Here is a 64418-nt window from a genome sequence, read left to right on the forward strand (position 1 = left end):
AAAAAAAAAAAGTTGAAAAAAACACAAGTTGTGAAAGCAAAGACCCCACCAAGTATATCTTTGGGATTGTCCTGGTGCCAAGACTTATCCAAAGGGAAGAAAGAAAAAATCGTCTAGAATCTATGAATCCGATGAAATATTGAAAGGAAAGATGTCAAACATATCCTTTTCCTTGTGTTTCTTAGTCATCTACTTGCACTTGCAATCAATTCCATGTCTCTTGCCTTCCTTCTCCTTTCCTTTCCCTTTTCCATGCACAGTAATTTCACATTCCTACACTTAACTTTACCTTCTTCATTTTAGCCTTGTTTGTGACATTTCTTTCTTCAATTTGCCTTCCTTACATCGACCTACCATTTGTCACCTTTTTGTTGAATTTTATTACTTATGATTAATTGGTGTACATTGCAATGAGAGGGTTGTAAATTTATGACATTGCGTTCTACTATTAAGGATGTGCTTGAAGGATAATTTAATGTTTTCTATGAATCTAATTTTAATTATTTTGAATTTATCTGAACTTATTTGATGTATAACAAGCTAAAAAATAACCTCATTTAAAATAGAACAATTTAAACGACTCAATTGCCAACAATATTTGTAGTAAATTTTATAATCGTAAAACGAATGTGCCTGCCGATTAGCTATCTTATCACAATATGAAGTTGAGAGTCAAAATGTTTTCAAATTAATAGATCTAACCTAAAATATTCTCTTTTATAATAAGATATGATTTGATTTCTATTATTACCGTTTTCAAATCAAATGATCTGATACAGTCTTGCTTAAATATGATCTGTTTTATAGGATCACATCTCTATTTTTAAAAAAATTGATCTAATCTAATCTAACCTCTTTTTATTAAAAAAAAAATTATTTAATACGGTCTAATATGTCATTCTCTAATTTGATGTGTTGACAATAAGTTCAAACTGAACATAATCACCCTTATGATTAATGGATGCCTTGAATCCGAACTTGCATGGCCAGGCAATAGGAGTAATAGCCAAGTAGTATTATATATAATCATGCATATAAAATTTTGGTAGAAATTTAAAAATACTCTACTACTCGTATATCATAATAACATTAGGCACAAATAATATGCACACACTTTTGAGCAGTAGAGGATGCACCTATCACGACTTTGGAAGGGGTGAGATAGGTTGGTAATTAAACTTTACACTGCACATTGATGGAACTTTGTTACAAGCTTCATCATGTATCTCCAAGATCTTTACAGCGTATAAAAGTCGTTACAATGTGTTACTTATTTGTAATCTTATGAAAAAAAATTCTGTTTGTTTGAAAAAGGTGTGTAAGATATTATAGCATAGGACAATTTCGATGTTATTTGCTTGACTTTTATATGGAGTATCAACAAGCCAAGTTGTCTTTCCAAATTAAACTTTGTCTATTTTTTACATGCTATTTTTAAATTTTAATACTGGAGTGAAGTGACCTAATCTCAAATTTGCATTTATAATATTTATATCATTATAGTTGCCAACTAATGTAGCGCCGAAAAATTGAAGGGATGAAATCTAAAATTGGAGATCTAATTTTTTTTACAAGAAGTAAGTGAAAATAGTGTAATATCAAGTGATGGAATCCTACCAAAAAAAATAAAGTGATTGAGATTTTTTATACTCCCTCCATCCCTTAATTAGATGTTTACTTTTCTTTATGGGAATTTCAAAATTAGATGCCTATTTCTATTTTAATTATGTACGAAATACTTTTTGACATTATTCCCTCTTTTTGATGAATTGTCATCAATTTCTTTTAATTATTATATACTTTTGACATCATTTTCTAATACTTTCTCTCTCCATCTCTTCAATGATTACAAACTACGAAGTATTCTTTTTTTCTCTCTATCTCTTTCTAACTCCACATGCACTTTGTACTTTCTAATCATGAGTTTTAAGATCTCTAAGTTCTTTAATTTCCGTGTAATTTTAGAAGTAGACATCTAATTAAGGGGCGGAGGGAGTAATGTTTTTTTAATTAAAGAACATTTTTACATTTTATAAGTTGTATACTTTCTCTCTTCATTCTTTTCTTTAATTGCATTACTTTTATAATTGCGGACTCCTCAGGAATTTTTGGAGTTGAGAGATAAAGAGAACAAATAAAGAGGGTAGGAGTGAAATAAAACTTCCCTTTATAGAAAGTGATTTGTCTTAAAAAACAGATGAAGTAAATACTCCTTCCGCCCTTTAATTAGATTCCTACTTCTAGCATTTATTCCTCACAAATAGAGAAGCCAATTGTCACAAATGGCACATCTAAGGACCCGTTCTCTTCAACTTGTTTTTGTTTAGTTCTTAATTTCCTTCTCTCATAAACAATTCAATTCAGTTCACTTTAGTAAATCAGAAAAGGCCTTAAACCAATATTTTACCCACATATCAACATCATTTATTTTGGTTGTCAAAACAATATTGACATCCGAGCACTCTATATAATGAAAATAAAGTTACAAATCATGGCATAAATTTGACAATCTCTCTCAATTCTAATCAACATATTTGCATAAAAGCAATAGCAATTAATGTCATTGCTCATTGAGCCTAGTATACGCCCATCTATTGGTATCAATGGAACTTTTGTCTTAATATCTTCAACTTACAAAGATAATATCAGCAAAAAATAATTTTTAATTGATAAAACTAAATTTGCATTGCCAAAGAAACATCAAATATATGATTCTATTCATCATATCTTAAGAGACTTAAAAACATATAAAGATACAAATCGAATGAATGGTCATATTAGATCATAACTTTCATTCGCTCGCAAGTGAAATCAACACAAAATTTGAAAATTAGCCTATGAATGAGACAAGGGGGAAGATAATTAAATTCAATGTCACTAGGTAAAATCTCTACCAAATGAGCAAGCGTGCAACTAAAAGTATCCAATTATCCAATACATCAATTTGTAATAGGATTAAGTGGTATATGAATGATGCCAATTGGTTAGTCTATTTCTCTTGGAAAGTTATGTTGTGGAAAGAATAATAATAATCCCTTAAAATTATTCTTATATAATATGATTACAAGGAAGTTGAGGTGGTAGGTGCCCTACATATGACAAAACAGTATTCAATTTCATTTCATTTCTTTCGTCAATTGCAAATACTCCCTTTGACGTCACCCCATTCCTCATTTTTTCCACACACGTGCTTTTTTCTTTCTTATTAATAAAATTTAAATTTAATTTTTTTCATCTTTTTTCACTTCCTCTAGTAAGAACTTTCAAAGAAGGTGACATTATTCTAATTTAATATGGAGTAAAAAACAATTTAATTTTTATAAAAGCAAACAACATTAAAGTTGAAATATTTACAAATCACCCACTACTGGTATTTTATAATTTATTATAAAAAATATTTTAATTAATTCTAAGTTTTTGAAAAATCTAATTTTTTTTTGTGGACCTACAATTGTCTAGTTGATCCAGGTTCATGCACCCTTCTCATCTATATATACCTCTTATATTCTCTTCCCTCCAAAAATTAGTTTTTTCAACATTCTCTCAAAAACACCTGAACCCATAAAAATCTAGCTCAAAATTTTAATACCCACTTCAAAAGTTCAGATTTTTAGCTCAAATTATTAATACCCAGTTCAAATTTCCAAATTTCAAGCTCAAAATTTATATACCCAGTTCATAAATAAGAAGAAAAGATGAATAGAATAAGTCATTTGGAAACTGATATAGCAGTTCTTGATTCGATTAGGCGACACTTACTTGAAGATTGGGACCCGAGAATTGTCGGAGCATCGACGATTAACAATGGATCAAACCCTGTTTATCGCCGGAATTCCAGTTTTAGTAGGTTGTATCCTTGTTTAACTGAAAATTGGGGTGAATTGCCGTTGAAAGAAGATGATTCTGAAGATATGGTTCTCTTTGGTGTTCTCCGGGATGCAGTACACACCGGGTGGTCGCCGGAATCCGGGTCGGAAATCGATTCGGGTTCACCGGCGCCGGTGGTGGTTAAGGCGGAGCCGGTGGAGTCTCCGGTGAGTGTCACCGGCGGTGAGGTCCCGGCGGTGGCCGTGGCGATGGCGGCTCCGACAAGGGGGAAGCATTACCGCGGTGTCCGAAGACGGCCGTGGGGGAAGTACGCAGCCGAAATCCGAGACCCGGCTAAAAACGGGGCTCGGGTTTGGCTCGGAACATTCGAAACAGCCGAGGATGCGGCGTTAGCCTATGATCGGGCCGCGTTCAGAATGCGCGGCTCGAAGGCGTTGCTAAACTTCCCACTTAGAGTGAACTCGGGTGAACCCGACCCGGTTCGGATCACCTCAAAGCGATCATCCCCGGAAAGAACAACGTCATCATTATCTACGTCATCGAGTTCGTCATCAGAAAGTGGGTCCCTAAAGAGGAGGAAGAAAGAAAATGGGCAAGTGGGTAAAGGAGTGGAAGCTTTACAACAAGTGGGATGCCAAGTTGGTGTGAACACATTGCCACTTGGCGACCACCTATTAGTTAGTTAAATATATTTTATTAATAGTATGATTAAGATGGTGTGATTCTATCATTATCTTCTTAATCATAGATTAGGATGGACAGGTTGTCAATGGTTTTTGGAGGGATTTAGGAGTTGTAGTGTATAATGATGGGGTTTTTGGTGAAATGTGAATAGTGTATGTTCATTTGTTTGTTACTTGAGTTTTTATTACAGAGCACTTCATATATCTAAATGGACTAATAAAAAAAAAAAAAAGAAAAAAAAAACTACATGGATGCTTTTTCTTGTACAATAGAAATGGATATCAATACGTGGCTATAGTTCGATTCACATGTAGTTGACATCCCCCTCTGTTATCAAGCGTTGACCTGCATAATTAGATTGCTTTTATCTTTGAAAAGTGTTGATTTCGTAGAATTCTTCATTTTATCTTAAAATATATTGTATATATTCACATATAATTCGTATATACTATAATTTATTCGATATATATTTTTTTTAAAAGCAAAAAGATGGAGCATTGAATCTTATTTATTTGTGGAGATGCGAGAGCCAACAGCATATCGAAAAGTCTGCAATCTAGAAGACTTTAAGTCACTCATTTTATTTCCACCTTACAAACAATGTAAGAATTTGATGGTTTGGAATGGTCGAATGGATGTATTGGACAAATATCTTGTACTATTAGAGATAAACAAGTTGCTAATGGATTCAAGATTTTTCCCCTAATAGCTAAACATAACGACAAGTACATAAGATTTAAAAAACTATTGAACACACATTTATGGTATGTTTTTTCTCAATTGGAAGTTTGGAACATCTACTAACAATCTTTGATGCTAGTTACTAATAGAAAAACTAAAAATTCGCAAAGTAAGACTTAATATTACTTAATCCTTAAAGCTTATAGGCTAGTCTCGATACTTATTTGATAGAGAATATTCTCATCCTAGATTTAGGATATCTTCACATATCTTGTAGTTATCTTAGATGATTAGATTTTTCATTGTAACCCTATAAATATTGATCAATGGAAATCATTCCTTGATCATATGCTCTTAGTTTTAATATTTAAACTATGTTCTTTTAGGATTCGTGTTTATTTGCATTAGTTTTCATGTTGATTAGGTGCGCAGTAATGAGCAATTTGCATTGCAATCGAATGCACAAACAATAGAAGAGAACCGATTTTGAAATATAACCTTTAATTTTTAAACAATCTCAAATTAATCAAAAAACAAAATAACCTTTTATATTGAATCAAAAGAAGGTATAATTTCTCTGCAATATATACTAACCCTTCCATTTTTAAGTAGTGTTCATTCCTACTTTTAAATATTTTATAATTGTATCGTAAGAAAAGTTAGTGAAGAGTGTTACTCTGACTTGTACTCTCACTGTGCCATTAAACTTGTTATTAATAATCTCTTACCATCTTCAAAAACAAACAAAATTATGCTTAATTTGTTATACCCTATTTTAAAATGAAATATTAACAATCTTTCAATGTATCCCAAAATTTAAGTACCAACATGCTTGCAAAATTTGTTATCATTTTATGAATCATTCTCCATTTAATTACTAAATAATATATGCAAAATTAAGCAACTTGAATACGGAATTTTGGACATATCTATGTCGGCACAAAGATGCCACAATCGATGTGTAGCTATCCTCGAATTTAAATTGTTTGCTTTTTTGTAAACTGTGGGTACATAATCTAATTTTGTTTAATTAAAAGTTAACTATTATTAACAATTAATAAAGCAAAGCAAGTTGTGTATGTTCATCTTTCACGTGTAAGTGGAATAAGTATATTGTATTATTAAAATAAACATTGTACTTCAAATCTAACCTACTATAATATTTTTTTTTTTTGTTTTCTGTCCAGTATTGTACAATAGATTAATAGTACATGGTTGTTTATTTCCTGATTAATTTGGACTTGTACGTGCTTCATGGAAAACGTGATTATAAGTTTATCAAAGTGATTTTCCATTTTGAAAATTAAACATTTTTTGTGGCTTGCTAAGAATTTTCAAGGATTTTATGAAGTTTCAAAGCTATATATATGTATTATTTTTGTAAAAAATTCTTTAACAAATACGCAATTTTATTTATAATAAGTACTCTGTATTAAAATAATACTCCTATATTTAATGGAGTACAAGTATTATGAGTGGTTGTGATTTTGTGTAAAAATTATGTGATGGATTCATGGATTGAATATTCAAATTCTGATTTTAAGATTTTGTTAGTGAAATTTATACACCTATATTTAATGGAGTAAACTCAAATGCACCACCTATAAATACCTTGTCAAAAAACTAACTCAATCAAAATTAAGCTTTACAGCAGAGAGGAAATAATATGCATTCTTAATTTCTTATATATTATAATCACCAAAAATAATACTACGTAATTGAAATAAAAATATATACACGGAGTAGTTGGTTGTGTAATCATTATTAATGAGAAACTGATCTATAAATCTTATATATGTACTTCATATCTAAACTAATATATTAAAAGACGTTTCTAAGAACGTCCATGTGTTACGTAAACCTCCCTCACTATGCCGCATCACCCATTCAACTATTCATTTTGCCACAGCTCTTCTTTTCATTTGTATTTTCATTGCATGTCATTCACTTATAATAAAATAAAAAAAGTTTTCCACAAGATTTGAACATGCAACCTCTAATTTTAGAACTAAGTATCTTTCCACCAAGTTATGTGATTTTCTATGCAATATTTATTTTGAATAAAAAATATCAATCGCAAATGACAATTTGAACAACAAATTTAACTAATTATAAAAAAAAATTGAATCACAAATTACAACGTATATTAATGATCAGTACCAAGTTATAATCTGAGGCATCGTCCGAACCCAAAATCTAGTTTTCAATCAAATGAAGATAATATACCAAACATCGATTATATTATAGATTTAACATAATGAAAATATAGTCAATAGTTCAATATTATACTGTAAGAGTAAAATTTTAGTTTCCAGTATACCACGAATGTCATGTGACAACGATAACATAAAATTTGTATTCATTATTTAATTCTTACAAATAACAATTTATTTTTAAATAGGTAAAAGGTAACGGCGTCCCCAAACCTTAGATAAGAGAATTAAAAGTGAAAATATTACTCCGTAAAATAAAACTAACATTAATTACAGCGAACGATGCGTGATTTTATTATACAATCCTAACTTAACACTATTTTAAACAATATATTAAAATATTAATTACGCTTCAAAACGCTCATTAACAAGATCCATTAAAATATAATATTCGTATTAAACCATTAAATTACACAATGAGGCCAGATTAATGATCAACATGATTCAGAAACCACGTGCGGGTTTACTATTAAACGGGTCAAATATTATCCAAAAACTAAGTCAATGAATGCATGGGCTATTGTCTCCAGACTTTCAAATGCAAAGACTTGACCCATTTATAAATACTTAATACTTTACCTTAATTGTATCTGAAACAAACTTTGACAATTCTAAAGCTAACTACAATTATGTAACCTAGCTCACGTATTTCGTCATTACTCAAATTGGACAATCATATTAATTAATACTAATCTTACTTATATTTAATTCACTACCCTTTTCAGCTGTTACACCAACTGCCTTCCTCTTATTCAACTTCAATTTATTTTTGTTTCTTTTACGTGAAGGATTCTTCTACTAGAATATTTAAATGTTTATATATACTAGTACATTGTTCTTTATATTTAAATACCAATACTACCTCCGCATTGTATTATATGCAATTTTAGGATATTATTTGTGAGATATAAGAAATTCCAAAGTTGCATATAATACAATTCGAAGGTAGTATTAAAGAGAACTAGCTTAGGCCCCATGCCAACGGTAAGTGTAATTTGTTTTGTAAAAAATAATTATAACTAACAAATAAAAGTGACGCTTTAAAGTAATTTCTTTAATATCAATATACAGAGTATTACTTTTTTTTAGCAAAATCTAATATTACTTCGTTTATTAGATAATTAAAAAGGAGTTGAAATAATAATGAAAATTTAATAAAAAGTAATATTTTTCTCATAAAGATAATATAAAAGATTTGGAATGATATTATTATAATTGTATCAAATATTTACAAAAAAAAAAAATTGGTTAAAAAGGGAAGGGGGGTTTTGGAGGGAAAAAACAACACCAGGATGTGACACGTGTCACTTCCGATGTTTGTTTTAGTTAGAGCTGTCAAAAGCTGACCCGACCCGAAATACCCACCCGAACCCGATTATTAACCGACCCATCTGAACCCGAAAAAATGGTGACTCAAACCCGACCTGAAACCAACCCTAGACCCGAGTTGACCCGAGTATGTGAGATCCGAACCCGAACATGAACCGACCTGGAGATGACCCGACCTGAATATAACCCGTAAATTATTGACCTGAACCGAACCCGACTTGAACTGAAATTGACCAAAACCCGTTTTAACCCGTCAAAGCCTGAATTTAACCCGACTCGTTCCTAACCCGACCTGAATTTAACCTGACTCGTTCCTAACCCGACCTGTTACTAACCCGACTCGAAATTCAACCCAACTTGTTACAAACCCGACCCGAAATCAACCCGACTTGTTATTGACCCGACCCAAATTCAACCTGGCTTGTTATTGACCCGACCCGAATTTTACCCGACCTAATACTAACCAGACCCGAAAATTCAACCCAATTTGTTATTAACCCGACCCGAAATCAACACGACTTGTTATTGACCCGACCTAAATTCAACCCAAATTGTTCTTGACTCGATTTCAAATCATCTTAAATTCAATTTAGACCACCTTATTATTGTTGATCAAAGCATTTTGTCTAGGGAGACCAAGTCGATCCAGGCTAGCAAAAGAAAGGAGCATCACCCCAAATTTAAGAGTTAAATATAGTACTCCATATATATTTGTTGTATGGTCAAAGGAGATAATTATCTTCCTAAATTATAAGCTATAGTTCCCTAGTATGTTGCCATATATATTATAGTCAAAGAAAATAACCCGACTTGAACCCGAGAATGATCCGAATATGACCTGACTTGGAAATGACCCGACCTGATTGTAACCTGCAAATTATTGGCTTGAATATAACCCGACTTGAACCCGAGAATGATCCGACTTGGAAATGACCCAACCTGATTGTAACCCGCAAATTATTGATTTGAACCGAACCCGACTCAAACCCAAGAATGACCCGATTTGATTCTAACTCGCAAATTATTGACTTGAACCGAACCTGACTTGAACCCAAGAATTACCCTAACTCGTTTTAACCTGTGAAATCCCGAATTAAACCCGACCTATTGTTCACCCGACCCGAATGTAACCCGACTTGTTATTAACCAGACCTAAACTCGACCCAAACCCGATAAGATGCATGATTCGACGTGACCCGACTCAAGCATGACCCAACCCGAACCCGACCCGCATAGGTTACGACATTAACTCAAATTGACCCGACCCAAGTTGACCTGACCCAAACTCGACCCGTTTACCCGAATTGACAGCTCTAGTTTTAGTATTAAGTTATTGATTAATATGTTCGTAATAAGGTTTTGCTTTTTGTATTGACGGAAAATATTTTTTGAAAATGAGTCTCTTATTACTAGATGGAGAACTTATCTTCTTTTTGTAATTTTCTTTCCCCCTTTGTTTACCTTTTTATCCATAAGGAATTAAGGATGGGATATCCATTATTGTACTTTTTCTTGTGACCAAACATCCAAATACAAGTTACTAAGTATTTATTTTGCTATTGTGTTTTTCCTTAATATTTACCTTGAAAATAGACTTTCAGAAATATTATTTTCGTTGAACCAAACAGATTGTAAATTAGTTGATTTTTCACTATTCATACCCCAATAATTGTTCCGTTATGTTTGTATTTCAACTTTTTTAAATATGAATGTATCGTGGAAAAACAATCAAGTATAATAATGTTCTTTTATGGTGCACTTGAATCAATTGATTTGGCTTTATTACAAAATACTCCCTAGTATGTACTATATACTTCTATTATTAGTATATATTGAATATATTCCTAACTGTCCATACTTCAACTTGTGTATGCATTTCAATTATGGGGTTCAATTCGGATAATTAAAAGCTTCACCAGTTGGATACTTGGATATGACTGCGTTGATTATGTCCTTGATAAGTATCTACACTTTGATTTTGACATATTGTAGATTTCATTATAATTTATCAATGTTGAATCAATTTAGTAAACAATACACGCGAGTGTTTTACTTTGAAAAAAAAAAGTGTATCATTTTATAAAGTAAAGGATTATCCTTTTATGGTGAAATTTCTAAAGGCTTGTGAAGTAGATTCTCTCTCAAAATGATGTATAGTTGTATACGACACAAATCCACATGAGAATTAGTCCTTACTGTGAAATCAGTAAACCAAACACCCCAAGTCTCTAAACGCCAAAACCTAACAACTCAATTAGAAACGAAAAAGAAAGGTAGAATAGAACCCAAGCTTATGGGTGGGCCAAACATGTTGGAGCTAGGCCCACATGATCTTGTATGTAGTTGGGCAGGGCTTGAGCTAGTCTAAAATTGACATTTTCTGAAGGGCCGAGGGCGTCAAACTTGATCAAATCTCTGATAAGCTTGGGCTAGCCCATGGCCCACCTTGAATTTCAGGTCAATGCTCATTAATCTGCCAGTCAACCAAGTCAACTGTAAATGAATTATTCTGAACACTTTCATTTACGAGATCATTGAGTACTACAGGTGTCAAATCAGGTATTCAAATCGGATTCGGTAAAGTCAGGTATAAAGTTGAGTCATACCAAATTATTGTGTCCATGCATCTAAGTAATTTATCAGGTAAATTAGATTGAGTTTTGGGCTAGTTTGTGACACCTCTACATACTGTTATAGCAAAAAAAATGTTTAGATTATGTGTCGGTAATATGAGTATAGATAAAAAAAAAAAAAAGTGGAAATTGTATTATTCTAAAATTTCGTTTCTGTTAAGTGTTACTCAGAAACAAAATGTACATAGCTACATGCCTACATGTTAAAAGTAGATAAAAATATAAATGCTTCTTTCTTTCAGCCTGCCGACATTATATTAGCATCCAACACTCAACAGTAAAAATCTTCAAATTCCTAAAATACTGGACAAGGTTGCACTAAAAGAGCTAGGAGCCTTGAACTCATCTGTAAAAGTGATCGGACAAGATTTCACAGAAAATGCAACAGTAATTGAGCAACTCAATCGCTTGTGACAGCGACATTGGTTTGGGTAAAGTGCGATACAGAACTAGAATATATAGCATGAGAATTTTCTAGTAAAAACTCAAACTTCTACGAAGTATAAACAAACTCAATTTGGAAGTAGTTACACAGTCTTCCTTGATACAGCAATGACATTGAAGTTCATAGAGCCGGGATTTTTCTCAATCATTCCCTTTATGACCTTTGCTGCATCCTGAAGTAATTACAAAATAAATTCAGTAAAAGCCAATAGTGAAGAGATGGCAACATTGCAAATGCTGAACATCAAGGCCAAACTTACATGTCAAACAGCGAAAACAAATCTATTGCAGCTACAAATCAGGTCACTTTTAGAGATGACTACGTAACACCAATACAATCATGCATACTTCACTAACAAATATTTGGAGCATGAAAGTCCAACTTCTCTGGAAAACAGTAAATAGGGCAAGGCAAGGGCTTGTAGAATAAAGCATGCAAGATGATTCCAGGATGCACCAATGTAGTGGATACCCTAATATATTGTCTTTACTCAAAGGAGAGTGAGATAGATATTCTTCTCTCCACAACACTTTTTCACTCTCAATAGTGTCACTAAAGAGGGAAATGCCCATACAATCTACATTTCTAACCCTTCTAGGAGACCTGGGACATCTATTTACAATTGAGAACAAAACAGACTAATGCTTTACAAATTTAATAAATATTTACCTGAAGTAAAGTGTTTGGCGAGGATGGTCCATGTGATATTGGTCTTTCCCTCCTTCCATCAAGTTCATAAAGTTCACCTGAAATCATTGTTACATTAGCGGAAGAGACAGTAGGAGGGGAATAAATAAGCTCCATATATCATCACAAGTCCTGTGAGTGTACAACAGGCTGATTATGGGTGTATATGTGCTCGTGCGTGAGAGAGAGAGAGAGAGAGAGAGAGAGAGAGAGAGAGAGAGAGAGAGAGAGTACCATCAACACATGAGAAGCAGATAAAATGAGTGTCAACATCATCTGAAGCCTGAGGAAAAAAAATGTGTCAGACTAATAGTACAAATAACTAGTATTTTATGGCTAGGTCTGTGGTAAACCAGACCCTTTCGTACGGGATATTCTGAGTATGGCATTAGAGGTGATTTTCATGAAGTTGTGCATAATTCGGCATAAACATTCCTCGTGGAAGGCCCAAGTAAATGAATCTAAAATGTTTTCAGATTTTTTTCCCCATTATGTTTATTTGTTATACTCTGTAGGAGATGATGCCTTTAATTAGTGCCTTTGACCTAACGGGCAAATGGAGTCTTTAATTATTTATGCTACATGGAAGAAAGTGAGTCAATATTACTGCAAGGCCACAGCCAGTGAGCAAGTGCATGAGCTCACAACTCACCAAGTAAAAAGAAAATTTAAAATCACAAAGCATATATAAATTACTCAAAAAATATTCACCTCAGTGTCACCGGCACTAGCTGCTACACAATGAGCAACTTCCATTTCAGTATCTTTCTCAAGAAACACAGCACGCTGAAACAGTAAAATTAAAAAAAGTAAAAAATGTTAAGAAATTAGAAAACAAAAATTAAAGCATAATTTAGAGGAAGATCAAGATATAACCTCTGCTGGATCCATGTTTGCTGTGGATTTGTAGAACCTATCCAAGAAGGAATCCTCCTCTGAACAAAGAATTAAAAAGTGCACAAAAATCAGAATCAAGCTTATAACACAGTTCGAAGTCATCATATGCAACTAGACAATGACCTCTTGACCCTCAAACATCTGTCATTATAACAAAATAAATTGGACAAAACCATTAACAGATATTTGACACCAACGAGAAGCCACTAGCAGGTCGATACGAAGCAAGCAGGTCCATTGATAAACACATTCACAAGAATCACAGCAAGAAAAGGAAGTCATTCATGAGTGATCTCCCTGGACTGGGAATGCAGAAGGACAATGAAAAAAAGCACATACAAGAGCAAGATGAAATTGTTAACTGGTCATCAACTTAAAGTATATAAGGTTATCAGAATTAGGGCTATGCAAAATGATCTGAAAAGCTGAATTATAATTTGAAAAACGCAAAGTAGTTGAACTGATAACTTCAAAATATTCCATCTGAAATCCGGGGAACAGTTTTAAGAATGGAGTCGATGGACAACCAATCACAACATAATGTAACTAATAACAATGTAATATACCCTGAGCATCAACCAAAGGGTACTCGTGTGGTAGTCCATGCTCCATAGTTCATAATAGGTAACTTCTTCCTGCTTTCTTTTTTAAAAAATGCCGTCACAATTTCTTTTTTTCCTTTTACTTATTTATTTATTTATTTTTATTTATAGAACCAACAAACTCTAAAAGTAAAACATGATTCTCACTTCATAATCATAACCCATTGCCAACACATTCATGCCCACTACTCTCTTTCTCCCTTTATTGTCTTCGTGGCTTTGGGTATCCATTGGTAAGGAGGCAGGACAAACAGGCACCAAAGACCCAGCAGACAACAAACCACCCTTTGGCTAACTCTACCATAATTTACAATTTTTTACCTATACATGTGAATACTCAAACAGGTCTCTTTTAAATTCATTTTTCTAAATCTTCAGGAATAGAGAAACTTTTATACTAGTATAACACCTGAAATTACATGCTAATGCCTAATTAAATGAGATGAAATGAAAAATTTGAAGATCTCAATTAATATGGTGCAAAATGGATGCAGGATTACGCTTAAATTACAAGCTAGATGTGATAGACCACCCTATGACCCGACCCCTACAAGTGTATACTCGGAGGGTCAAAGGTAACAAGGCAAAGGTCAGCAACCAAGAAATCAGCAATAAAGAGGAAGTTAGCAACAAAGAACATGAAGACAAAACTCATTAAGAAGCAGTTAAGGAAAAACAAGCAACAAGCTTCTACTAAGTCTAAGAATGGTCTTGATTTTAGTTAATTATCACATGTATGAACTTAGGATTACTTCTATAAGTATGGAAGTTAACTTAGGAGTATGTATCCAGAAATTGAGTGACTTGTATGGAGAGTGGTAGCCTCTAGCTGCTTGGTGAGATTAATAGCCTCAAGATGCTTGGTGAGATTAATAGCCTCAAGCTATTGCTATCTTAGTTCACTAATCAATCGACATTCAAACTTCCTTCTAGTAAGCTGAATTCTCTACTTATAATTGCATTCATATATAGTAGTCCATTACACTAGAAAAACAATTTGCACAGGATCCCAGACTTTCAGGCAAGTGGCCTTCAGAAACCAGATCTCATCTGATTTCAATATCAAATTGGATACTCAACCTAAGCACAACCAGCAGCTCAGTCACAGGTGTTACATTGACGCAAGGAAAATACTACCAAAAAGAACTCAGGTAAATTGTCATCCTGACATTGAACCACAAGTTAAGAAGGAATATAAGTTAAGAAGGAATGCTAAAGTAAAATAATAAGTGTTTATTACCCAAGTTGGGGTTTATGCAGTTAGGGGCATGGCTAAGAAGAGCCTAACCAAAGTACCTTCCCTTTTTAAATACATCGTCTGAGAAACTCTGAAGTTACATAACTAATAGGGCGTAACTTGAAGGAGTATCAGGATGGTCAACAACAATCTAGCATTTAAGGGCAATGGATTTGGAGTAAACCTTGGATGAGCAGCTATCTAGAAAATCTTGAAAAAGGTTATAGATTCAGTCTCGATAAAAAAGCACTACCTCCAAGCAAGAAAGATTGATGGGGTATGATCGGTCCATTTATACATATTCCATAACATGATACAACTTATACAAAAATTGTCACAGTTAAAGTAGCACTCTTAGCAACAACATCCTTTACAAATAGTTTTAAAATCCCACTCAATTCTGAAAATCTTGTGTAAGACAGATTGTTTCTTAGACAATTCACTTGACAATTACTATATTGGGTCTATGTTCCTATATGCTTATTAATCTTTTGCTCCCTGTATGATTTCCAAAGTTTCTTTTAGATATGCTTCTGAGTGTTATGACATCTTGCTAAGATTAAGAAGAATTGGCAGCATTGACTTATTATCTTCTGCTGTCTGTGGAGGTCACTAAATAGTGCAAAGTTAGGAAGCCCTCAAACTCTGTCTTATAGAATGAAATACCCTGAGAGACTAAAAGCACTTCCGTAAAGCAAACAGGCTTTCACAAAAGAATTAAGAACCCTGCAGCAAATCTTACATTTCCAAATAGCAAGGACAACACATCTTATCAAGATCAACTTAACATGGGGCACCAACCAGTAAATGGGTCCAATAACGATCTTCAAGATAGCCAAATAAATTAGATCCAATTTTCAAGTAGGTCTTGCTAAAAATATTCCTATTTGGACCTGGTATACTTAACACTATCGCCCATATAAAACCCAACAATTTTTTGACAGAAAAGAAAAGGTAGAACAAGAAAGATGAACCTAGGGCAGAAAAAGTATATGACAATACTTATAAAAAAACACGATTCAGGGTGAAAATGGAATAGAGAAAGCAAGACAGCTTCTGTTTGTGATTACTAGTATAATTTCTCTTTATGCAAGATAGTAGCAGGCCAAAATCCATTAAGTCAATGACTGCATCTCTGAAATTCCATTTAGATTATGGTGAAAGTTAGCCTTTACCACACCCCTCTTCCCCTCTTACATTTAGTATTAGTAGATAACCAAACATATTGTGGCTATATATGGCCTACAGATGCCATATGAAAAGAGCCAGTAGAAACATAAACAAGCTGATTTTTCTTGACTCTACATGTTGATGAGTCAAAGAAAAAACATAAATGAATAAGGTTCAGTCCTTAATTGGACAGGTCAAGACCCAGTTCGATCAAATAGCTGCTGTTGTTAAATAAAAATTGTGATCATAGGACCCAGTTCCAGGACATTATGCTCACAAGTGAGTTATATCCTTATTTGCATATCCGAGTTAAAGATCAACCAAAAACATCTATTATCCCCTTTCAAACGTTCCATATGATAATTCCAAGCAATGCTGCTTGAGTTTCAAAAGTAGCAATCACTAATACATAACCTTTCACATTCAATTGTCAAAGCATGCATGGACACATGCATCACAAAGGCTGCTAGAATGCTAGATTATGGTCTACAGACTCTACGCAAATAAATATCACATTTTTCAGCTAGATTCTTTACCATAACATTAGCACAACGTATATGAAAACTAACAGACATAGTTTTACATCACCTCTTCAGAAAGCATTACTCTAACAATAACTATGTTTTCTCCAAGTGTATGTTCTTATGTAAATAGATACTATAATTTAGCATTGTCTAACAAAGCCAATATAGAGTACACTACATGTACTATTGTGGTAGTAAAGTAATTAAATTCCAAGAAAAAAAAAAAGAAGATTATGTTCTTGTACTAAACAATTTTTATGTGCCAAATTTACTGCAAGAAACTGGACTAAAATTTTAAGAAAAGAGACTCACGAAGCTTGATTTCCGATGTAACATTCCCAAGAGCATGTAGAAGCCCAACAGTCCCACAAGCGTTTCCCACAGTTTGCTTCATGAAATACACTTTTTTGTTGTAGTCCTGATGCACAAATAAATCACATCTCTAAGTGAGGACAGAAAAATACAAGAGCTTCCCAAAGCTACTACTTCTAACTTTAAAGAATTCACAAACTATCAACAACTAATATTGTCTTATTCTTATTTGTGTTATGAAAATTCAATTATATGCTGCAATAATTCAAAAGGTTGGGAATTGTAACCAAATGTTGTATTGATGTAAACAAATAGTCTAGCCAGCAATTTCAAGATAATAATCACACCTGTAGATGTAATTGCTTGGAAAATGAAGAGCAAGGATTACCACAATATATACATACATAGTATCTAATTCTCCGCATTTTACAAGCACAATATGGATTCAAAGTCACACATTGTGGTCACAAAACTAGCAACAACATCCGAAAGCTAAAGCAAAGACTTTCAAGTTTCAACTTATGTTATAGTCCCTAACATTCCATTCCGTGAAGCCCAAAGCAGCATTCCATTGCAATCAGGTAATACACTGAGACATCCAATATACTCTCCCTTTATATTCATGTTATCTACTATTCTACTTCCAAGAGTCTCAGAATTTAAACAAATCACTTTTTTTTAAATAGGAGTAGAAAAAGCAAAAACCATATTCTGAACCACTTGAAGTGCAAATTAATAGTAGAAGTAAGTCTACTAACAACTACCAAGAGGAATTTAGATCATAAAATAACATTCATTCACATACTATCAATCTTGAAACTTTTCATTCTTCCCAAAAAATTGCTACAACTCACCTTTTCAACACTATCCTCCTTCACTCTCTCCGCCTCGCTCTGCAGCAAGCAAAGGCTTGAGTGATTAGTAGCATGAAACCGTTGCGTTCAAATAAAATTCAAGGCATAAATCATGAAATGAAAACAATGCATAAATTAAAGTTCAAAGTACAAAAATGGCATAAACCTGAGAAGTAAGAGGATACAGAAAAAGCACAGCTAAAACCGGCTGCGGAACCATTGCAAGCATTTCTTCATCCAACCCATAAACATCATTACATTCAGCTTCTTCTTCAGGTAATCCTAGACCCAATAGAAACTGCATTCATAACAACAGCAGCAAAACACAAAAAAAACCCTCATGAAATCAATTAATTGTTTCTTTTTTTACATAATAACTTATAATCCCACATAAATTTCTCAAATAACAGCCAAAAATTAAGCCAACCAAGAATCAAAAGCATGAAATGAAAGGACAAAATACAAGTTATCACCTCGAAATGAAAGTATGTAAAATTCAAAAAAAAAAATCAAAAAATTAAGCAAACCCAGATGAGAAAACAACAAAATTCAACATCAGATGAACAATAATATAATCTTAGAGTTGCATGTGAAATTTCAATAAAAATAATGGCGAAAAAGGGAAGAGCATAATAATCAAATAATAGTGAGATGAATAAAGAGAAACCTGATTCATGACATCGGGATTAGCTTCAAGAGGAAGCCATCTTTTCTTAGCACGAGTTTCAGCCATTTTTCTGAAACCTGAACCAAACGCAAACTTTCACAAAGCAAATATAGCGATTGTTTTGTTCGATGAAATCTGAATGAAGCTCTTGAGTCTGATGCTGAAACTTCGCTATTTATTCTTTTCTTTTGGGCTTTTTTTTTTTCCTTTCTGTTTCGGTCTATCTTTAGCTATTTTCTACATTTTTTTTTTAGAAAATTTGTGAATTACTACTCAAGATGGGCACGGGCTGTGTCGCGTGCCGGCACGCGGGCGGTACGGGCCTAGCACGACTCCGGCACGGTGGCCCACCTATAGCCGTGGGCCGTGCCGTGAACACAAATTTGGGAATCGGTACGAGCACGGCACGGGGCACGGTGGCCGGCCCGTGGCACGAGGGCACGGCACATGTTTTATTTAATTTTTTTTGTGGTTTCGGTTTATCACACTCGTAATTTTTTTTTTAATTATATGCATTGTTGTTTTTTGCTAAATTAATAAAATTATTTACATAAACTTAAACATAATTAGATAAATAATTTATATAACCTTAATTAAAATAAAGTTGTTCAAAACAAAATATATTAACATTAACATAAACATAAATTAATAACATTATTTATATAAAATTTAGTTGTACTAAAAAATATATATATATCGTTTTTTTATTTACATTTATTATTAAAAAAAAAAAGTGGCACGGGTTGTCCCGCGGCCCGACACGGCACGGCCCACCCACGGCCCGCCAGGCACGTGGGCCGTGCCGTGGGCTGGGGTGTGCCAAATTTTGGCACGGCACGGCCCGTCGCGGAGCCGGCACGATACGCCCACCACCGCGGCACGGCCAGGCACAGCCCGCGACGGCACGGCACGACCCGTTGCCCATCTTTAATTACTACCTCAAAAAAGAGGTATTTGTGAAAAACTACCCTAAAAAAAAGTTGTTAATTACTACCCCTAAAATCAATTAATTACACCGATTACTACCTTCTCCTCTTTTCCGATCACTTAAGCTTACTAATGACATCATTTTCCGGCCAAATTATAATTAGTGACTTTTAAATCCTAATTAATTAAATAATCCCTAAATTACCACCTATCCACCTTCCCAACTCCGTCACCCCACCTCCGGCAGCCCCTTTACCCCATCCCCACCACCAGAAATTCCCCCTTCCCTAGCCCCACCACCGAAAATCCACCCTTTACCTTACCCTTACCGCGAAACCCATCCCGTTCCCTTCCCCAACCCCCGATTACCGCCCTCCACATTCCCGTAACACCTAAAAACTGTCGTATTCCCATCCATAACCCTCAATTGTTTCCCCCTCCTTTCCCCAAACCTAGAAATTAAACAACCCCCAGCTCTTGCTTAACCCTCGATAACAACCAATTTTCCTTCCCCAACCCCAATAGTTGTCCTCCATCCTTTCCTTAGCCGTGAAAACCGCCTCCATTCGTAACCCCAAAACCTCATTTCTTTGCGTTCATGGTGTTCGGTGGTGAAGGGGGAATGGACTCATGGTGTTCACCGGGGGAGGGAGGTGGGTTTGTGGTACACAATGAGGGAGGGGAGTCGCCGCTGGGAGAGGAGGGGGTTTGGTTTGTGGTAGGCGCTCGCCGGAAAAGATAGCTAGGGTTTTTTAATTTTTAAATTAGGATTAATTAGGATTAAAATGATTAATTTAGTATTAATATGACAAATGACGTCATTAATGAGTTAATTAGCCGGAAAATCCACTTAGGTAGTAATCGGTACAATTTATCACAATTAGGGGTAGTAATTAACAACTTTTTTTTTAGGGATAGTAATTCACAAATGCCCCCTTTTTAAGGTAGTAATTAACAAGTTTTCCTTTTTTTTTTTTACTAGTAACATTTCTACAATGTACATCATTCACAAGATAGTGAATCTTGTTGAATTCGTGTTACCTTACATACTAAACGGTTGAAGTAATGCATTAACAAACATTAAAAGATAATATATTGCAAAAACAACAAAAAAAAGTGCATTGTACTCACATCGATCTAGAGTCACAACCTGAGTCCATAATTACAAATATATATTCATAAAAGATACAAAATATGCAAGTATGTAAGGTTTGATTCATTGGTAGGTTTTCAATTTGGGTACGAGTTTATTTTCGAGTCTATTATCAATTTCAACCATACTTGAGTCAGTTTTGCTTAAAGTTAATTTCGAGTTACTCATTTTAGGTTAAATTTCGAGTAATGAAAAATAACGTCAATTTTGCCACATGTAATGATGTAATAGATTTGTCATTCCAAACTCCTAAGATTCACGATAGTTATTCCCGTATAAATCAAAACCAAAAAGTTCATGGGGTTTTTAAAGCATATCAACTTTTTAAACTTATACTTCCTGTGAAACTCATAGTTCTTTTCGTAAAAAACTTTCCATGAGAGGATGATTGTATATTTTTGTATGAGAAATATAATGAAATAAGGATATCGTAAAACAAATTTGGTTACTAAAGCCAGTTTCATGCTAGCTCATCATTTATTGCAAAAAATAAGTGCTTTGTACTTGCAAGTACTGTTGGATAAAATGAAACACTCTCTTACGAATAAAAAGATGTGCTTTGTATTTAGATTCACCATGAAAACTATGCAATTTTTTAGAGCACAAAAGAAAAAAATGTATCAACAGATAATCCATTGGTTTCTTTCTTCTTAACTGGACCACGACATTGGCAACCTTTCTTCATCCATATTTCTATGCTTCAAGAACATCTTAAGTAACAAGGTTGGACATAGTTCATCCCTAAAAAGGCAGAAGAGTACGAAGATGATGAACAGAAACTACCTCCTTGAGACACAAACTACAATGAAACTCTATCTCAGAATTGCACAACTATATGCATCATACTAGCACGAGGACATACTTAGACTTCATATCAATATTCTTCCTTCTTTTAGTCACAAAGAGCAGGAAGTTCTATGGCAGTTACATACTCGCCCAAATGTATGCTACAAATTTGGCTATGTTGTCTCCACTAAAGAATGCATATGTTTGAAGCTATGTAATATATCACCACCTAACATGAAACACATAATGATTTAGTGGAATAGTGGTAATTCTAGTATGCAGAGTTCCTATATAAAGGTATAATGCATGATTACTGAAAAGTTTAGCACCATCTGTCTCAGTACTTGTTAAAAATCAGTAGTCTAACAGACAGCTGAAGGTTCACATCAGGGCAACCAAAATGCATACTCTACAACAGACCGTTGAAAGTTCATATCAGTGCAACCAAAACATTTATCAGTCAATACGCGGTCTATGTAGGCAAGAATGTGTGGAAGTGATATAGGGGATATGTAGGAAAGAATTAAGAAGCACACTAATGCACAGTCAATATGACAGAGGAATGATCCAGCAAATAACAGCACGAACTGCTCACAGAACAAATAAATTTGCATTGTGCATCAAGGATTATAGAGATACCATGAAGGTGAATTCAAACCTAATGTTGTGGAATAGAACACATAAGGTAACTGACTTATTGCTCACAAACAAGAGGATGGTGTACTGTAGGTTATTCGAAAATTACCAGATACTATACATACTCACAGTTACTGCATCAACTTTTTACAGGACAATGACTTGGCTACTTTAGTTGATAGTGTCAATATTGGCACTCTTTAGCACTGCAAATCATGGGCTGAATCACAAGTCTTGTTAATGCTTTTACGCGAGTCATATGGTGAAGAATAAAGGGTTAGACTATGTTTAGATCAATCGCCTTCAGAATTACAGGTCTTAAGTAAACAACCTCTCTACAAGCACAGCAAATAAAGCTGCATCCACATATAATGGTATGTGGGTGGAGCACTGGAGCATCAAACTATCAATCACACTTTTTTTTAATGCTTTTCAACCCAACATTCAATCGATCATCCATCCAAACAGAATAGCAAAGAGTACCATTACATGATTATAGGCTCACAGCAATATTGTTAACCAGGGAAGCTGAACACTAACCATAACTGTCTATGATACATTATAGCAATACCAATTAAGCCTCTCTTTCAAAGGTTAGTAAATCAAGCTGCAAATTACAGCACTAATCATGGTCATAGAATCAGTGTAGCTGTATAGAACATGCACAACAAATCAAAATCGTCAAATAAACCACTCACAACTCATAATAAGAATGAAAATTGTGTAAGATAACATTCAAGAACAAGATTTATTACATTGAGCCTATAAACCTCCTTACAATTCAATTCAAGTACTACTCAAAATCCCCTATAACATGTATTATCAACAAAAGGCCTACACATTTACACATTGCATATTTGCAGTCATACACCCATACTCATCAATTCTACATAGCTATTCAACTAGGAGTTAGAAAATTATATACCAATCATACTTGCTAGTTAAAATCACTCAAACCTTCAAAAATTTCAAGCATTCTTGAACTTAAACCAAGGAACAACGGCCTGTCTAGGGCACATGTAGAGCTTATAACATTGTGAAAACAAATACAGGAAGCAGGAAGTTCAATCAACGCCCAAATACTGCACAATCACCGGTAAGTAATTTTCACCACCACCTGCACAATTATTTCAACCACCACCTGCACAACGAGTGGCACAACAAGCCACACAACTAGTGGCATAAGCCGCAAAACTAGTGGCACACCCATTTCTACAATCTCTGGCATAATTACGGTGATAACGAATCCCATTAAAACAATATAACACAATTCTATAAGATCACCTCTATAATAGACATAGTGGAAACCAATAAGGACAACCAGATAAACCACTAACTCCGACCACGAGATCATTACTCTGGGACCCATGGATATCTCCGGTGAAGGGACCGATTCCCATACATTTTCTGGCCAATAATCTCCCAAAAATAGCTCTGATGCCGTGAACTGAGAAGGAGGAACTTTGGAAGATATCAGGGTGAGAAATCACAACTCCATTGGTGGACAAATTACTAGTTTAGATGATATTGTTTCTTATTGAGGGTTTTCCCGGGAGAAAAGTTGGGAGGCAGGCCCCATCTGGAAGTTGTCGGAGCTCGGTGAAAGTGAGCCTCCGGGGAACGGGTACAGCAACAGAAGAGGGTCGACCGGAGAAGATGAGTTTCCGCCGTTTTCTGGAACGAAGAGTGTCGCAGTGAGTGGGAACATTGAGGGGTCTCCCTGAGAAAGAAGGCTGGCGAGTCAATGATCAAGTTGAATTGCTGCTGTTATGGTGGTTCTTCAATGTGTGCCGGCGATGGTTGTGCGAGAACAGAGAACGATGTTTCTTGGATGCGAGGCGGCGATGTTGATGGTGGTGATGACGGTGAAGGGGTTGGAGCAATGTTGAAGTGGTGAAGGAGATGGTGAGAAGGAGGAGGAGAGAAAAAAACAGGCGGGAAGCCAGAAAAAAATAAAATAGCGTTAAATTATACCTTTTAAGTTAATTTTAAAAAAAGAAAAATTATATTTGAAGGGTTTTTTGGGTTAAAATATCTTTGAAGGTTGAATAGATATCATACTCGTAATATTTATCTTCTTAAAAGAAAAGATTTTAAAAAATCCCAAAGTATATCAATATTTATGCGTAGTCGTAGTACAATACAATTAGCTTTGAATTTTTTTCTACCTTTCTTATTCATTAGTTGATCGAAATGAGTTCGCATGCCAAGGAGATATTAGTTTTAAAAAATTATCGTGCATGGCACGGGACCTAAACTACTATATATATATATATATATATATATTTTTTGAAAAATTCAATTATAGTACAAAATCTTATACAAAAATGTTTTTTTTTTATACGTATATGTTAATAACATAGATAATTACTTTAAATAAACAAGATTTGATATACCATTGGAGTTTCCACAAAAACATTTATGACTATAATATAAAATATCTAATATAATACACATAATATAAAATGTCTAATATAATTTGCAACATATTTCAAATTACTTCAAGAAAGTATTCATATTTTTTCCCTAATAAAAAAAATGTTTATTTATTGATTAAAATTTACATCAAAGTAACAAGTATATATATTAAAAAATTTAGATCTTTTTTAAATTTTGTAAAATAACTAATTATATTGAAAGGTTGATATTATTTTTCAAAAATTACCATCACCTATATTTATAGGGGTAGATGGAGCTTGGAAGAAATGGGCGGAATATTCCATAAATTTCTCCTTCATCTTTGTATCTATGATGTTCTAGAAAATTTACGAACCATATTTTAACTACTTTCAATATCAAGAATTCTCCTAGATCATTTTAGGGACTTGCATGGTAAGCTAACTAGTAGAAAAATCTAGAGAAATGAGGAGCAATACTAACCACTCTACATGTATCGGGAAGCTTCTAGACCACAAACCAATACTCCATCAAAAATAATGGGCTTAGAAAATTTGGGAAGCTTCTAGGCCTCTTTTTGCGTAACAAAAATGTATCGATTTATGGGCAACTATTTTTTTGTTGTAAAAACGAGACAATTACGTTAATTTTTTTGCTAATTCCGAACTCAATTAGGTCCCTTAAAAACTATTATGGCATTTAAAACCTTAACCGAATATTTTTAACACGCAAAATGATGAAAAAAATTTGAAATAGGTTGCAATTTACAATTTATAAAAACTTTTTGGATTGCATTTTGCAAATTTATTTAAAATGACTGCAATTTGCAAAATACTAACTTTAAATGGCTGTAATTTACAAATTTTCCCAACAATTAATATAAATACGTAGTATACACTCTCAACACCATAAAGATTTAGAATTTCACAGAAGACATCGAATAGCTTTGAATTTTTTCTCCATTTCTTATTCATTCGTTGATCAAGATGAATTCACATGCTGTGGAAAGATCAACAAATATGCCCTTTTTCTCTCTCCTTTTGACAATATTTTCTCTTTTTTTTTTTTTTTTTTTGAATTTCTCTTAGTTTTCGTGTTATTGTTGAAAATTCCTTTTATTATCAGAAAGGGGCACTAATGGAGAAGGTGACACCAATGAAGTGGCCATATGTAATTCTATATTGTTTCGGATTTTCGTTCTCTAGGTATAAACATAAATCCCTTATTTATCTTCAGATTTATTTCAATAACGAATTACATTAAACAACACTATTATGAATTTATGATAACCATGACAAGTACTCCGTATCATATATTGTTTTGGTTGAGTCAAACAAACACCCGTACAATAATATTGAAAATAACACTTTGTATATATACTAATATGACTCGATCTTATAATTCATTCGTTATCATGGTTGCCACACTTTGATTTTTTACAATACTCACAAATTACACTTTGTCTAGCTTTTATGATTTATAACTCCAGTGAAATATAATTAGGTGAAATTAGAGCTGACAATCATGTCGTGTTCGTGTCGAAAATTAAACGAGTTAACCTCAAAACTAACCTGACCCATTCAATCTACGTGTTGACTGCTTTGATTAAGCGTGTTAGAAATAATCCTTGACATTAACCCGTTTTTTTCGTGTCCGATTTATGTTATTTTGTTGTGTTATATGAAAAAAAAATTATAACACTAACCTGATTTTTTCGTGCCCGCTTTTGATATGGTCTTGCACCACTAATCAGACGACTAGCTACATAGTATGATCATATTTTTTTATACCAAGTAATCATTACCCTTTTTTGTCCTATTTTTCTATCCTAAAAACTCCCTCCGAGATTAAAAAGTCAAAAACAAAAACCCTTTGATAGAGAATATATTAAAAATGAAATTGGTGGACCATTAATGGGATTGGGTAGGATTCGTAGGAACATATTAAAATATTGTTACAAAGGAAAGATCTTATTAGAGTAACTCATCAGACATCAGGATAACCAAACAGAAAAAAAAAAAAAAAAAAAAAAAAAGTTTGATAAAAGTGGATGAAATTAGCATAACGATAAATAATTACATGTATTATATGTTCTATTTTATTTAAATATTTTTTAGAGTACTGGTATGTAAAAAAGTTAAACATTTAAGTCCAAAAGTTTATCCTAAAATTTTATCAACCCGGCCCTACATAGAAATAGTTTGTTACTAAATGCTAACTTATCATTTATGTTGCAACAATGGAGGGTAGGTTTTCAAGCAATTTTGAAGAATTGAAGAGAACCTACATGCATCTATAGAATTATTAAGTTATTTACAGTAGTGTACATTGGAAGAAAATAGGGCAAGGGCATATGCTTCACCTTCGAAGACACCAGAACATCAAACAGTACAGAGTTAAGAATAACAACAGAAGCGGCTCACTGAATTTACCAATAATCATTCGCCTGTGTATCTTGGCTTTCGCTTCTCAGCAAATGCTGCTAAGCCTTCTAATCGATCTTTGGTGTCTAAAACTTTCTGATAGCAATCTTCTTCCAGTCTTAAAGCTGATGTCATATCCATATCAAGTCCTTCATTAATAGCTCGTTTTGCCATTCTCACAGCCACTGGACCCTGTCAATAAGAGAAATGAACGATGAACACCAAAAGTTAGAGGAAACATCATTTATGGGGCTTAATGAAACATACGAATCAACTCTCATCCACATTCAAAACCTGGGAAGCAACAAATAAAACAAATTAACACTCAGAAGTGGTATGAATCAAACATGTTATAAGCTAAAGAGAAGCAACCAGTTTTATTTATATTCTTGGAGAGGATAAAAAAAAAAAAGCATGATAATTCAAGACAGTGCCCAATCAAGGCAGAAGAAATCATGTCATGAATTACACTACAATGTCTAATCAAAAGCAGAAGAAAGCAAAGAGTAAATTTTTAGGGCATATATAAAGAACCTTCTGATTTATCTCCCGTGCAATTTCAAGACCCTTGGAATAAGCTGAACCAGGAGACACACAGTAGTTCACTAGACCTGCATCACAACCCTCTTTAAATGCTAAGATAATTCAACTGATATTATTCTATCAAACAGACAGGAGTTTAGTTAAAGCCAACATACCCATAGATAATGCCTCTGTGCCAGAAATTTTACGGCCAGTAAATATAAGTTCCTTAGCTGCAGATTTTCCTACCAATCTAGCAAGCCGCTGAGTGCCCCCTGCTCTGTGGGACAACCAATTGAGGAATCAGCAACTGAAATCTTATCTTCTGTGAGCACCATGTAATGCTAATATCTACCTGAAGTGTCCAACTATACCATACTGTGGTATTCAACTTCTAACTCCAATATATACATAACCCTAGAAGACAAGTAAATATCAAGACGTATCCAGCACAGTTGGAAAAACAGCAAACAGATATGTAACAAGCTGCCTTAGCATCTATTGTATTTGAACAACAGCAAACAGATATGTAACAAGCTAAGGCAGCTATTGTATTTGAAAAACAGCAAACAGATATGTAACAAGCTGCCTTAGCATCTATTGTATTTGAAAAACAGCACAGCAGAAGGCTTCATTTTAAAGTGAAAACTGCACATACCCAGGAATTATAGCAAGTCCAGTCTCTGGCAATCCCATTACAGTATCTTCACCTAGCCAAACAAGTACAAACATCAAGATGAAGACTTCTAATCGCCAAAACTAGGAAGCTCACTTATTTACCACATATCCGGAGATCGCACGACAAGGCCATTTCCAGTCCTCCGCCTAGAGCTACTCCTTCCATGACAGCAATAGTGGGAATATTAAGTGCCTGAGAAGGTTTAGCAATTGTCACTCCTGATTACATGATGGAATATTAATAACCAAAAGCACAGATTCTCCAAAGAATAAATTTTGATTAACACACAGCTTTTAGTAAGAAGTACTGCCAGTGTTTTTCTTGAAATGTCATATTTTCAAACAAAGAATTTTCCTTTTACCCAGCACAAGAAAAGTCAAGTTAAAATGCAAGGAGAATTGCAACACTGCACAAAATACTGATGAAAGATAACACAATTCTCCTTGCACAAGTAATAGCACATGCCATATGCCAATAGTGAATATTGATAAAGTACAAACCTCCAACAGTGAAAATGTAGATCGAAGAGTATTTACAAAGGTTTGGACCTCAATTGGTGACATTTCTCTTCGTTCCTGCACGCACATATAGCAGAACAAAACTAAGCTCAAGATAGCACCAAATGAATGTGATGATAGAGAGGCACAGAGGCACTTAAGAAAAAAAGACCGCCAGCTGGTTATGGGATTGATGGAAGAGCATAACTACCAACATAATGTTAAGTATACCTTCAAATTAGCACCAGCACAAAAGACTTTAGGAACTGAACTGCAAATCATCATGACTTTGGAAGAGAAGTCTGTGTTTATAGTTTCTAGACTATGTTCTAAGCCAGTAAGCATATCCTTCCCAATGGCATTTTTTGATCCTGGTCTATCTAAGGTAAGCTCAACAATCCCTGAAAAACAAAGCAATCAAGTTATAATAAAAACAGTAGAATTCACAAAATAATCTCCAGAGATTAGAGATTTTGTTTTCCCGATAATAAAGCAAACACAACTTTCGGTTATCATCACTGCTGTTGTAACTACAATTATCGTCAAATAAAAATATTTGGAAATTAGCAAATTTCTACTTTCCCATACTTTTATCTCACTTGTTATTAATAAATACTTGAAAGTCCTTTGAAATAATTCGCTAACTCCATGCGAATTGCGATAAGCAAAATGTGGTAACTTTGGGCTATTTTTAACCCACTTTGGTGACTTATGAATTCAAAAAGCAAATTAGATAGAGAATTAGGTAACACTGTTCTCTTAATATTCATAAACTACATAAGAGGAAGGATTTGGGGTACATTGTCTTAAACTTTGTGGAACCAACTAGGCGCGGATCTACTCTCAGCGGGAAGATAGGAAAAGGGAAGTAGTAGAGGCAGCATCAAAAACATTCCACAGTGCATTCTCAACAACAAATTACGGCAACTACTATAAGTACGGCAACTTTTTTGTTGCAAAAGGCCTCTAAAACACGGTCACAGTGATAGTGACTCATATTTCAATGTGTCAGTAGTGTGAAAAATTGAGACAATCACTTGCAGCAATTGCAGCTGCTAATGGTGTCTACATTTCTTGTATTCGGACAATCTTATTCACAATAGAGGAGCAGAAGCCAGAAGGGCATGAGGTAGATGCTAGAAAACCTGGTTCGACTATTTGGATACATTACTAAATTAAGTTTCTCAGTACATATTCCAATCCTATTTCTTGTAGCTGTAAGCTATTTCGGCCTTAAAACTCGAAACAAAACAATAAAATCCATGGACAACACTGATTGAAAAACTCTGAATATCAAAAAATTTACAACTAATCCAGCAAACAGTTCTCAATAACAGTTAATGCAGTAAGTTTTAAGTTGTGACCAATCAAAATTCCAAGACTGTATGATCATTCATAACCAAATTCCAACAGCAATTCAAGTTTTATCGATTTTTTGAGCTTTTTGATTGTTTGACTGCAACTGAACTTAATATAGCAACAAAGATTATTCGAGCTTCTTGATTTTTCGAATGCAACTGAACTATTATAAAGTCAACCAAATAAATACAACACCAAAGTTCATCATTCTAGCAATTTCGACAGCAACAGAAAAATTATAGCACCAATTTCATCAATCTACCAATTTTTCCAACCAACGACAAGGAAAAAATAGTCATAAAAAATCACCTAAATTTATCCCAGGTCGTCTAAAATCTAATAATCTTAATCAACAAAATTCATCATCTTGCTCAAAAATTTGCCATTACCCTAAAACCTAACAATCGCAATCGCCAATATACAATTCAACGACTAACAAATTAACATCAAAACACGTTAAAAAAAAACACAAAAATCAGCAACAAATTACAGAGTTTCACCAAAAAAAACTTCTAAAAACTCATCATAAATTTCTCAAGGTTTGAACAGTCAATAGTTCAATACTCATAATAAGTAGCATTAATAACATCATAAAATCTCGATTAATCAAAATAAAAAGATTACTGGTAATTAGGGTTGCAATTAAAAAATTAAATTCGGGTTTCTTTCTGGAGTTGAGGATGATAAAATTACCGGAATCGGAATCGGAGAGTCGTCGGAGCTTGACGGAATCAGAGACGGAGTCAAGTAAGAGACAACGGAAGCTGAGAAACTGCCATTGACGACGTAAAATTGAGGGATTCGAAAATCGACGACATTGTTGATTAATTGATCTTGCGATTGTTGGAAGAGCAACCATTTTTGTTTAGATTGGAATTTGAGGATAAAATGATATCCAGCAAAGAATTCTACAAGTCAAAAGTAACGGATGGAATGAGTAGATAGTTGGGAAGATGTTCCTTGAAATAAAAATGCTTCATTGACCAGAGGAAACCAAAGGGTACACGTAAAACTAGCTGTGGAGTACTGCCTCCGTTTTTCAAGTTTTACGTAATTGTATTTAACTACTCTGTAGTATTTGGTCTAATAATACGGAGTACAAGCTAATAGACACACGTAACGCGTACTTGTATAATACTCAATTTTATTATTATTTTTTTTTTCACAATTTTACCTATTAGTGGGTTTAAAAATTGTTGATAAAATATAATAATTAAAATTTGTTACTCCATATTAAAAAAAATATGTTGATGATGTCACGTAGGCCAAATAATTTTCCTAACATAAAATTTAACAAAAGAAAAGATGGAAGTTTTTATTTTTGAATCAGGATAGTAGTTTCTATAATTTAAATAAATAAATAAATAAAATAAAATAAAATAAATAAAAAACATGGGCATTTTGACAAAGTGAAATGTATCACCCAAATTCCATTTTATACATAGGATAGGATAAATATTAGTTGGTGTAAATTTAAAAGCTAATTAAAAAAAAAAGTCCATGAAGTTATGGAGTACGAGTAGTTTTTCAGTAGGATAAACTAGTAGGTTTTTGTTTTGTTTTTTTTAAAAAATAAAATAATAATAATAATAATAATAATAATAATAATAAATTAGGATGGTAGTTAAAATTAAAATTGTTGAAGAAGGGTAATTTAGGAATAATGAAACTTATCACCCAAAAGCTTCTTTCTCTTTATATATATAACTATAAATAGAGTGTTATAATATCACGGGGTATCTTTGTGGAATCAATTTTCATTAGAGGCAACTTGAGAGATGGGGATTTCCTTACCCTTACCCCACTACTGAAAGTACTAACTACTAAGGCCAAGTGGTGCCAAAAATAAGATAGCATAATTTGAGTTGATTAACAACTCAAGTAAAGCCTAAAACTTTTGGTGCAAGCTGCCAAGCTATGATATATTAATAACGTACGCTCAAGCTCTATTCATTAACACTCCTAAATTATTATAGCTTCTGAATTAGATGTGATCGTAAGCCGGGCTAGACTTTTGTTCGACTAGGCTGGGCCAATGGCCTTTTTTGACACTCAACAAGTCTAATTGCAAATTTGCAACTACTGCCTTGCTGAAAATTCCCTTATTGCTCTGCGCCTATTGTCTAAAGTATTGCCTAGCCTGTGAGTATACAATGCCTCATTCAGGAGTTGTATACTTGTAATAATATACTTCCTCGTCATTGTCACATTACTAGTACAAATTAGCACTATCAACATGACAATTAATTACGAGCTGAGGAAGTATGGCTGTGAAATTCACTGTCATGCCAAGAATATTCCACCATAGGAAATTATTTCAAACCTTTTACTGATGATTCTAATCTGAGGTAGTCTCTAAGCAACAACCCAAGAGCTCAGATTAGGCATTAAAGATCAGGCCTTAGAACTGTTAGAAGACTATGAATCTTGTTGATGTAATGGAGAAGTTGAGCCATCTGAGAAACTGCAGAAATGGGAATTACAAAGGGATATACAATTGGGCATACTTGCAGCCTGTCAAATAATCTCCTTTAGAAAAACTATGCTGAATTGCTGATATATCCACACTTCTTCTGCCTTCTGGTATAGCAATTAGCTGATTAGGGAATGAACACTTGCACCTCAAACTAATTAAACGAAAGCATTGTCTCAATAATACAACATCAACTAATTATATCCTTCGTGTTAGTAAAAGGTTAATCAATAACATTTTGTTCTCGGGTCTGTAAGAAACCTCTCTGCAATCAAAAGAATCATAATTCTGCATTATCTGGAGTCTGATATAGATATCCTTACTCTGATCTAGACAAGGACCAAAATTGTAGTTCTTAGGGTAGGTAATAAACAGCCACTTTCACTTCTTTTTATCTTAGAATGAACATTTAATGGATCATCCACCTAAATAAAATTGCAATAAATCTAAGCATGATGAGGCCTAGAAATTGCTAGAGTGGGTTACCTTCACAGGCTTCTTAATCTGTTAACCACAGAAGCATTAAACACATTGAAAGGTTAGAAATTTTGGCTCCAATGAACGATATTGCGTTACAAATCGTAAATCTCACAAGTCACAAGCAAATAAAATCACACAAGCATACAATTGAAATTATCCACACCCGTTAAGCATGTCCATAGATGATACAAAACTAACCATATGTCCTTAAATAATACTTACATTAGCCTATATAACTCATTACATATATAATCCTACCAATGTACCAAGATCCTACACTTAGGCTATACACATAATTAATTTGGGGTATGCAATACAAAGTATCAAAAGCATAAGACGAATACTGTATATAGATCACCATATTTTCTACCAGCATAATTCAGTCCAAAATGTACATCCCATATCATGCTGTAAATTTCAAGCAGCTTTGAACTTATACCAAGGAACAGCAGGCTGCCCAGGACACCTCTTTAGCTTAAACTCAAAAATAAAATTCTTGTAAGGTCCTATCTTCTTTTCATAGCTCACAACCTTATACAATCCATCATAGATATAAGCAATCAGATCGTATCTCCCATCCTTAAACTTAGCTCCAACTCTAAGCCCCCTCACGACACGAACATCGTTCTTGGCGATCATGCTATTCTTCATAGCAAGATTACCTCTAACAAACTTCTGATCCTTAGGACAAACTCCCTCCTTGTTCCTAGCAATGCCGCCTTCCCCGGTATAAGTGATCACCTGAGAATCATCCATTTTATCAAAATACCCTTCTTTAGCCACTAGACAAGTAACAAGAGACTTCCCTTTATACTCCATGTAATCAATCCCATGTTGAATTCTGCCGTGTAGTCCTACAATAGTCAGTTCAACCCGGTACTCGAATCGATCCCCAACCTCAACACCTGGTACAGGACCTATGATTTTGCTTGAAGAAATTTGGATTTTCCCCTGTTTTATTAGCTCTTCCTTAGCTTTGAAATCAATCCTCCTTATATCCTTTACGGAAACCGAAACTCGGGATCTTGAGATTTCCTTGCATTTCGCTCTGAACATTGAAAGAGTTCTCAAAACTCTCACTCTCCCTCCTCCATCTTCCTTCCTGTTTAACGGGATTTTCTTCAAATTCTCATCATATAAAAGGGATGCCTTGCGTTTAAATCTTCCTGCAGCATTTTTATGAATAATAATATTGTCATCTCTGTATTTCATTGTTGAAGATCGAATGGTTTTCTTAATACTTTCTGTAGAATTTGGTTTGGTTTTGATGGCAGAGACTTTGCGCCACCATTTATATGATTCAGGATTTTCAAACGATGTCGATCTGACAAAGGGTCGGCTCTTTGAGGAACCACAACCGAGGCCAAAGTTAGATTTCATGGCTGAAAATTTCAGAGAAAAACAGAGAGAGGGAAAAAAAACAGAGGAGAAGGCCAAAGTTAATTTTGGGAATTTTTTAGCTAGTTACTGTGGGGTGGAGTGATTAGACTGAAATTTAAAGAGGGAAAAATGTACAGAGAATGTACTGAACTGTATGAGTTTGCTACTGGTGTGAGGAGAGAAAAATGGAGCCATGAAAAGAAAAAAAACGAAATTTAACAGATTTTTTAAAAAATGATTTATTTTCGGAAATTGTTATAATATTTGTAATTTTTATTTTCCTAGTAATGAAGAAAGTTTTATACAGAATAGTACCAAGAAAAAAATAAATTCAATGATTTTCCTGAGAAAAAATTATGTAAATTTTAAGAAGGTATAAGAAAAGAAAATAATTGTTCTACCATATTCATGATACAACCGATTGTACCATGTACACTCGACACAAGGAAGGTGGTGTTATCACTATGGCTGTTACTCGTCCAAATGTACATTACAAATTTGGCTATGTTATCTCCATTACAGAATGCATATGTTTGAAGCTATGTACTCTCTCACCACCCAATTACCAATGCGTACAAACATGAAACATACAATGATTTAGTGGAATAGTGGTAATTCTAGTATGCTGTATGCAGTATGCCAGTATGCAGAGTTCTATATAAAGGTATAATGCATGATTACTGAAAAGTTTAGCATCATCTGTCTCAGTACTTGTTAAGAATCAGTAATCCCTTCGTCGACGAATTTGTATGCATTAATGCAGACTCTAACAGACAGCTGAAAGTTCATATCAGTGCATCCAAAACATTTATCAGTCAATATGTCTGTGTAGGCAAGAATGTGTGGAAGTGATATAGGGGATATGTAGGAAAGAATTATGAGGCACACTAATGCACAGTCAATGACAGAGGAATGATCCAGCAAATAACAGCGCGAACTACTCACAGAACAATTTGCAATCAAAGTACGAAACTACTTGAACAAATGAATATATATGCAGTGTGCATTATAAGGATTATAGAGATATCATGAAGGTAAATTCAAACTTAATTCTGTGGAATAGAACAGATAAGATAATTGGCTTATTATTTACAAACAAGAAAATGGGTTTACTGTAGGTTATTGGAAAATTAGCAGATACTATAAACACTCACAGTTACTGATCAACTTCTTACCGGACAACCACTTGACTACTTTAGCTAATAGTGTCAATATTATTGGCACTCTTTTAGCACTGCAAATCATGGGCTCAATCACAAGTCTCGTTAATGCTTTTACGCGAGTCATATGGTAAAGAATAAAGGGTTAGGCTATGTTTAGATCAATCGCCTTTAGAATTACAGGTCTTAAGTAAACAACCTCTCTACAAGCACAGCAAATAAAGCTGCATCCACATATGACAGTATGTGGGTGGAGAACTGGAGCATCAAACTATCAATCACACTTTTTTTAATGCTTTTCAACCCAACATTCAATCGATCATCCATCCAAACAGAATAGCAAAGAGTACCATTACATGATTATAGGCTCACACTCTCAGCAATATTGTTAACCAGAGAAGCTGAACACTAACCATAACCGTCTATGATACATTATAGCAATACCAATTAAGCCTCTCTTTCAAAGATTAGTAAATCAAGCTGCAATTTACAGCACTAATCATAGTCATAGAATCAGTATAGCTGTATAGAACATGCACAACAAATCAAAATCGTCGAAAAAAACACTCACAACTCATAATAAGAATGAAAATTGTGTTAAGATAGCATTCAAGAACAAAATTTATTACATTGAGCCTAAAAACCTCATTACAATTCAAAGTACTACTCAAAATACCCTATAACATGTACACAAATTTTTAAAAAAAGCCGGTGTTCAGTAAATTAGTGAATGGCGGAAGTTGGGACAACCAACAACTGCCAAACCACCACTCCTGTCGCCACTCCCTTAGCTTCTCCTAAGAATCCGGCGTCCCCCTCCGATTTCGACCTTGCTAAGCATCCCAATCCCCTGATTCCTGCGCTTCTGACCTCCCCCCATCCCCCGATTTGTCGAGTTTGAAGTCCGGAATTACAACAACTCCGAATACCTCGACCCCAATTGCATATATACCTTATTGTGGGTTTTTATCATTTCGCCTCATCTACTTTGATGGTGGCAAACATGGCAGCGGCGGAGGTGGTGATGACTATGGCGGCAGAGGTGACGATGACGACAACTATGAAGGGAAAAATATGAGGGCTTGCAGTTGGTAACGGAGAGGGAGAAGGGGGTTGAGGTTTTGATGGAGGAGAGAGAATTTGAAGGTTTGTTAATGGTGGAAATGTTTAGTTTTGAGGAGAGATAAAGATACGGGATGAAAGTAGAGCCATTGGGGTAACCTTTGTATTTTGTGTTTATTTTTTTTATTTTAATACTCTGTTTTTGTGAAAAAAAGGGTCACTTTTGTGAAGAAAAAGGGTCACTTTTGTGGAAAAAAAGGGTCATTTTTGTAAAAAAGGGGTAACTTTTGTGAAAATATGAATCACTTTTATAATAAAAAGGGTCACTTTTGTAAAGAAAAAGGGTCACTTTTATAAAGAAAAAGGGTCACTTTTTCGTAAAAATGTTCGATGTACAATAAAATTACTGTAAACCGGGGGCATGCAAAAGGAGTTGTAACATGTATTATTAGCAAAATCCCTACACATTTACACATTGCATATTAGTATCCATTCTCAACAGTTCTATATAGCTATTCAACTAGGAGTAAGAAAATTATATACCAATCATACTTGGCCGGTAAAAATCATCTCAAAACTTCACAAATTTCAAGCATTCTTGAACTTAAACCAAGGAACAACAGCCTGTCCAGGGCACCTCTTCAGCTTGAACTCAAAAATTATATTCTTACTCGGTCCGACCTTCTTCTCATAGCTCACAACTCTATACAACCCATCATAGACATAAGTAAACGTTTCATTCCTCCAATTCCCAAACTTAGCTGCAATCTTAAGCCCCCTAATGACTCGGACCTCGGTCTTCGCAATCATACTGTTCTTCAATGCAAGATTACCCCTAGTAAGCTTCTGATCAGTAAAGAAAACGCCCTCCTTATTCTTAACAATGCTACCTTCACCCATATAAGTAATCACCTCATAATCACTCATTTTATCTGCATACCCTTCTTTAGCCACTACACAATTAGCAAGTGACCTATTCAAATACTCCATGTAATCAATTCCATGTTGAATTCTACCATGAAGTCCAACAATATTGAGTTCAACTCGATACTCGAATCGATCTCCTACCTTAACACCAGGTACAGAACCCAGAATTTTGCTAGAACAAATTCTGAGTTCCCCTTCTCTTCTTAACTCTTCTTCAGCCCTAAAATAAATCCTATTTCTCTTCTTCAAAATTGCATCTTTTGATTGTGAAATTTCCTTGCATTTTTCTCTAAACATCTTATGAGTTGCTAAATATTGGGATCATTATATCCTTGTAAATAGTTTTTATTACCCTTAGTTTATTTAGTGCTTTGGGCTTGTATATTATATTTTGTCTTGTAATTAAAGGCCCATGTGTTGTACTTTTAGGTTGTAATATATTAGCCTTCTACCGACATAGAAAGAAAAGAGAACATTTTCTATTTCTCTACATGGTATCAGGCCATTGCGGCTAGGGCAAATTTTTTTTTTTTTTTTTTTTTTCTCTTCTCTATGGCAGAAGGAGACAAGAACAAAGATGCTGAGCGAATTAGCACTACTTCTCCTTATTATCTTGGATCAAATGATGGTCCAGGAAACATCATTACTCCTATTGTTTTTCGTGGGAATAACTATGAGGAATGGTCGAGATCAATTCGGCTTTCTCTAATGTCTAGGCGGAAGTTTGAGTTTCTTGACGGGTCGATCGAGAAACCAACAAATACAAAGCATCTTGTTGATTGGCGATGTGTACAAGCTACGCTAGTACAATGGATCTTAAACACAATTGATCCTTCGGTGAAGAAAACGATTCCTTACTTTGAGGAGGGTAAGCCCTTGTGGGATGTTTTGAAGCGTCGTTTTGATGTTGGCAATGGACCAAGGAAGCAACAACTTAAGGCAGCCTTGGCAGAGTGCAAGCAATCTAATACAATGTCTGTGGCTGATTACTTTGGTATGCTACAGCCTCTTTGGGATGAGTTGGCTACATACAATCCCCCTCCGACGTGCAAATGCGGTAAGTGTACTTGTGACTTGGGTGAGCAGTTTCTGGCTCGTTTGAATGAGGATCGTTTCCATGATTTCTTGTATGGAATCAATGAAGAGTTATTTGGTACAGTGAGGTCCAACCTCTTGGCACAAGACCCACTTCCATCCCTTGATCGTGCTTATCAAGCAATGTTGCAGGAAGAAAGACTAAAATCTTCTTCTCGGGTAAAGGCCGAACGTGATGATGTGATGACTCTTGCTGTAAAATCACACCCTCAATCTCGAGGTATGAATCGCTCTACTTATAAAGAAAAATCTGATTTATTGTGCTCATATTGTCATAAAAATGGGCACCTAGTTGCTAAATGTTTTGTCAAGAATGGGTATCCCGAGTGGTGGGGTGATCGTCCTCGTGGTGGTAAAGGTGTGGGACGTGCAGTGGTTAGTGACAGAGGGGATAGTGGAGGTGATGGCACTGGACAACACTCTTCTGGTTTGTCTATTGGTCAAGGACGTGGTGCTGCAGAGGTGTATGCTGTTGGGGCAGCATCATCGTCGTCTTCGAATACATCAGGTGCTCCAGCATTTCCAGGGATGACAACTTCTCAATGGCAAACTTTCCTTGACATGCTTGGTAATGCAAATAAATCAACTGATGATCGATTAATTGGTGAGTCCTCTAATACTTGGATAATTGATACGGGGGCCTCTAATCATGTAACGGGTAATCTTAATCTATTGACCAATGTGACAGAGATGACGGAGTGTCCAATTGGACTCCCTGATGGTAAGAAGGCAAGTTCATCAAAATGTGGCAAAGTGCATTTGGGTCATGGTTTGACCCTTGATAATGTATTATATGTTCCAAAATTGAATTGCAACTTAATTTCTGTGACCCATCTTGCTGATGATATAAATTGTGTTGTACAATTTGCTAAAAATTTGTGCATTATACAGGACCGCATTACCAGGACCCTGATTGGAGTCGGTGAACGACGGGATGGACTCTACTACTTTCGTGATGTTCCAAATATTCGAGCTTTAAGTGTGGATGGGAAGATATCTTCGGAGTTGTGGCATCAAAGATTGGGACATCCCTCCGATAAAGTAGTTCGGTCTCTTCCCTTTATTGCTAGTTCTGGTTATGTATGTGATAAGGCATGTAATGTTTGTCATCAAGCTAAACAAACTAGAAACCCTTTTCCTATTAGTGATAGTAGGGCAAATCATTGTTTTGAAATGATACATTGTGACCTTTGGGGGCCATATCGTACCCCTTCATCTTGTGGTGCTAAATATTTTTTGACTCTTGTCGATGATTATTCTAGAGCTGTTTGGGTTATTTTGTTGATCAATAAAACCGAGGTTTATCAAATGTTTACATCTTTTTTTGCCATGATTAGTAGACAATTTAATGCCAAAGTGAAATTTGTTCGGAGTGATAATGGTACAGAATTTAATTGTATGAAGGGTTATTTTGCCGAACATGGAATCTTATTTCAAACATCTTGTGTAGATACCCCTCAACAAAATGGTAGAGTTGAACGAAAACACCGTCATATTTTAAATGTGGGACGTGCTTTGCGTTTTCAAGGTCATTTACCTATCGAATTTTGGGGGGAATGTATTTTGGCAGCAGGGTATCTAATAAATCGTACTCCATCTAGTTTGCTTGACTATAAAACTCCTTATGAAATCTTGTTTGGTACTCCACCCTCTTATGCCGAATTACGTGTTTTTGGGTCATTATGTTATGCTCATAATCACAAATCAAAGGGTGATAAGTTTAGTAGTCGGAGTAGGCGATGTGTTTTTGTGGGATACCCTCATGGTAAGAAAGGATGGAAATTATTTGATATTGATACGGGTGATTATTTTGTTTCTCGTGATGTTAAGTTTTATGAGCATGAATTTCCTTATGCCACTGTGTTGAGTAAACAAGAACATGATCATGTTATTAGTCCTTTGATTGGAACTGTTGATGATGACTTTGCATATGAACCTATTGCTTTTGATGATTTAAGTCATGATAATGCAAATGCACGTGGGCCACATATTGATGAGCAAGTTCATGTTGATAATAATGGGCATATTAATGATTATCATGATCAAAATATTGATGAGGGGGGTGCACTTAGTATTGAAAATGTGGGTGATATTAGTGGAGAGGTAACTAATGGTTTGGGTGGCAATATTGCTGCCACGGAGATGGTAGGCAGTACAGGGGGCTGGCAGCCTATAAATAGTGAAAAGGGGATTACAAAGTCAGTAGAGGAGGTGTTGAAAGAGGCGCCTAAGGAGGGTGATTTAGGTCGTGGTTTAAGGACTAAGAATCGGTCGGTGAAGCTACGTGATTATGTTGTTAAAACTGTGAGAAAAGTGAGTCCATCCTCGTCCGCAAGTTCATCGTCTTCATGTCATTCCTCAGGTATGCCTTATCCTATAGCACATTTTGTAAATTGTGACCGATTTTCTTTGGGGCACAAAAATTTTCTTGCAGCTGTGACAACAGGTTGTGAGCCTCGTTCTTTCAAGGAAGCTATGAAAGACCCAGATTGGCGTGTTTCTATGCAAAAAGAAATTCAAGCTCTAGAAGATAATGGGACATGGAGTATGGAGACCCTTCCTCCCGGGAAGCGTGCTCTAGGTAGTAGATGGGTCTACAAGGTGAAATATCACTCTGACGGTAGAATTGAGCGACTTAAGTCGCGCTTGGTAGTGTTTGGTAACCATCAGGTAGAGGGTATTGATTACACTGATACTTTCGCTCCTGTGGCCAAAATGGTTACTATTCGTACTTTTCTCGCCGTAGCTGCAGCAAAGAATTGGGAGTTACATCAGATGGATGTACATAATGCTTTTTTGCATGGGGACCTCTCAGAAGAGGTGTATATGAAATTACCTCCAGGATTTTCAGGTGGAAATTCAAACCAAGTGTGTAGACTACGGAAATCATTGTATGGGTTGAAGCAGGCACCTAGGTGTTGGTTCTCCAAATTGGCAACATCTTTGAAGAAATATGGTTTTCGTCAGTCTTATTCTGACTATTCCTTGTTTACTCTTCATCGGGGTAAGGTTCAAATTAATGTTCTTGTTTATGTGGATGATTTGATAATTTCTGGAAATAATTCCGCTGCTCTTTCAGATTTTAAGAATTATTTGAGCTCTTGCTTCCATATGAAAGATCTAGGAGTGCTTAAGTATTTTTTGGGTATTGAGGTGGCTCGTAATCAGGAGGGTATTTTTCTTTGTCAGCGAAAATACACTCTTGATATCATTTCTGAGGCTGGGATGTTAGGGGCTAAACCAGCAAGTTTTCCAATGGAACAGAACCATCAATTAGGTCGTAGTGTGAGTCCATTGTTGGTGGATGTTGAGAAATATAGGCGTTTGGTGGGTAGACTTATTTATCTTGCTTTCACTCGCCCAGATTTGGCTTTTTCTGTACATATTTTGTCTCAATTTTTGAATGAACCACGTCAAGATCATTGGGAAGCAGCTTTACGTGTGGTCCGATACTTGAAGGGGACTCCTGGTCAAGGGATTCTTCTTCGTTCGGATAGTGATCTTTGCTTATCTGGTTGGTGTGACTCAGATTGGGCAAGTTGTCCACTTACTCGACGATCGGTTTCTGGTTGGTTGGTTTTTCTTGGCCGTTCCCCTATTTCATGGAAGACTAAGAAACAAGTGACTGTTTCTCGATCCTCGGCTGAGGCCGAGTACCGTTCTATGGCAGCAGCGACATGTGAGCTTAAGTGGCTCAAAGGTTTATTGGATAGTCTCGGAGTTCGGCACCCTCGTGCCATGGCCTTGTATTGCGATAGTCAGTCTGCTCTTTATCTTGCCAAAAATCCCGTTTTTCATGAAAGAACAAAGCATATTGAAATAGATTGTCACTTCTTACGGGATGCTATTATGGATGGCACTATTAGCACCTCTCATGTTTCTACGAAATTGCAATTAGCGGATATTTTTACTAAAGCTTTGGGTAAGCAACAATTTGATTTTCTTCTTAACAAGTTGGGCATTTTTGATTTGCATGCTCCAACTTGAGGGAGGGTATTGGGATCATTATATCCTTGTAAATAGTTTTTATTACCCTTAGTTTATTTAGTGCTTTGGGCTTGTATATTATATTTTGTCTTGTAATTAAAGGCCCATGTGTTGTACTTTTAGGTTGTAATATATTAGCCTTCTACCGACATAGAAAGAAAAGAGAACATTTTCTATTTCTCTACACTAAAACCCTCGTTCTCTCTCCTTCATCTTCCTTCCCTAGCAATGGCGATTTCTTCGATTTGTCATCACATTTGGGTTGAACATCAGAATCATCAACATTTTCCTTCACCTTCGAATTCCCAGTTTTGGTTTCCATTTTTGGAAAGTGGGTATTCTTCGATTTCTCATCAAAAAACGGATTACATCTGGGTTTCTTTCCATCATACACATTTCCTTTAATCTTCAAATCTTCACCACTAATTTCCCTTATTAGAAATGGAGTTTTCTTAACTTTTTCAGAGGAGTTTGGCTTGCTCTTCGTTGCAGAAGCTTTGCGCCACCATTTGAAAGATTCAGGAGAAGGAAACGACGACGTTTCAAATAAGGGTTTCTTCACTGAGGAGGTTGCAGAGTCACAACCATCTGGAAAATCTTGATGAAATTGCATTGTTAAAAAATAAAACAGAGAGATGAAAACAGAGGAGGGGGAAAACCCAGAAAAAAAATGGAAGAAATTGTGTTGCGTAAAGAAAAGAGAGAGTTAAAAATGGTGAAAAGATGAAGTTTGAAGAGAGAGAAAGCTTGAAGAATCAAATGAGAAAATACTCAGCAATTGACTGGTGTGAGGAAGTTGAAGAGAGACAAAGTGAAAAATGGATGAAAGAAAAAAATTGGCGTTAGTAGAAGGCGGTTCTTTTATTTTTGCTTTGTTGCGTTCTCATTTATTTTTAGAAAATCTTTTTGAAATTTTACTTTTTTTTCCTTTTTTACTCCGTATATAAAAATTAAAATAATAATAATAATAAAACATACTTGTAATTTGTTCTTGTACTCCATATTAACTTACTAAGCAAGGAATATTAAATTTGTTACGAGGATAAGTTGGTCTATATTAAAATCAACACTGTATAAAGTTTATAGATGATTTAGAAAGCACAGAGATTGTTTATGTAACACCTAAATTTGGAAAAATAATCAACCTATAAAGCATGTTATTAGCTTTTTAGTTTTATTAGTGCGAAAAATAAAAAATAAACAATTTCAATATAAGATTAAACAACAAGAAAAGTTTTAGAAAATCATATCCATTAAAAAAAAAAAAAATCATTGCCTTCCTTTAAGAATTCATGTACTTTTTCTAAATAAAAAATAAAAAATTAAGAACAAAGCTAGTAGTCCTAGAGGCGGTAGGAAAAAGCTACTCATATAAATATACACATGATAGATAATTAGATATTACAGAAAGATAATATTTGTATTTAGAACATATTTTGTATACTTATATACTTATGATTCTAGGTTTACTAATATGATTAGGATTAGGACTAGAATTATAAGACTTGTAGTACTATATATATAGATCAATATTACACACACTCCGACTATAGAGTTCAATCTAACTTATGTTTTCCCTCTTCACTTGACGAGCTAAGGGAAACATTTTCCCCATAATTGCAAATTTGCACGCAGCCTTCTTCACATTGCAATAAAGGATCACAATTACTAAAATACTAGTTCGTATTATTTACAATTGTTTCTAATAAAACTTTTCAAGCCAAAAATCCCTAAACTATGCAAAAACTCGCTATCTTTTGTCTTTTGTTTTTTTTCTTCAATAATTCTATAGTACAAGTTCAATCCCAATTTCCATTTTTTCCAAGAGGACATACGCCTAGAAATCAAATACCTAGAATTCAGCGTCATCCACAGGGAAGACAATATCATCGTCTTCCACTCGGACTTGGTGCTACTGGAGCCGAATCTATTGCATTTGATTGTGAGGGCAATGGTCCATACGTTGGAGTTTCAGATGGTAGAATACTCAAGTGGCAAGGTCATTCCGTTGGATGGACTGTTTTTGCAATAACCTATCCTGAGAGGTATTCATATTTTTTGATGTCCTAATCCTATGATTAACCAATATAATCTTTTGAGTTTTATAATTTGACATTATATGAAGTTTTCTTTCTTGTCCACGTAGTATCAGTTTAAGCAAAAAAAAAAAAAAAAAAAAAAAAATAGTGGTACAAGTTTTTATTCAAAAAAAAAATATTTAGTAGGTTTTTTATTTTATTATTATTTTAATGCATGCTTAATTATCATAAACAAATCGGTAACTAATATTAGTATAATGATTTTTATCGTAGTCAATTTATATCTTAAATTTTACTCTAAAGGAATGAATTTTGTATTTTCTAGGTCGGATGCATGTGATAGATTAAACGATTCCCCTGCAGAACAGTATTGTGGTAGGCCATTGGGCTTGAAGTTCAACACAGCAACGTGTGAACTTTATGTGACTGATTCTAGTGTTGGATTAGTCAAGGTTGGCCGAAATGGTGGTGTTGCTACTTCTATCGCAACCAGTGCTGAAGAAGTTCCATTTCATTTTTTAAACGCTTTGGATATTGACTCTGAGACCGGTCATGTGTATTTTATAGATACAAGTTCTCGTTATCATCGATGGTATATAATTAATTCAATTTATTTCAATTCACGCATATCATAATACCATTTTCTAGTTGTGTAAGGGCTAACTCTTTTTTGTATGTATAGGGAATTTCGGGCGATTACTAGAAGTGATCGAAGTGGAAGACTGCTAAGATATGATCCCAAGTCAAGACGCGTAACTGTTCTAATGCGAGGCGTTTCTATCGCAAATGGGGTTGCATTGAGCAAGAACAAAGACTTCATTCTTGTTACGGAAACATCAACATATCAAGTGCAAAAGTATTGGCTTACCGGTCCTAAAGCTGGAACTGCCGAGCTATTTATCCAGCTTTCAGGACGACCAGATAACATCAACAGGAACACTAATGGTGATTTTTGGATTTCTCAGAACCCGACTAAACCAATCAAAGTTAACGAGTCCGGAACGATCCTAGAAAGTTTAGATGTAGACATCATTGTTGATGCTAGCGACGTAACTGAGTTTCACAACAACTTGTGGATAGGTTCAGTTATTCAGAATTACATTATATACACTAGCTAAATTTTCGTCATAACTTTTCTATAATGTTATTTGTGAACGTCTAGTTTGCTTGAGAATATAAACGTGTATGTATTTGTTTAGTTTTATCTTGTGAATTAAGATGTTTGCTCCAATCAATTTTTATCCTATAAAACAGCAAAACACAAAATCAAAGTATTGCAGAAAGATATACGGGATACTTTATATAATTCTCAAAAAATTTCCAGAAGTATTGATATAAATGAGACGATACTGCACAAAAAGTTAATATTAAAATGCAGTGTCCTAGATAAGGTCACAAATAATAGGCAGGCATTGAATTGTTCGTCTATTGTAATGGAGAATATAAGAATGTCTAAAAAAAACCTGCATTTACTGGATGATCAATTAACAACATTGATGTTTAAGGGCCTGTAAAAATCCACCAGCAGTATCTGCAATTGTGTGGACTTCACATATACCTTCACATTTGACTGCACAACCTGCAGCTCATACATTTGTCGAACTACTCTCCCCGCATCTGCAGCGATGCAGGGAGAAGTTCCACAGCCAATAGGCTAATTATTGATGTGAATAACAGATCAAGAACAAATAAAGCATGCTATATTAAAATTAAGTCTCAAAACATTCATAGAATAAGCTATATTAAAATTAAGTCTCAAAACATTCATAGAATAAACTTTAAATGACAATCTTCTACATAAAGCATCAAAAGATTGATCTAATTGTGAGAAAATAACCAGAAACAAAGATTTATCAAAGGATTTAAACAGGACTAGGGTTTAAGGTCTTTAGCCAATTTGCACGCCAAAAAGCATAACTGGATCATGCAACTTGGGGATACAAGCACTTTCAGTTTATCAAATAACCAGAAACAAAGATTCATCAAAGGATCTAAACAGGACTAGGGTTTAAGGGCTTTAGCCAATTCGCACGCCAAACACCATAACTGGTTCATGCGGCTTGGGGATACAAGCACTTCCAGTTTCCCCGCTCCCAACACCACCACCAAGATTTTGTCTTTTGGCCAAAAACTGAGCATAATTCTCAGGATAAGTTCCATCTTTTATCATGGATACTATGGTTTCGAAAGAGTAGTTGCTTTGAAACTCACACTCATTAGTATCAAATGAAAAATTGAGTAACTTACGTCTACAAAGCTTCAGACACGCTCTGTCATACGCAACAGCTGCATCAATTTCTCTTTCATAAGTTCCTAGCCAAAATCTTTTCCTTCTCACACTGGTTAGAGCACCCCATTTTCCGGTGTACGTTGGAACAACTCCTCTCAATCTTTTCAATTCCCCTTCCATGACTGCTGCTGATGAAAATAAAATCAAATAATTCTCGCTGAGAAACTTAATGTGATTAAGGGAGATTTACAAGGCTAAGAGTAAGAAATAGAAAAAGACGTAAGAATTTCTGCAGTTAAAATTATAGGCTCCCACTATTGAGATATAAGGCTAGAGTGAGTTTTGGGACTTTACAGCTACATATTTGCTGTTTTCTTAGGTTACATACAAAGATCCGCTCTACACGTAGTCAAGTACCACACAATTAGAGATCTTTAATTAAGGTAACAAATCATAGTGATTATACGGTCCTATCCAAGATTTTTACATGATCAAAGGCACGCCGAAGAGATGATAACATTGCAAAGATACACTACTGAAAAATGAAAAATGCATTATAGGCTGTAGAAGCAGACATTGGATTTGTATAATTTATTCTTGTTACAAATGATCTAACAACTAATGCCTAATTTGTCAGGAAAACCTAATGGATAGTCAAATTAAATTTGAAATGAAGTATATTAACTAGAAGAATAATAAATACATATGGACAAGGTGCTCGATTTGGATAGGTACAAGTATGGGGCTTGAGTCGGGCCTTCTATCTTAGGAGTGAGCCCCTATCATAGAAGCCTAGGCACCTTGAGGGTTGGGGGAAGAAAATCACACCCCTGAAATTCCCCTAGTGAAACTTGCCCTTTTGAGTTTTGACCACAAGATAATAAAGCTAAACACTTACCAAGTAGAACTTGGTTAGAGTACAAGGTGAATACATGCAAGGTGTATCTTCTTATGGACATGCCTCAGGTAAGCAACACATGCATTAAGGGTAAATTAGAAAATTAATTAATACTAGTAATAATGCTTATAATACATAAAATCACCATTACTTTCAGGCTCAGTCTTAACTTATATACAAATCCTATTATATTCTTGCAATCCTACTTCAATTAGTCAGATCAGCCAAAGAAAAACTAGCAAAAAGAGGTCATCAGTCAAGTAAATAAGCTGACTAACACTATGTTACCAAATCCATTATTGCCAAATCTGAGAGTAAAGAAACAATTGCAGCAAAGAAGATTATCAAACAGCAACAAACAAGAAGGTTTAGTTAATGGAGTAGCAGTTGAGGAATTGCAAAAGCGATATTCCATTTCATAATAACTAAATTCTTACCGCACTTTTCAGATCACACATCTCTAATCTTTGAGGTTTGAACCATCTTCTCAAACCAGCTTTGAGCTCTTTGAATGTGATAGCATTACAATTACCAGTAACTATTGACATAAACATTTCTGTTAAGCCAGCAATGTCATCCACTGACAAGCTTCCTGCCAAAATCATACAAGAAACAAATAAATCATTTCCCCTTTCTGTCTAAAACAAACATTCATATTATGTGATTAATAGCAGAAGAACATGAACATGAACACAAAGAAGATAAGTACACAATCTATCAGGTCTTGAGAAGTCCAACTGTATGCACCCTTAACAATTCTTGATCAGAAGCCACATTCAGCCAGTATTCAGAAATAGGCTCCAGAAATTATCTTTTACATACTCATGAGTCATGGCACATCACATTAAATCACAAGCTAAGTCAACTCAAGTACATCAACTGGTTTGCATAATCCACATTGTTATGTTTCGATTCTACTACACAAACCGAATTTATTAAGCTTTATTCAAGCATTTAAAAAGCATTTTACATAACTACTCCACATCATTAAATCTCAGCTAAAGACGGGTCACAGGGGTAAAGATAGGCTATGGTGTACCATGAAGCTCATGCATAGCATTTCACACAACAAGACATACAACAGAGGATGTGACAGACATAAACATGGATAGTTGTCAACAGAAAAACTGTTTTGCTTTATGTTTTGTTTGTTTCTAATATTTTTTATTTTCTTCATCATTACAGTTTAATGCAACTACTCGAGTTAATGCAGGAAGTTGTTCTCATCATGGCGACATGACTTACTTGCATATGTGGCGTTTAATAAATAAGATATCTTATTATATTCTCGTCAAATCCAAGGACTACCATCTGCAAAATCCTCAATTCATAAATAAACCTTGGGAACCTTCTTGACAAATAGAGATCTGACCCACTGAAAACATGATCTACACATCTTCATAATGATCTAACCATCTAGGTAAATACTAGAAATAAGAGCATTCTAATACTGCATAGGATGTTTTTGCAAAGAAATTGTCCAAAAAGAAAGTATGCACGACTAACCAGTTAAGAAAGAAATCAAGCCTTCTATCATGTTTATAAAGTAGAAACACTCATCCTCTTAAACAGAGTTTGTAAGTGCACATGAGAACAATTAGGCTAAGTGTCTAAGGACCAGCAAAAGTTTGTATGGCAAAAATTCGTATGTTTCTCTTATATTAGCTTTATTAGTTCCATGTGCCTATTCAAGTGCAGATGCAACCAAATGTCCACCAATGCTAAGTTTTAACATAAACATTGGTGAGACATATTCTACAGAGTAAGACATTCAAAATTGCCACAGTAGATGTTTTACATCACCACCCTATTTGAAACCATCACTCATTATCTCTCATAAAAAAACAAGAGTAATTTTACCTTCCGTCTAGATCAGCATAAAAGATCACGGACTGCATAATTTCTGCTAATGCATAGCTCGGGTTTGGCCCTATGCTTCCAAGACCTCATTACCTGTGAATTTAGACAAGCAACAGCTACTTGCAGAACCATTTCTGCCTCCCCTTCCTAACCCTTACCCTCCCAGACAATAATCGGAAGAAATACAATAAAATGAAGTACAGAAATGGATTCAAAGGTTTTGATCTTAAAAACAGAAGACCTTGAGAATGAAGACTACAATAATTAAATGAAGGAGCACCGTGTCTTTTATCACTAGATAAACCATGAAGGGTCACATTTTCAGTATCTGCATAATCTAATAGCTTTAACACAGACCTGTATAGACTCCTACAAACTATATTAGCTTTAACAAGTGTGACAATATATCAAAATAATTACATGATTCTTAATAACAAACATTCTAGGCTAATAATTAGAGACTTAGAGTAACTAACACCTTTCAAGATGAAGCAATAATAGTCCGAAAATACACAAGCAGTGCACACCCTCGATCTGCACAGTCAAAAAGGCACAACCCAAAACCTCAAAAGAGAGACCTCCTACACTCTTGCCATGGAACTGCAGGCTGTCCATCACAACGTGCCAACTGAAACTCGAAGATCATATTCCCTTGTGGTCCTTTCTTTTTCTCCCAATTCCCCACTTCATACAAACCATCATACACATACAACTTCTGACTATTACTCTTCTCAGATACAAGCCCTCTAATCACTCTAACAGGCCTTTTCTCCTTCCAGCTAGTCCACAAGGCGCGATTCCCACCCTTAAGTTCCTGATCAGGAGGAACCCCAACTTCATGGCGCTTAAGAACCCCTCCTTCCCCAATATAAGTCAAGGCATTAGGATCATTCGTCTTGTCTAAATGCCTCTCATTTGCAACAATACTCGTCGCTATTCTACCCCCACGCCACTCCATACTATCAATCCCTCCTTGAGTCTGCTTATGTAATCCAACAATCAACAACTCTATCCTATAATGGAACTTATCCCCAACGTCTACCCCGGGCACATTTCCAATCATCACAGCTGACCTATTCACAATCTTCCCTTCATTTTTCAACTCATTATATGCTGTTGTATCAACCCTCTTAACCCCCCTCCCACTCATTGAAATATCTTTACACCTCTTCCTAAACAAACTCAACATTCCAACCACTTTCTCCCTCTCACTCCTCCCAGAATTGTTCATAACTATCCCCTTCCCCTTAACTTTCTCGGCTTTCTTCAAGTCAACCCCTTTTTCTCTCTCCTTTGACCTCCCCTCACTAAAACTACTCAACACAGGTTTCTTCAAGTCCACTCCTTTTTCTCTCTCCTTTGACTTCCCTTCACTAAAACTACTCAACACAGGTTTTTTCGCCTTTTCCATCAAATTCTGGACATTTCTAGAAACTTCTTTGTCACCCATTACATGTTTACTTCTCACAGCCCCAACAATACGCCTCCAATCACTCGAATCTCCACCAAATTTAGTGATTTTAGGCGCACTTGGACCACACCCAGGTGGGAAATCTCTTTTATAATGATGAACTGATTTCTTATCAGAGAAAATCATAAAGGGTAAATTTGCATTTCCACACCCACACCCAGGTGGGAAATCACGAGAAAATGTAACCCTAGAATTATGATTATTACTATGTTTACTTCCATAATTCACATTTACCATGGTTAGATTTTCACATATCAAAAACAGGGGAAGAATGAAATTGACAAAATGGGTATGATTCAAAGTAAAATGTAGGAAAATTTTGACAAATTTAGAGTTAGTGGAGAGAGAAATTGGCTAAAATTGAAGAATTCCGGCAACACAACGACGAATAACTTGAAAATTAAACTTACCAGTAAAGTGGAAATGTGAGGGTTGCATTGAGAAAATAAATGCTGAAGTTTTCTGGGATTTTGGGAGTTCTAATTTTGTTGGGTTTAGAGTTTGAAAAGTTTAGGTTGTTGCAGAAGTATCTGATGGGGTTATGGAGAAAGTGACCTCCATTGACGAGAATTTTGAAAGCAAGAAGGCAAATATGGAGAAAAAGTGCAGGAGAAGTAGTGAATGTTTCCAAATTTGTCTTGTATAGTTGTATTGCCCCTGTATATTTTTCACTCGTACTTTTCTTTTTCCGCAATTCAGAAGTTTATATTTTGAGTGAGCATCACCATGGTTAAACAAAAAAAATACTCCCTCCGATTTTTTTTTTTTTTTTTTTTTTTTTTTTTTTTTTTTTTTTTTTTTTTTTGGCATTACTTTGAATTGCACAAAGTTTTAGAAGAATAATATAATAATGTGAGTGGGTGAATAAATTATTATATTAAAAGTAAGATGGGGACCATGAAAGAGAGACTATGTGAGAGAGGATAGATATTTTTATTATTTTAATAGGAACAATGGAAAAGAGAAATGATAAAATAAGTTGAGTGGGGTTTAAAGTAAGAGAGAGAAATGATAAAATATAGTATAAAATTACCAAATATAAAAGTGATGCATTAAAAAAAAACCCCAAAAAGGAAAATGATGCAAATAAAAAAAACGGAGGGAGTACTCCGTATTTATCAACAAAATATCTCAGTTAGCATGACATGTTCGTAAATCCCTACCTTATAAAAAGTAGAAAGTTGTTCTTATGAATAGTGCACGGACTTTATACCCTTCAAAATGTTATTTTACCTTTGTACCCCTATTAACCCTTCAAAATGTGTTTTACCTTTGTACCCCTATTTGTAATTTTGTACTCCAACAGTCCAACTTCAAATTATTCTTATCCGTCTACATTTCTTACACATTTGAGCTTTCTCTCCTCCTCTCCATGACTCCCTCTCTTGAAAGCTTTTAACTTTCTCTCTCCACACTATTTTTGCCATTTCCAAGTACTAAATTCCACATCTTTGTTCACCACCTTCCCAAAATTTCCAAATCAAATTGTGGCCAAAAAAAAGTTGACAATACCAATATATAGCGAAAAAGGAATAAATAACGAGGACCTTTTCGCGGTCGATGATCTGGAAACGGGAACGTTGAGGAAGGGGGGCCTCGAGAAAGGAGAGGGGAGAGGGGGAGGCGGTGGAAGAGGGCGGCCGGATTTTCTGGGAGCAAAGTCCATAGATTTAAAACAAGATTATCATTAAGTTAAGAACATTCGACTATGGATTTTGAATGTAATGATAGGATCACACTGGGATTCTATTAAAAATCATTATTTTAGCATATGAGCAATTCATCAATGTAAGATAAGATTAATTTCATAATTTACTCTGAACTTGAATTTAGTCACTATACACTATACAGGACTTCTTAAGTCTAAGAACTCATTGGTTAGACTAGACTTGATAGGTGGATATAGGCTGCTTTAGTATAATATATATACATATCATGTACGGTTGGGCATAAGTGTGTGAAGGAATTGGTTGTTTCGGTTTCATATAGAAGGATTGTACTTTTAAATTAGAAATGAACTCATTGATTAATATTGTTAGCCTCTATGATGGATGAAATGAACTCATTGATTAATATTGTTAGCCTCTGTGGTGTATTAGGAATTGGTCGTTTCGTTTTATCATTGATGATTCTTTCTCTATTTCGTATTGTACCACCACAATTCAGTAATGCTAATATCAACACTACGAAAATAAACAAACAACAATTTTAACATTTGTTCCTTTTCTGCATTATCATTGAAAAACCTAAGAATTATATTCTAATGTAACTCTACATAGTATTCCAATTAAAAGAATCACCATATACAAATAATAAAAATAAAGATTTTTTTCAATATACGAGATATTTCACACGTAACATTCAACTTAGCACGACTACAAACAAACAATGCCTAAGCAATAGAAATATATACCTTTACCGGTCTTTTATTCCTCCATGTGAAGTGCAAATACAAGACAAGTAAAATTAAGTTGCAAAGGCTAGCCATTCTACCCGCAACGCACGCGTTGGCTGCCTTAGTAAATTAAAATGGCAAAAGCTAACAAACGTCCTGGGGGCGTTAGATAAGCTACCTAAAAGTAGAAAGATTAAATTAAAATGATCATTAATTACACCGATCGACGCGTGATTTTGTCATGCTTTTCCAAATTTATACCACTTTTGTAGTATTTTTTGTTTATCATGAAAATAAACTTGTATTTTGATTTATTTATTTTTTGGACGAACACAAACAAATATTTTGATGATAAAGCTCTCCATCAACAAAAAGTAATTATAAGTTTTTTTTGGGTTTGGACTAATTTTACTTTTAATAAATATATAAATAGTTTTGCTCGAGGAAAAAAATAAAAAAAAATAAAAATATTTTATCCTCCATTAAATTAGTACTAAAAACAACATTTCAATCTCATAGTGCTAATTTTCTGAAAATATAAAAATAAAAACGAAGTATTATTGATGGTCAAAGTTGTAAAGTACGACGATGCACTTAAAAAATAAATGAAGTTATCACTCTTCATTAAAAAAAAAATAAAAAAAAAATTGTGTAGTGTCCGTAAAAGAAAAATGTCTAGTCAAAATCTCATTAAGCTCAAAGAAATACCAATAACACTTCAGTGAAAAAATAGGAAAAAATGACATAGTAAGTTTAAGCACAAATTAGTACTATATTTTGAATTGATGGGATCACTTTTCAGATAGGTTGAGTTTACTTGAAAGGGGTCGAGTCGAAGTTTACACCTCTAAGATAGAATGAAGGTTAATAAGTCAAAGGGATTATTTGGCAATCGGCGGTTGGCAGTTGGCTTGTTTGCTTAGTTTGTTTGACTAGCTGGTAGTTGTATGAATTGGCTTTTTAAGTAGGTTGTTTAAGCCGACTATTTACAAAACAAGCCAACAAGAAAGCCAACTACCAAACATATTTTTTGGATGTGTTGACCAAACTAAAAAGCCAAAAGCTAAGCAAAAAGTCAATTGCCAAACACTCCCAAATTGTTACATTCTTGTGAGTTATTAATTTGTATGTTTTTATAAATTTGTTTATTTATTTATATAATTCCTATTAAAAAAAAGATCATTTTTTTAATAAATTCTTATATGTGGCCAACCACATGGTGTGTTAGTGTGTCTCATTTAATTTACATAAAATTAATATTAGACAATTATTGAGTGATAAAGGGATTATAGTGATGAACAAATGGGATTATTGGGATCGCATGGCTAGATGGATAAGGGTTACTCTAATTGGAAAACGAGACTACCCTTGTAAACAATTGATGAAGTTATTCTTTTACTTCGTAACAATTAAAAAAAAATTACTTGAATGAACAAATGAACTTTAATTTATGTTATTTGTATAATGAATTGGGGTTAATCGTATAAGAAAAAAAGATTATCTTTACGAGTAAACAGAGTTAGGCCCTGTTTTCTTCACCTTATTTTTGCTGAACTGAAATTATTTTTACTGAAACAAAATTATATTTGTTGAACTTAAATTATTTTTTACTGAACTGAAATTAATTTTACTGAACTGAAATTATTTTTGCTGAACTGAAATTATTTTTACTGATTTTCTATTATAATTCTTCTTTATTTTTGCTGAACTGAAATTATTTTTACTGAACTGAAATTAATTTTACCGAACTGAACTTATTTTTACTGAACTGAAATTATTTTTACTTAATATTTTTTTTTTTTAAGGTGAAGAGAACAAGGCCTTACTCATACGAATGAATAAATATTGGCCACACAACTTGCTTAATTTTAAATTTTTATATTTAGAGAAAATATATTTAAAGTCTTTTTTCTCATTTATTAGGTATTCCGATAACGGTGTTTTTCTATGTGGCCGGGGTTACTTATTCAGGGGTTACTTATTTATGGGTTACCCCACTCAAGGGATACTTATTATGGGGTTACTTAGTCTATTAGCATTTTTTTCATCGAGGTTACTTATTTAGGGGTTACTCAATCGATTAAGATTACTTATTTTGGGATTACTCGATCGATTAACGCGTTTTCTGTGTGAGAGCGAGTAACTAGGGGTGCTTATGATGTGAGTCGAGTTCAAGTTTGGGGTAGCTCGACTCGACTCGACTCGTTAACATATCGAGTCGAGTTTTGACCGAGTCGAGTTTTGACTAAGTCGATCTCGAATAGCATGCTATTTGAATCGTCTTAGTTGAACTCTCTTTTTAGTGTAACATCTCTTCATTCTCTTTAATCTTGTCATATGAGAAATATATATGATGATATGAGTACATAAATAATGATTATTTATTAATTATTAATGGAAAAATAAAGTTTTTTTTATCAAAGTATTTCAATTTTTAATAAATATAATATTATATAAAGGAATTCGAGTTTCTTACGAGCTTTCAAGTCAAGTAATGAACAACTCGACTCGACTCAAATAACATTTCAAGTCAATCTCGAGTTCACTCGAGTATTAACCGAGTTTTGACCGAGTCGAACTCGAGTACCTCGTGAGTTGTCTCGTCTCATAAGCACCCATAAAAGGGAACCCATGACCGATCAAGTAACTCGTTAATTAGTAACACCTGAATATGTAATCTCTGAATACGTAACCCCGGCCACAGTGTGGATTGCCACATATTAAAATTCGTGTTTCGATAAATATCACAAGATATTTTATTTTTTAAAATTAATTTATAATTTCTTAAATCTCATTCGTTAATTTTGTATACGTAGTGGTTGGATTTATTTAATTTTAAAATTAAATAAAATTAAATTGTAATGCTTTATTTTTTCATTGGCTTGAATGTATTAGCATCCCATGTGATGCTCTAAATCTCTTGAAAATGATATAGATATCCATGCCAATGGATAATATATAAAATATCTTTAATTATGGAAAGAAAATCAGAAATAATAGGAAATATTAATATGATATCTTTATTTAATAAAAGCATATAATATCTTAATCATAGGAAATCAGAGCAAAAATAATAGGTAATAACTAGGAAAAAATGATTTTAATGATCCTAACTTTGATTGATTTTCTTTAAATAATCACAACTTTTGATTCTTCTGGAATAATCTTAACTTATATAAGTATTTTCTTATAATAATTCAAAGTGTTATTTTTGTTCTTTTTGTTAATTTCTTCTGGAACTATTATATATAATACGTAATACATATGATATCTCAATTTTAAGAAAGCAAAGCAGAAATTATAAATAATAAATATGATGATATCTTAATAATAGGAAAGTATATCAGAAATAATAAGTACTGTAGTACATATGATTGATATGACATCTAAATTTTAGGAAAGCAGAAAAAAATAATAAATAGAAATGAATTTGATATCTTGGTCATAGAAGAAATAATAGATACCAATAAATAGGACAACCCAATCTTATTAGGAAATAATAATAACCCCTGTAAGCATATATGCTAATGTAAATTTATTTTAGAAAAATCATTTATTATTAAGATGTATGAAAACATTCCTTCTGTTTAATGTTGATAGTCACATTTTGACTATTTATAGTCAATTTGTTATAATTATGACCTAAAACTAACCCGTAAATATATAGAGCCACAAGGACGGATAATAAGAATTGATCCCAAGATTCCTGAAATCGGAAAGGAAGCTTTAATCACTTGAGTAAGGCTCTGTTCACTTCACCTTAAAAAAATAATATTCAGTAAAAATAGTTTCAGTTTAGTAAAAATAATTTAAGTTTAGCAAAATCAATTTTAGTTCAGTAAAAATAATTTCAGTTCAGCAAAATTAAAGTGAAGCGAAGGGGCCTAATCCTTCACTCTCGGTATAAAAAAAATATAGTCATATGATGCATTGTTGAATTCGTCTCAATGTTTAGTTTAATAATATCATATATATATATATATATATATATATATATATATATATATATATATATATATATATATATATATATATATATATATATATATATATATATATATATATATATATATATATATATATATATATGTAATTGAAAATATTGATCGTCAAAGGTGCAGCCATTTAGATTAATGTGCAATCTCAAAATAGAACTATCAATATAAAATAGAGGGGGGTATAAAAAATTGATATTAAGAAAATACACTTCGTACATTGAGATAATTTTAACAAGTACCATCTTATCGCATTATTTTAGTTGACATGTTTCTTTTATTACACTTGCCAACACAATATTAATGATTAATACTCCGTATCTCTAAGGGGATGTTTTGTTCAAGCGTATTAGGTATAACGTATGAGTTTGGAATGACCAAAACCCATACCTTGTGTTTGTTTCTAGAAATTTCATTTTTCAAACCCCCAAGGCATGAGTTTTTGAAACTCAAGGAGGGAGGTGGTTATGGCTCATACCCATACCTTTAGGTTTAAAATTAAAAGGAAAACTATCATTCCTAGATAAAACCAAACACATGAAATCAAGTATCAAGTTCAACCCCATACCACCCACATTTCATTCCTCATTCCAAATCCATACTATTGTTTGAAACCAAACACCCCCTAATTAATAATTATCATCATTGTAAAATTATAAAAAAAAAAAGTGAACAGTTACACCATTTACAATGAGACAATTCAAACAAGATTTCGAGTGACAATATTTTATCACCATCGACAATGTACAATACACACTAATGATATATCACAGATTTCAATTCAATAGCCACACCCCATATCATAAACATTCACATTGGTTCACGATTAAATTGACTACTCCCTCTGTCCCGATTTAGAGTTCTTGTTTGTATTCTTCGTGATATTTAAGAAAAGGAAGGAAAAAGTGGATAAAGTACATTAAAAAAAAAAGTTAAAATTCAAGAATAATTTAGAAAGTAAAATAAATAAAGTTTAAAAAAAATAAAAATATAATAATCCTTACATACTATTCAAAAATAGTAATAAGAACAATATTATAGGTCTCCAAAATAAATTAACATACAGAAATTATAATTAGTATATTTTTTTGGTCATTTATCCGCTTGAACTTGGCAAAAATTGAACAAAGAAGCAAACAAAATAGCATGGGTGAGTCTACCGTAAAATTGATTGCAACATGTAATGACCTTTGCTTAAAAAATATTCCTAAAAATAATCATTGGTCAATGCAAGTATTCCAGTGATGATACTTTGTCCTGCGGTTTTGCCTCTAAAGTTTTATTCCAGTGATGATAGTGAAATACTGGGTAAGGTTCAGAGTTCTACGATAGTAACAAGACATGGTGAAATACCCCCACTTTATTTTAACAAGACATGAAAATGACAAAATCCCACTCAATTGCATGTATTTGCATCTCCATTCTTCAATAATTATCACCCATACTTGTATACTACCTTTGTCTTTTTTTTTTAGTCGACACCTTTCGATTATTACGCTTATGAACGTATGTTTTTAATGTTTAGTATATCTAATTATCAACATTGTAAAATTATAAAAAGTGAATATTAATAAAATATATATCGAGACAATTTAAACAAGATCCCACGTAATTATATTTTATCGTATCTATAAATCACAAAAATATAATGTGTAAATAGTGTAAAAGTCAAACGGTGTCAATTTAAAAAACGAACCTAGTATCGTTGAGCATGTGAAAACTGTTAATGAGCTACGGAGTAAATATTTCTTTGTTGTTCCCTATGAGGGCTATGATCCTATCTACTAAAGTAGAGTTTTTTATTTTTTTATTTTTTTTTTTATTTTAGATAAAAATAAATCCTCCGTATTGCATTTAAGCCATTTATAAGTTATAAATGCAAAATGGAGGATTTATATTTGACTATATTTAGTCAAAATTCAATCAAATTTCACAAGAATTAAGAAAGAAAATGAGGAAGTAATACAAGTACATTAGAAAGATAAATTTACATAGAAAAACCAAAAAAATTAGAGAGAGAAAGTAGTAAAATTATACTCCTATATAGGAAAATTAATTTTTGCACAACTATTTTGCAAAATAATGGGTAATTTAAGCAAGAAAAAATAAGGTGAAAGCATGATTTTATGACCTTGTAAAAAAAATTAAAATGGGCATATCATTGAAAACCACCTAAAATTAAATAAGGATAGATCATTTAGAGACGGATAATATATACTACGAGTAGTATATTTAATTCAAACAACCTTATTTTATGTACGTCATACGGAGTATAAAGAACATAGCCTTAGTACGGAGTACGTTCACATCTTCATTATGTTCATATCTCCATTATGTGATGTGACTGGGATGCTACATTGTTAAGCCAATAATACCTCCTAAGCTAGAGAGAACATAATCATCTAGCCTGATTTTCCAAATTTCCTCTTGCAACTTCCATGAGTAACAGCAGGTTGTCCAGGACACCTTATCAGCTTAAACTCAAATATCCAATTCCTTTGTTATCCTTGCTTCTTCTCACAACTTTGCACCTCATACAAACCATCATAGACGTACTCGGTCCGTTGAACCACATGACCGCGACAATGCCGTTAACCTTAAACCCCTTCACCACAGGTGGGCCGCCGGGCCCGTGCCCATCTTTACTTGTGGCTCTCTCTAAACACTGAGGAAAAAAATATATATATATTAATTCGTGTAACAATATATTTGGATTGTAATCTTTATTTTGTGTGGGGCCTGTGGGGTGTGTTTATCTATTAGCTCTCTAACTCAAGTTAAATATTTTGGAATAGTAAATATTATGAACGATTTCCAAAAAAAAGAAATGGATTAAGCAATAAAATATGATCGCAAAAAAAATGGAGCAAGTAATAAAATAAGGAGGGATTATTAGTTAAGTTTTCTATGCCTCGAGTTATTTGAGGAAGAGAATTCCTCTTTTTCGTAAACAATATTTGAGGATGATTTGAGATTCCTAAAACTGTAAGTTTACGGTCTTCAATGGAGCGCTTCTGAGGGCCTCACAGTTAGGCACAAGGAAATACTTAATAATGACAATTTTGTAAATTATGGCATTTTAAGAGTACTGTTGAGAGACAATATAATACTACTGAACATTCTCGGTACACCTATATATGGTTTCAGTAATACAAAAGACACTATGAGTAGTACTGGAAAAAATATCTCAATAGTACTAATAGGACTTTCAGTAATACAAAAGGTTGTTATGCAATTTTATTTATGTCTAACACTACAAGAAAACAGACTTTTTGCGACAGCTTTTTTCTGTCGCAAATGAGCAAAAAACCGTCGCAATTCTAAGTTACGACAGCTAACTGTCGCAATTTTGTTGTCGATATCACAGTTGTCGCAAAAAATTTTTTTTACGACAGGTTGACTGTCGCAAACACAGTAACGACGGTTTTTCATAATTTCAGCGACAGATTCCAAATACGTCATTGTAATTGTGTTGCGACAGGTAAAAACTGTCGCAAAAGATAAATTTTACGACAGTTTACAGCTGTCGCAGCTAGCGACGGTTTTGTGAACTGTCGTAATTTGCGTCAGCCACAAACTGTCGCAAATATGAAACTGTACGACAGTTTTAAAATGTCGCTGATAACGACAGTTAGAAACCGTCGTATATTACGACAGCTTTTATCTGTCGCCAACATCTTACTTACGACAACTTTAGTCTGTCGCAATATACGTGAGATAAAAATTCTCTTCTTTTCCGCCACCTGTTTCACCCCCCTAAGCTGAACCTATATCCATTAATCCATAGCACTAGTAATATAAATAACGTAATATAATACATAAATTAAGCTACATACTAATTGCATTAAAGTTTAATAATATTTATCAAAAGAAATTAACCTATAAAATGATAAAATTAAAATTAATTAAATATAATACACATGAAAGGGATTACCGACTAATCGATTGTGGAGGACCAAATTCCCAACGACGGATCAACGGAAGGAGCGTTGCAGAGATCCCCCTTGCTCCTCTATCGTCGCCGCTCTGTTAAAGGGAAGTGAAGTGAAAGAGGGAAAATCGGGTTCTTTTTATTAAATCTGTATTTCATTTTTTTTAAAAAAAACACGTTAATCTGCAACGGCTTTTGCGACAGTTTATGACTGTCGCAGCCCTTAAAAAAATTAAAAAAAAGAACTTTACGACGGTTTTTAATTGTCATAATACCTGTATAAAAATTAAAAATAAAATCATATAATTTCAACGACAAACAAACCGTCGTAAAAGGGATAATAACTGTCGTAGTTTGCGACAGCTTATGAAACTGTCGCAAAATTATAATTTTACAACAGTTTTTTATGACCGTCGCAGCTGAACTGTCGTTATTTAGGCGGATTCTAGTAGTGTAACGATGATGTATCAGGACTTCCTCGTCTTCAATGTCCTTACAAGCATAAGTTTCAATTTCCTTCTTATGAGCACGAGTAATTGAGTATGAATTGATGGTATTGGTGGAGGGTGCTAAAATCACATATATATCCTTACAATTGTGATATACTTCCTCCATTTTCCTTTAAATGTACATCTTTGACTTTTACACTATTCATGTATTTTAATTTTTGACTAACTTTGTTAGTTTATAGTTAAGGAAAAATACAATCATTACGAATTTTGATAAATTCGTCTCGATCTATACTTTATTAATTTTACATTTTTTATACATTGTACATATTAGTAATAAAAGATATTAATGATTGAAATAACGAATTAATAAACGTGTTATGAGAATTGTTGCATTTAAAATAAAACAGAGGAAGTATTTGTATAAATAATGTTGCTCTTTTGTAAATTATTACAACCAAATAACCTTTAATGCATTGAGATTGAGTATAAAAGGTGATAAATATATTCAACTTAATAAGACAGATGTAGTAATATAAAAAAATTTATGTCCTGTCTACATAAAAATGACAATAATAATAAACTACCTTCGTTTTATATTATTTGCAACGAGATTTTATAGAGTGTGAGTATAAAATATCTAATAGTTGTGAATAATATAAAATGAAGGTAGTTTTAATCTTTAATACAGCATAAACTTCTATCATTAAGTACTGGCATGTGTTAATTTTTTTGGATAATATGACACTGTTGCCTCTTGCCTAAAAGTTGAAAAATGACCTGCCTATATAAACCTCAGACATTTATAACATATTATATATTAGCATCCTCTTAAACCTAATTTCCAGTCGCCGCTTTTCAGTTCTGTGAGTCATCTCAAAATTCCCAAAATTTTACCGGTGAAAGATCGCCACTTGCCAAATTGTCTGTCTTTGTGTGAGCCTTCTCGGGATTCTCAACTGATTGCAATCAAACTTTAAGGTATAATTCAATCCGATCCCATTTTTTGCGCTTTATCTTGCTTATGAATCATAAATGAAGGTTATGGTTACCAATTCTATTAAAGATTTATGTGAGAAGCAATTTTTTACCGTGATTATTTTTTCGTGATATATTATTCTTAAATAATCTTTTGCCGTTCAATTCTCAAAATTGATTCTCTACTTGAGTAGATCTATACATTTGATAGCAAAAAAAAATAAAATTGGTTGACTTGATTGACCTTGATTACAAATAGATGATCCAAATTTATTTATTTTTTGGTGCAAATAGATGATCCAAATTTATGGTTTGTGAGTTTCATGACAAATGTTATTTCTCATAGATTTTTTTATGCTCATTTTTGTAACTCCAAGTGAATTCATGTATAGTGTGTCCAATATATATATTTTAATTTGGTTAATTAGATAGACATCACGTTTAGGTTGAGTGTGGTAAATTTTTGTGAATATAAAATATAATATTCTTTGTATAAAAATTCAATCAAATGACACAATAATCATTCTTTTATTTTTATTAAAATTTCGGAAAAAGGCAAAGTAAATTTTTTTAAAAAAGTCTTTTAAAATTATACTTTGTGTTTTTTTTTTTTTTGAATAACAGTCCTCTTAGTTATTGCGCTTTAATTGCAAAAAATTGATTTAAAATTGACCCAACATTATAATTTATATTACCAAATAAACATATAAAAAGTTTTTGATTTTTTTTAATCAGTGAAAATATAAAATTTAATTCATCCAATAAAAATATATTAGATACGATATATAAATTAAAAAATATTTTTATTTGTTTATTTCAGGCAAAATTGTAAAAAAAAAAATAATTTCTTTTTAATCTAAAATTTCTTTTTTCTCTCTCTTTTTTATTTATTAAAAGGGTATTATAGATCATTATATAAAGTTTTTTTCCCCCTTTAAGGCAAACCTATATATATAACTAATATATAAAGCTATTCAATAATTATCTAGGTGACGATATAACAATATAATAATTGGCATTTCAACTTTTCTCCAAATGTCACACCTACGTAAACAACAAATACACATTAGTATGAGACCTGTGAATCTATGATGCTAGTTTTCTTTTAGGATAAAAAGTTTTGTTTTGAAAAACTTCCAATATATCAATAATTTTCAAAAGCTATCTTGTGTTATTTTTACATCACAATAAAGTTCACCTTGTGTTTAGATCCAAAAAATACTAATGGTGATATATGTTTTATAATTTACAAATATAATTATTAAGTGATCATCAATCATGAGTATGTAACATTGAAATAATATAGACGTAACTTTACTAATATTCTATCGATAGCAATTATGTATTATTATGCATGACACATATGATGTTAAGTAAGCGAAATTCAAATATATTATTAATTTTTTTTTAATTATTTTTTTTTTATATTTTATTTAAAAACTATCGTGTGCACTTGATTTAATTAC

General features: G+C 33.8%; 5 protein-coding genes and 1 long non-coding RNA gene across 6 annotated transcripts; 2 read left to right on the top strand and 4 right to left on the bottom strand.

Annotated features, from left to right (window-relative positions):
- The first annotated feature begins 3515 nt into the window (after nt 1-3515).
- On the top strand, nt 3516-4701 carry LOC145567839 (ethylene-responsive transcription factor 2-like). Its single transcript, XM_081627244.1, has one exon. The coding sequence runs from the start codon at nt 3696-3698 to the stop codon at nt 4512-4514; it is 819 nt and encodes a 272-aa protein (XP_081483370.1). The 5' UTR covers nt 3516-3695; the 3' UTR covers nt 4515-4701.
- Nucleotides 4702-11578: 6877 nt separating this feature from the next.
- Nucleotides 11579-18956, bottom strand: LOC145569320 (ubiquitin carboxyl-terminal hydrolase 3-like). Its single transcript, XM_081628672.1, has 9 exons — nt 18764-18956; nt 18263-18394; nt 18097-18135; nt 17243-17348; nt 13377-13435; nt 13212-13286; nt 12735-12783; nt 12483-12559; nt 11579-11985 (listed from the first exon to the last, which is right to left on the bottom strand). Exons 1-9 carry the CDS (start codon nt 18827-18829, stop codon nt 11896-11898), a joined length of 693 nt encoding a protein of 230 aa, XP_081484798.1. The 5' UTR covers nt 18830-18956; the 3' UTR covers nt 11579-11895.
- A 7768-nt stretch (nt 18957-26724) lies between these two features.
- Nucleotides 26725-31159, bottom strand: LOC145569322 (putative enoyl-CoA hydratase 2, mitochondrial). Its single transcript, XM_081628673.1, has 8 exons — nt 30836-31159; nt 29015-29184; nt 28787-28861; nt 28388-28478; nt 28266-28317; nt 27784-27887; nt 27620-27696; nt 26725-27277 (listed from the first exon to the last, which is right to left on the bottom strand). Exons 1-8 carry the CDS (start codon nt 30999-31001, stop codon nt 27101-27103), a joined length of 912 nt encoding a protein of 303 aa, XP_081484799.1. The 5' UTR covers nt 31002-31159; the 3' UTR covers nt 26725-27100.
- A 6126-nt stretch (nt 31160-37285) lies between these two features.
- On the bottom strand, nt 37286-37921 carry LOC145566927 (histone-lysine N-methyltransferase, H3 lysine-9 specific SUVH5-like). Its single transcript, XM_081626189.1, has one exon. It carries the CDS (start codon nt 37919-37921, stop codon nt 37286-37288), a length of 636 nt encoding a protein of 211 aa, XP_081482315.1.
- A 5508-nt stretch (nt 37922-43429) lies between these two features.
- Nucleotides 43430-45863, top strand: LOC145566928 (protein STRICTOSIDINE SYNTHASE-LIKE 10-like). Its single transcript, XM_081626190.1, has 4 exons — nt 43430-43547; nt 44499-44751; nt 45071-45337; nt 45428-45863. Exons 1-4 carry the CDS (start codon nt 43430-43432, stop codon nt 45861-45863), a joined length of 1074 nt encoding a protein of 357 aa, XP_081482316.1.
- Nucleotides 45864-46282: 419 nt separating this feature from the next.
- LOC145569323 (uncharacterized) lies at nt 46283-49911 on the bottom strand. Its single transcript, XR_014096094.1, has 4 exons — nt 49734-49911; nt 48311-48465; nt 46993-47163; nt 46283-46362 (listed from the first exon to the last, which is right to left on the bottom strand). It is a non-coding gene; the product is annotated as an uncharacterized LOC145569323 (long non-coding RNA).
- Nucleotides 49912-64418: the final 14507 nt, after the last annotated feature.

This window comes from Chenopodium album, chromosome 11 (assembly GCF_948465745.1).
Source record: "Chenopodium album chromosome 11, dcCheAlbu1.1, whole genome shotgun sequence".
Classification (NCBI taxonomy): Eukaryota; Viridiplantae; Streptophyta; class Magnoliopsida; order Caryophyllales; family Amaranthaceae; genus Chenopodium; species Chenopodium album.

Coding starts and splice junctions, on each gene's coding strand:
- LOC145566927 (XM_081626189.1), bottom strand. CDS start 37,921: ATGTTTAGAGAAAAATGCAAGGAAATTTCACAATCAAAAGATGCAATT.
- LOC145567839 (XM_081627244.1), top strand. CDS start 3,696: ATGAATAGAATAAGTCATTTGGAAACTGATATAGCAGTTCTTGATTCG.
- LOC145569322 (XM_081628673.1), bottom strand. CDS start 31,001: ATGGTTGCTCTTCCAACAATCGCAAGATCAATTAATCAACAATGTCGT. Junction 28,862..29,014: donor GTGCTGGTGCTAATTTGAAG/GTATACTTAACA, acceptor ATGTGCGTGCAG/GAACGAAGAGAAATGTCACC. Junction 27,888..28,265: donor GGACTTGCTATAATTCCTGG/GTATGTGCAGTT, acceptor GTTGTCCCACAG/AGCAGGGGGCACTCAGCGGC.
- LOC145569320 (XM_081628672.1), bottom strand. CDS start 18,829: ATGGCTGAAACTCGTGCTAAGAAAAGATGGCTTCCTCTTGAAGCTAAT. Junction 17,349..18,096: donor AGGAGGATAGTGTTGAAAAG/GTGAGTTGTAGC, acceptor TTTGTGCATCAG/GACTACAACAAAAAAGTGTA. Junction 11,986..12,482: donor CGCCAAACACTTTACTTCAG/GTAAATATTTAT, acceptor TAATTACTTCAG/GATGCAGCAAAGGTCATAAA.
- LOC145566928 (XM_081626190.1), top strand. CDS start 43,430: ATGAAGTTTGAAGAGAGAGAAAGCTTGAAGAATCAAATGAGAAAATAC. Junction 44,752..45,070: donor GCAATAACCTATCCTGAGAG/GTATTCATATTT, acceptor TGTATTTTCTAG/GTCGGATGCATGTGATAGAT. Junction 45,338..45,427: donor AGTTCTCGTTATCATCGATG/GTATATAATTAA, acceptor TTGTATGTATAG/GGAATTTCGGGCGATTACTA.